General features: G+C 43.2%; 1 protein-coding gene and 1 pseudogene across 1 annotated transcript; both read right to left on the bottom strand.

Annotated features, from left to right (window-relative positions):
* Positions 1 to 11,098: 11,098 nt before the first annotated feature.
* Positions 11,099 to 11,503, bottom strand: LOC145412886 (general transcription factor II-I repeat domain-containing protein 2A-like). The gene has a single exon (XM_080282684.1). The coding sequence runs from the start codon at positions 11,501 to 11,503 to the stop codon at positions 11,099 to 11,101; it is 405 nt and encodes a 134-aa protein (XP_080138810.1).
* Positions 11,504 to 33,410: 21,907 nt separating this feature from the next.
* On the bottom strand, positions 33,411 to 33,527 carry LOC145413037 (5S ribosomal RNA; annotated as a pseudogene).
* Positions 33,528 to 72,089: the final 38,562 nt, after the last annotated feature.

Here is a 72,089-nt window from a genome sequence, read left to right on the forward strand (position 1 = left end):
GTTTTGTCTGCAGCCACCCTTTGCGGGATTAGGGCGTCGGGCTATAGATAGATAGATAGATAGATAGATAGACAGATCTCTAAATAACTGTTCACTGGTAACACTGCATGAAGGGCAACTCAGATACTGTTGGGCAAGTTTTCCTAATTCCGTGTATTTGCTGATGTTTGCTTTCCACCATTTCAATGGATCTTCATCTGCCCACAGCTCAGCCTTTTCTCCTTGTGATATGCATGAACCATATCCATTGTGTTTGTTCTCTCTTCTGTTTCTTCATCACTACTTGATGTTAAGATCATTGCCATTGCACTTTATAAAGAAGTGCCTGTGGTTTTTGAAAAGCTGGCCTTGGGTTCATCATTCCTCTTTCTCTTTTTTCTTGGTTCGTCATCCTCACCCACACTAGCACTTGCAAACTCATCGCAAAGGCGAGCTACTGTTCCATGCACCTGCTCTGCAATATGCGAAGAAAAAAAATTACCTTTATACCGAGGGTCAAGATAAGTTGCCACTCTGTAGTTGTTGTCCATTTCTAGTCCTGCAAATCTCTTATCTATTTCTGCCTTCATTGTTTCTTTCATAAAGTTAACTATTTTCACATCTTTCTGGAAAACTTCTTGACTTTCGTCATCTAAAGCTAGTGGTGCGGATTCAACAGTGATTGGCTGAAGGGCATTCTTAAGACATAGAATGAAGGGTATTACATCGGCTACAGTTGATGCAGAGTCTGTTATGCTGAGTGTTTTTAGATCAACTCCTCGTCCTAAAAACACTAGCGCCTGAGCGGGGTCCTCTTTCCGGACCGGAAGTAAAGCACCAACAAAGGAACAGGACATAAAAACTAGGCAGTACACCTTAACACATCTATTACCTTAATTCTAACACGTTACAATATTACATAGAGTGATATTCAGGATATGGGATACAGATACACAGAGTTACGTTAGGATGACACGGGATATTCAACACACACTATAATCACATATAACAATGGCTTGTGGTTCTATAAGTGAAGGTGATTGTCTTTCATCAAAGCCCAAAAGGTCTCTGTTCACAGTCACAAGAGGAATATACAAGATTAATAGCCTAGGGGAGGAGTATTACTATAAGAAAGGCAGGGGGCGGATCACGACACTCAACTTGGTCAACTAGGCGCTGCGACACTCACCCGCACATCCGGCTGCCGTTCACACTGACGGGGGGAACTCCTTTATTCTGGGATGGGGGAACAACACTAGATTTACTATCATAGAATTACTGTCTTTAAAAAGGAGCAGGTGAGTTTATGGGGATCACGAACACTTATTTGTTGACTTCCTCTAGATCGTACTATGTCACTCTGTCACTGTTCCGGTTCCACTTTCTGGGGTATATTGAGATTGAAAAGGTGTCACTGGTCTTACCCGTTTTTCTGGGGTGATATCACTCTGTCACTATAGCCGGGGGGGGGCGACCTCCGGGGACTCTACCCGTGGCGGGCGTCACACTACCCGCAGGGGGAGTCACTACCCGGGTCCGTTCCGTCGGTGCGTTGCAGGGAGGCCCTCTTGCCTGGGGCCTCGACCTGATGTAGACCCTCCTCTCAGGGTCTCGTCGTCGTGATGCAGGGAGGCCCGCCTATGTGGGGCCTCGACCTGATGTAGACCCTCCTCTCAGGGTCTCATCGTCGTGATGCAGGGAGGCCCACCTATGTGGGGCCTCGACCTGGAGTGGTGGCCCTCGGGACTGGGGTCAAACAGGTGGAGGAGGCGTGCCTGGCGTCGGAGGCTCCGTGGTGGGAGGAGGGCAGCGTTGGTAGGCTGCTGGGCTCGCCTGGGGGTCCGGGGACTGTGGAGGTCTGCCAGGGGAAGCGCCATCAGGTGTAGGCTGCGGCCTTGTCTCCTGCTGGTGCCTGGGGGAGACAAGAATTTCCCAGGAGTAGGAGGCAGGCCCCGACTGGGGCTTGGTCTGTGCTCCGGCGACACCTTCGAGGCAACTCTCCCGAGTGGTGTCCAGCTACTCCCGCAAGATATTGCTGAAGGTAGAGGACACACGGAGACCGTGTTCTCTCTCCTATACAGGGAGGGTAGCACGGAGGCAACTCTCTCTCCTGTCTCCGTCACAGCCGTGGCTCCAGGTTGTTTTACCCTGGGAACCACTTTTGGCTCTCTACAAGGGACTCCTACCCTTGGGGTGGCTGAGGGTACTGACCCCTTACAGCTCACTATCGGGCCTCCTGCCCTGTTTGTGGCAGAGGGTATTTCTCCCTCGTGGCTCACTGTAGCAGAGGGTACTAGCCCCTCGTGGCTCACCAAAGGACCTCCTGTCCGGTTTGTGGCAGAGGGTATTTCTCCCTCGTAGCTCACTGTGGCAGAGGGTACTAGCCCCTCGTGGCTCACTGTGGCAGAGGGTACTAGCCCCTCGTGGCTCACCAAAGTTGTGGCAGAGGGTGGTGTTCCCTCGTGGCTCACTGTGGCAGAGGTGGGGACACCTCGTGGCTCACCAAGGGACCTCCTGCCCTTAAGGGGTGTAACTATGGTCATCACCAAAAAGCTACCAGGGACTGATTTTGTATCAGTCCCACCCCACTGCTGTCGATGGTCAGCCCGCTGTTGAGGTTGTTGCAGATCTAGGCTCACCTGGCGTTGGGGCAGTTGTGGGGAGAAGGGGCACAGGTCAGTGGTGGTTGGATGACCCTTTTGCCCTGGGTCATTAGCCTCCCTGTTATCCCTTCCTCGGGTGGTGGGGTGGTGGTGGCCCGGTGGTGGGGTGGGGGGTGGCGGGGCGGAAGGCCTGGTGGCGGGCATTTTACCACTGTCGTTCGTGAAAAAGTCACGACCCCGTGACTGCAGGTGGTAGGTGGTGGTAGTGAATGTCTTGTTGATCGGGGTGGGGTGTTGCAGGAGGTTCATCCAGTGGTTGGTCATGGTGTTTGGTTCTTGGGCTGGGTTGAAAAAGAGGCGGATGGAGGATGGGTGGTTTGTGTGACGTAGGCGGCGAAGAAGCTGGGGCGTCTGTCGGATTCTGATGGGTGGCTGGCTGTAGGGTAGCCACTGGACTCGGGTGATCCTCATGTTGGTGGTTGGTGCTTGGTGGGACGGCAGTAGCTGAATGCTGGCGAGTGCTGGTGGGTAGGTGCTTTTATGGGGAATGGGTCTGTGGGTGGTGGATTTCACTTTGGGGAATTGGGATTTGGGGGTTTTCCATCGTGCTTGGTGGAGAGGGAGAGTGATGGGGGAGGTGTTCGGGGTTGGGGGGGTTTGTGGTGGTGGGTGGCGGGCTGGTTGGTTACCGGGGGGTGGTGTTGGGGTGTATCTGGGTGGTGGGCATGAGAGGCGACCAGACCTGGTAGTGGTGGTGGTGAGTGTGGGTGTGGGTGGTTGGGCACATGGTGGTGGTGAGGGTGTGCGGCTGTTGGGGGGGTGAGGTGGGTGGCAGTGCGGTGTGGCGGGTATAGTGAGCATGGTCGCTGAGGAGGGGGGAAGCGTTTGATGGGGTACGTATGGCCATGGTGCGGGCGCAGGTGGGTGGGGGTTGAGAAGTGCGGTTTGAGGAGGTAGTGGCTTGGGGTGGCGGTGGTGAGGCAGGTGGTGGAGGCGACGTTGTGTGGGGGGTGGTATGGGGATGGGTGGTAGAGGGTGGTGTGGGACTTGGTGAGTGGGTGATGGTGCTGGGCGGGGGTGGTGGTGAGGGCGGTGGATGAGGTGAGTCAGGATCCGGTGTGATGGGGGGTGGTGTGGTTGTAGGTGAGGTGCTGGGTGGGGGTGAGAAATAGTAGGCGTAGGAGTGTGGGGGGTAATTCTCGGAAGTGTCGGCGTGGCCAGGTGGTCGGGCAGAGGTGCAGGGCCCGCGGGTGTGGGAGTGGTTATTGTTGGGTGGGTGGAAAGGTCGCACATGACGGTTGCGATAAGTGCGTTGCTGGCCTTGCTGATTGATGATCACATGATACGGGTTGGGGACTTGGGTTATGGTGAAGGGTCCGATGAATCGGGTGAAATCTTACTTGGGGTAGGAAGTTGTGTGACGACAACGGATTGGCCAGGTTTGTAGGGGTTGGTGTGGTTGGTGTCTGGCGTAAGGTCCTGTTGTGTTCGCAGGTGGTGGAGACGGCGTTTGAGGTGGTGGAGGGGGTCTGTGGTGGAGGGCAGGGAGGGTGGCTGGAGGTGGTGGCGGAGCGGGAGGAGGAGCGGGGTTTCCCCGAATACTCGCTCGTGTGGTGTTATGCCGTCTTCTCGCGGGCATGTGTTTAGGCCCCATTGAACAATTTTGACATGAGCAGGCCAGTCTTCATTCCCTGTTTGCATGATGCGAGTGCGGACCTGATTGAGGAGGGAGCGATGACTTCCTTCACAGATGCTGTTGCCTTGGGGCCAGTAGGGGGATGAGTGGGAGATGTGGAATCCAAATATTTTAGCTAATTCTTGCCAGGCTTTTCCTGTGAATTCCGGTGCATTGTCGGAGTGTAACGCCTGGGGAATGCCAAAGTATGGGAATACGTGGCGGGTCAGAGCATCTGCGACGGATACTGCACTGTGATCTTTTGCGGGACATGCTATTATGAATTCGGAATAGACTTCAACATCTTTTCCTAGAGCACAGGCAGGGCAGGATTGTATGATGTTCTTGGCGATGGTGGTGGGGTTCGGTGTCCAATACATGTCATTGAACACTTGAGTGAGTTTCTTGGTGCCTAGGTGAATGCCGTTGTTGGCGTGAAGGTGCAGCATGGTGTTGAGGGCGGTGGTGGGGCTTAAGACGATGTGGCCGTTGGGGTCGAACAGGTGTTCACCGTGCAGGTGGAGTTTACTGAAAATGCTCGGCGGGATCCAGGTAGGGACTTGCTTATCTTGCCACATCTTGATCAGGTCTGGTTCTGCTGAGATGGCATTGATGGGTAATCTTGATAGGGCGTCGACGTTCGTGTGGAGCTTGCCTGGGGGTCCGGGGCTGTGGAGGTCTGCCAGGGGACGCGCCGTCAGGTGTAGGCTGCGGCCTTGTCTCCTGCTGGTGCCTGGGGGAGACAAGAATTTCCCAGGAGTAGGAGGCAGGCCCCGACTGGGGCTTGGTCTCTGCTCTGGCGACACCTTCGAGGCAACTCTCCCGAGTGGTGTCCAGCTACTCCCGCAAGATATTGCTGAAGGTAGAGGACACACGGAGACCGTGTTCTCTCTCCTATACAGGGAGGGTAGCACGGAGGCGACTCTCTCTCCTGTCTCCGTCACAGCCGTGGCTCCAGGTTGTTTTACCCTGGGAACCACTTTTGGCTCTCTACAAGGGACTCCTACCCTTGGGGTGGCTGAGGGTACTGGCCCCTTACAGCTCACTATCGGGCCTCCTGCCCTGTTTGTGGCAGAGGGTATTTCTCCCTCGTGGCTCACTGTGGCAGAGGGTACTAGCCCCTCGTGGCTCACCAAAGGACCTCCCGTCCGGTTTGTGGCAGAGGGTATTTCTCCCTCGTGGCTCACTGTGGCAGAGGGTACTAGCCCCTCGTGGCTCGCTGTGGCAGAGGGTACTAGCCCCTCGTGGCTCACCAAAGTTGTGGCAGAGGGTGGTGTTCCCTCGTGGCTCACTGTGGCAGAGGTGGGGACACCTCGTGGCTCACCAAGAGACCTCCTGCCCTTAAGGGGTGTAACTATGGTCGTCACCAAAAAGATACCAGGGACTGATTTTGTATCAGTCCCACCCCACTGCTGTCGATAGTCAGCCCGCCATTGAGGTTGTTGCGGATCTAGGCTCACCTGGCGTTGGGGCAGTTGCGGGGAGAAGGGGCACAAGTCAGTGGTGGTTGGATGACCCTTTTGCCCTGGGTCATTAGCCTCCCCATTATCCCTTCCTCGGGTGGTGGGGTGGTGGTGGCCCGGTGGTGGGGTGGGGGGTGGCAGGGCGGAAGGCCCGGCAGCGGGCATTTTAGAGTCACTCATTTGTTTGGTGAGTTCCTCATATGGTTCTAAAGCCTTTACGCACTGTAATAGTGTAACCCATTCAATATTGCTAAACTGTGACTTTTTTTTTTTTTTTTTTTTTTTGCCATATGCACAGTAAGAGGTTCCTTAATTTATTCCGTACTTTTTAGCATTGCTGTTCCACCGTGCTGGTGAATCATGGAGAACTTTTAGGTGGGGTAACTGTAGCCGTTCCTGAATCTTCTTCAGTTTATCCTGTGCCATCGTTGAGTGGTGAAAATGTGTGGCAAGCTTCCTACACTTTTCAATTATGTCACAAACTGCTTTCTGTGATAGAAAACCTTGCTTAACAACTAACTATATTTTATGCACAACACAGTCCAAGTTGTTTAAACCTGAGAGGAAAAGAGCTTTCTTCATGTTTGCTCCTATGCACTACACAGTGCACACTGTTCTGAGAAGTTTCCCACTTATCCAACATGTCATTAAATTTTCTGGAGGTATAGTCACCAGTGTGTCTTTCTTCTAACGGCTCTGCTCCCACAACAAATTTTACTCTCTCGAAATCACGACTGATGGCATGTGCGGTTAAACTCAAAAGTGAAACACCAGCCGAGGTGTCCGACCACACGTCTGTAGTGAATGAAATACTTTTACCCACAGTATTTGTAATATCACTATGCATCCTCTTCATTTGGCCACACACTGCATCATAAATGTCTGTGCAAATTAGTGTGGCGTAGAAGTTCCGTTGTTTCAATCTGTACTGGGGGACAGTCTTGGACATGAACCTTATAAATCCCACGTCTTCCACATGGCTGCATGAGAGATCATTTATCACTAACATTTCTGATATATATATGTCTATTTCTTTGCTCTTAGAATAAGAAGCATCCCACAATTGTACACTTGTAAGACACTAAGTCTGTCAAACTTAACTTTCTGCAAAGGAGTTTTTCCTGAGTCCTTTTTCCCTGCACTTTTCTTCTTGTAGCATCTCAGCATATTGTTCTTTGTTTAAGATTTTAAATGGTTTTTCAAATTAGTGGTTCCACGTCCTTCTTTACACAAAAGACACTGGATATTGTCACTAGATTCTTTCAAGAAAAAATTCCACACAGCGCTACTAGTATTTGAAGCCATGGTTGCTGTGACTTCACGCGTGTGACACAGACGGAGGTTGTTTATTGACTAACGTCTAACCACTCGAGAGGAAAAAGTAAAGCGAGAGAATCATGGGTGGGGGTGCCGGATATTAAATGTATGTATTTTAATCATATTATACTGAAATACTTAAAACATTTTCCGGTGTTAATCCCATGGATAATTGAGGATCTTCTGTATCACATTTGGCTATTTTGAAATTAGAATAGATTATTTAAATTCCACTGAATAAAAACAAACGCACACTTACTCACTTGGTGCTATCTAAATAGGCCCATGTTGTGGCATCACTGCCGCTGGCTGAGCGATAACAAGTACGGGAGGCGTGGTTACCAGTGTGCATCGTAGCTGCGACTCAAAGCTCCAGTTAAACAAAGAGAAAGAGAAAAAAAGAAGATAAAAGCGAAAAATAAAGAGATATAATAAAAGCAAAGAACAATGTATATCTTGTGATAAATTAATAATTAATAACTTTAAAGAAATAACAAAACGCTTGTCATACCATGAAATAATATTGACTTTAGTCCAGATGTGCCTATATAATAATATAGCACGTGAAACTATTGAGAGAGAGAGAGAGAGAGAGAGAGAGAGAGAGAGAGAGGTTGTGGATGAAAAGGAGAAAAGAATTATGACAAAAAGAGAAAGAAGAAATAGTGGATGAGTGGATATCAGTAACCTCTGTGGTTCTTTGACGCGATACGTATTATTATGCGGAGCTTTTATTATCTGAAAACGCAGTGGCGGATAATGATGTGGAGCTTTTGTTGTCTGAAGACGCGGACATTGTTTTCACTGTGGAGGCCTCGCGGAGGCGAAGGCGGATATCCGATACATCACTAACAGGCACATATTCCTACCCGTTCGAGATTTTAATTTTATACACTTAATACTAATAAATTACAGTAGGAAAAAAAATGACTTAGCAACTAGGTAACTTAATCTACATTCTGATCATGTTGACATGGAGACAGCTATACCCTGGCCACACTCTCTCGCTAAACCGAACTTTTGGTCACAGAATATACAAGATACAACTCATCATCACTTCCGGGCACTACAGCAGTTGGTCCTAACATTTAAGATGAAAATGACCAGCCTCACTCATTCCTGAGTGGCATTACGTGAGCAATAAACCCTAATCATCCGACTGGAGCGCAATTATTAGGCCTACCCACTACACTACCGGGCACCAAAATTTGGTTACATGATAGTAAATGGTTTCTTGTTGTACAGGAAACCATTTGGCTTGTCACTCAGTGTAGAGTCACCCATAAGCAGAAGGAAGAGGAAAGAATGAAGGAAAGAAAAACAAAATAGAGAGTGTAAAGTCACCCATAGACAGAAGGACGAGGAAAGACTGAAGGAAAGGCAGAAGAGGATGGAAGGAAAGAAGGATGGAGGAGAGGAAAGGGCAGACATCCGAGCGCAGCACTACATCGAGTAAGAGGATGGTGAGTGCCCCCACCTACCACAACTAATAATAATAATAATAACAATAATAATAATAATAATAACTAGAAGTGGTACCCGGCATTGCCTGCGTAAAACCCTACGATATTGCATTGCCAGGGACCCTGGATGGCCATTCCTTGTGGGAGAAGCCCCTTGTTTTTCCATTTCATCCTTGGGCCCATTTCCCCAGGGTTATATTCTTCATGGACCTATTTTCCAGCTACCCACCCACCCACCAACCCTGCCCAGCCATCCCACCAATCTGTCTACCCATCCGACCTGCTGTAGCTAATAATATGGCTACAGATATAAAAATTCAATGGTAATTGGCTACCATCTTTCCACCATGTTGACTTGAGTTTTTCTGATTAATTATAATCTTGGCCATCAGAGAAATCACTTTAGCTTATGTAATGTACACGTTTAAAACGTTTTAATTCATCGTAAGAAGTTACGCCTGTTAGAGCTGTTAAAAGTTTTATACGTACAGTATTCCCCTTGATTTCTACAGAGGACAGAGAGACAGGCAGACAATCTCTCTCTCTCTCTCTGTGCAGAGACATGAAACTCCACGGAAATGTCCTGCGGCTTTTATTGCATAATATTAGATATGAATGTATTAATTAACATTTTTGGTGACTGGAGGCCGATTCCACCCTTTCTTTTTAGGCATTCTCTAAGTTAGCGCATTTTAGGTATGTTGATTTAAGAACTTTTGCACTGTAATGCACCGTTTTGGTCTTCTTTTTTTTTTTTTTTTGAGGGTACAAACAGATAAACAGAATGGGAACTTTAGTAGTACGGGTATATAGATTACAAGCGTGCAATCGCAGCCAGTGACGCGATGTTTACTATATGTCCTGCTGAGAAATGAACGGCCCCACGACCTGGCCTAGCCCGACACAACACGGCCTGACTACGATGGTTTTCAGAAGCTAATAACTTTTCTGCCATGGGAGATAGAGGAGAGATTCCTTCAGCAGGTAGTAGAAACATTCAATAAATTTAGTTTTTAGCTATATATATATTTACTCGTGAGACCAGAGAAACCCCTTAGAACCCCAGCTTTCCAGAGGAATGTACCTATGGCTTCAATTGACATGTTCCACTATGATATTGAATGTAATAATATTTCCTTTTGTAACACTATGTTTTCCTACATGAGTTCCAACAATGGAATATTGGATATTACGATCATAATTTTACATGAACTTTTTATTCTATGTTTTGGGGGCCAAGTCAGCAAGGGAAATTCCCCATTTCTGGTTTTTATCATTCGATCAATAGCCAAGTGTTTACTGATGCAGTTCGTTGACAGGGCAAGTCGGGAGCAGAGAACTGAACATCGCGCGTGTGATAAATGCTACATTGCCTCGCCATATTCTCATCCAGAGAGAAAACATGAGAGAGAAAATGTGAGAAAGAATATATATTAACTCAATTATTCTTCTGTTATTTTTCAAGTACCTCATCAGAAATCACCAAGATGAGATCAGGATGACAGACGTATGTACAAACGCTTGCTCGCTCGACAAGCGCTCACAAAACACACTTGCCTGGTATATAAAATTATATATTAAGAAGAATGACATTTGAATTATATTTCTAAAAATATACTGAATATAATTTTTAGAAAGTTAATGCATTAGAAACAAAGGAACAGCTTTCCCAGAAACATGTATAACCGTGTTTAATAGAAATATTCAAAGTCTTTCCTAAAAATTATATTGAATATAATTTTTACAAAATTAATGCATTAGGATCAAAATAAATAACTTTCATTAAAACACTTATCATGTGTAGCAGAACTATTTACTCAAGGTACTTGCTAATTACACTGATATTTCAGTGTCGTCATACAGCTAATCTACTGTACAGGCAGTGAGAATCAGTGTGTTATTTAATGCTCTTTCTCACGTGAAAGCTTCTAACTGTTAGGCTTCAGGCTGGAGGAGGCTAGATTGTGTATTCCATTCAAACCTGAATTACTAAGTTGTGCACGCAACTTGATATTTGTGAATTTCATGTATGAAAAGAGATGGTCACATATGTAAGTATTTCCAAAGATACTTGCCATCTTTTTGGCGTGCTCTACTATGTTTGGAGAAATTGCAGCTTCTAAAACATACTTTTTGTAAAAACCCAATAATAAAACCCCTTCTGCATGGAATTTTGATTTCATTAGTTCGCTGCTTTGAAGTTCAATGAGTTCCATTCGAACCCTTTCAGTTGCTTGGTCTACCTCCACATCAAAAAGAGTAGCAAAAAGCTTGAAATCATCTTTGTGTGACTGAATGTCTGCAAAATGTGAGGAAAACTGCATTCTGCTTTCACGAATTACGGCCACATACATGGAAGTGTCACTGGGTTATTTTTTCAGCAACATTGGGAAATGAGCAAAATTTGATTTTTCAAGCTGATTCTCCAAAAGTTTAAACTTCTCAAATGCCAAAATATGTTCTTACAGTTTTTTCACTAGTTGACTGCGACCTTGTAGTTAAAATTTCAGTTCATTTCAGTAGGAAGTTAGATCCAGTAAAAAATGCAAGACCTGAAATCCACGAGGGATCACGAAGCTGTGGCATATTTACATTTTTCTATTCTAGAAAGTCTGTGATCTCTTCCAGATCATAAAACCTCTCCAACATAGCACCTTGGCTAAGCCAGCGAACGTCACAGAAGTACACAGAGTACTGAGCTTTTACATTCATTAATAGCTGTTGAAATTGTTGATCATTTAAACCTCGAGCTAATACCAAATTAACAGATTTCACCACCACTTGCATAACCTCTTGAATTCCTGAAGCCTTAGCACACAGTGCCTCCTGATGAATAATACAGTGCAGCTTGGCAGTTCTGTTCTGATATCCAGCTTCTTTCACGTACTTCTCAAGAAGTGCGACAAAATCTTTCTTTTCACCTACCATGGCTGGTGAACTATCTGTAGTTATTGCAACTAGTTCTGAGATTTCAAAATCCATGTCCTTTGAACTGATTAGCATGGCTTCGAGAATGTCTGCTTCAGCACTGGAGAGGCTGTAGCTGCACAGATTCTCAAAATTTCAAACTTTGAGTTGATACCTCGAACAAAATTTGCAAATTGTGCAGTGTCCTATGCGTCAGTGCTTTCATCAAGTGCAACTGAAAAATACTGGAATACAACACAGCAGTCACTTTATGCATGATTAAAATCAACAGACATTACTTCATCTCGTCATATTACAGTTCCCACAGACAGACTGATGTTAGATTTTTTTTTCCAGGGCAAACAATGTCTACCACGGCCATCAGACACTCCTTAACAACCTCTGCCTCAGTATTTCATATTTTTAGCTGTTGATGAATATACTGCATAACTGGCACATGTACTTCTCTCTGATTGTGCAACTTGTTTGGTAATTATTGAGGAATGTGCATCCAAATTTGCTTTCATCTTAGCAGTTTTGTCTTTTCTTATGTGTCTAGTTAACTGTGTTTCATGTGTTTTGTCTGAAAGTGGCACTTCATATTAAACTCCTTGTTGACAGCTACATATTCATGACAACCCAAACATAGTGGTTTGTGTCTACACTTGGGAAAGAAATGCTTCTCTGTCTATATTTTTTTAAACACTCGATATTCAGAATCTACCGTCCTACGTTTTGTTGCCATGTTGTTACTGAGAACATTAGCAGAAATTGGGCATGTTGTCAAAACACATATTTATGGAGTACAATGGGAAATAGTACATCATAGCAAGGAACAATGCAGCAAAGAACACACACTGAAACAACAACTTAGGACACAAAACAACAACAAAAATTGAAGCAAGTTGCTTACCCAAGCCTGCTGACGGACAAAACTCACCTATCCTCACCAGCGACTGGTAGACTGATGGGTGGGCACCAATACTGCCTTGTTTGGGGGAGGGGTCAGCATTTTTAAATGGTCGTTATCTGAGAAAAATTATCGCATCAACTTAAAGACATTTCCTTCAAATAATCATTAGTTATTAAATAATGTATATTACATGCATGTTACCATTTATCATACAAGATATATTATCGCATTGGTCAATAATTTTTACACATTTGGCAGTGCTGGATCGCTGATTGCTGAGTGCAGCCTGTCTTAGCCTCCTAATCTGAGTTCAATTCTGTTTGAATGCACAGTTTTCCTAACAAACTAACTCTGTTGTTTGCCGTTATGATTAACAGCCAGTACGACTTACTGGTTTTACAATGAGTACGTGAAAAACAAGAATATTTTTGTGAATTTGTGGAGCATACTGGCAGGCCGGTCAGTAAGTTTATCGGGGCAGGGCTGGCCAGCAGCTGTAGGTTGCTGTCCTCTGCATTATTGGACCTTTAAATCAGTTTCACTGATCTTATGCATGTCGTTTAGGTCATGACAGTCTGTAACTCCATCAAGTTTTGTGGTTCAAGCTTTAATCCTTCCTGGAAAATTAGGTGACATCTGAAATATTCCGAAGAGTCCCAGTTTTTGACCCCAGGTGATCTCAGAATAATCAGCCAATTGGAACCACACTCCTGTCTACACTGCATCCGCTAAATTCTATACTTTAATAAAATTTCAGCTTCCTAGCTAAAATGGCTCTTGAAATAGCTCTGCTGACTCACTTTTCTGTTTTCCAGATATTATCTAGAGACCCATTTGACAGATTGCCACCATAGTTGGCTAAAAGAAGCGGACAGCTGTCCAAACAAGTTGACCAAGTTGAAGACTAGGCGAAATAGCCTTTGATATATTGTAATTCTAAAATAACTGATAATAATAATAATAATAATAATAATAATTAGAACATCATAAAACTGTCCAAGGCAAATTAAAGAAAAAAAAAAAAATACAGCCATTACCTAATAGAAGTTGAGCTCTGAAGCGAACTTGAGATCATGGTCACTGATCTTGTTCATGTCACCTTAAGTCATCACAGACTGTAAGTACACCAAGCTTGGTGGTTCTGGTTTTAATCCTTCATGGAAAATCTGGAATATACAGACCACTCCCAATTATTTATCCCAATCGATCTCAGAGCATCAATAGATTGGAACCATATTCCTTTCTGCGCTCCATCCACGTTCAGGCTATATTGTAATAAAATTTCAGCTTTCAAGCTTAGACGGTTCTTGAGATAGCCTGGCTGACTCACTGTTGTGTGTTCTGGATAATATCTGGAGATCCAACTGACGGACTGCCTCCATGTTTGGTCAAAGAAGCATGCAGCTGTCCAACAGAGCTGACAAATTTTGAAGGCTCTACTCCAAATAGCCTTTGAGGTATCACAGTTTTAAAATAAGTTGGAGGAATAATAATAAAAATAATAACTAGAACACTGTAAAATTGTCCAAGGAAGATTTTGATAACGAAAAACTTCCAACAGCCATTGTCTGCTAGAAACCAAACTACAAATAGACCTCGAGGTCGTGGTCACTGATCTTGTGCATGTTGTCTTAGGTCACCAGTAAAATGCTTTTGTCAGCGAGGTACGAGCTTGGCCATTAAAATTTGAAAGCATTGAAATGTCGCCTTACACCCAAAGGATGCCTAGAGTATAATTGTGGTTATCTACCTACCAAGTTCCATGCCTTTACGACAAATTGTCTGGACTGTGGCCCTTTTTTGAAGGTTTTCGACATGTTGCACTTGGCGCATGCCACATGCACCTCCAGGGTGTGATGAAACCTGTCAAAAAGAAAGCTGAAAGAAATGGGCTGTCATATGGTGGAAACCACGCAGTGATTGCCCCTGTATTATCTGAGGTATTAACTTCACAAAAGTGTTACAGTCAGGCCAGGTCGGGACGCTCATGTGAGAAAATGCCACTACTTAATAAGTGACTTGCGAGGGCTTCGCCCTCGTTCGTAATCAGTGTCTATAAGTCCACCAGGTTTGATGGCTCCAACATTAATCCTTCAATGAAAATTGGGTGGTATGCAGATTATCCAGAAAAGTCCCCCCCCCCCTTTTTTTTTTTACCCCTGGTGAGGTCAGCATTACTGATCTTGTGCATATCACCATTAGTCATTGCAGTTTATAAGTCTACCAAGTTTGTTGGCTCTAGCTTATTTCCTTAATGAAAAATTAGTTGACATCTGGGATATCAAGAAATGCCCCAGTTTTGACTCCATGCAATGTCAAGATCGCTGATCCAGTGCATGTCTCCTTAGGTCGTCATAGTCTACAATTTCACCAAGTCTGGTGGAACTAGCTTTAACCCGCAGCGTCCTGTCGACGTGAATTAACGTCCACATGTTTTGTGACTGCCAATCCCGTTGACGTTCATAAACGCGAATCAATTGCAAGGTCCCTAATTTGCACAATTTTCAATTTTCGTGAGTGGTTTTTGGTACGTATACACGGGACACCTTCCTCTACTAGAAGCCAGGCAGGGACAATGCCTTACCCAGCATGACCTCCCCCCCCCCAGCATGCCATTGTCTCAGCAATTCACCTGTTACCAGTGAGCTGGCCAGTAAAGCCATGTCATGCCACGGTACGAAATTCAGGGCCAGAGTGATTTCCCAATCAATGACAATGTGGAGGACAAACTTTACATAGCATTAGAGGAAGAAACAGTCAGAAATGATGATCAGGTAATGTCGCCAAAAAAGGTCAGGTATGTTGATGTGTTTCATGAGTGAAACAATGCTTATATTGCCTATATTACTATGTGAACACCAATATTCTGTCGTACTACATATAAATTCGTACCAAATAAATAAATAAATACCATTTATGAGTGGTGTGGAATGGTTACACTCCCATAGAACTCGTTTTCTTTGGAGCTAGCCTGCTAGAAAACCCAGTAAGGTAAGGAGGTACTGCTACCTGTTTCGAGTATTTTAAACCTCAGGTGAGCAATTTCTCTATGATTTCTCGATGTTTCTCACCAAAAAGCGGAGGTTTGAGCCAAAAAAAAAAAAAATTCCAAAAATGGTCGGGATTAGGGGGAGTGTGGTGGAAAAGTGGTCGTGATGGGGTGGGTTAATCCTTCGTGGAAAATTCTGTGACATCTTGAATATCTGGAGCAGTCCCAATTTTTGACCCCAGGCGATCTCAGAAACTAATCAGCAGATCTTAACCATACTCCTATACACACTGCATTTGTCCTCAGGCTATATTTTAGTATAATTTCAATTTCCAAGCGAAAATGGTTCTCCTGACAGCATGGCTGAGTCACTTTTGTTTGTTCCGGATTGTGTCTGGAGATCTGGTTGACGGACTGCCACCATAATTGGCCATAGAAGTGGACAGCTGTCTCACAAATTCAACCAAGAGTGGGGGCTGTAGGCCAAATAGCCTTTGAAATATCGCAATTTTTAAATAAGTAAATAAGTAATAATAATGATAATAATAAGACGACCAACACAAAACTGTCCAAGGACAATTTTGATAAAGAAAAACTTCCCACAGGCATTGCCTGATAGATGCCAAGTTATAAAGGGACGTTGAGGTTAGAGCCACTGGTCTTATGCTTGTCACCTTAGGCCATCAAGTTTGTTGGCTCAAGCTTTAATCCTTCACGGAAAATTAGGCGACATCCAGAATATCCAGAAAAGTCCCAAATATTGACCACATGCGATCATCGCGAATAATCAACTGATTGGAGCCACATTCTTTGTTCAATATGCCAGCTTTCAAGCTTTACTGTAGTAAAAGTTCAGCTTCCTTGTATAAATGGTTTTTGAGATAATGTAGTGAACTCATCCTTCCGTGTTCTGGATAAATTCCAGAGATCTGATTGACGAGTTGCCACCATAATTGGCCAAAAGAAGCAGACAACTGTTTGACTAAGCTGACCAAGTTCGACGGTTCTAGGCCAAAAATCCTTTGAAATGTTGCAAGTTTAATATAAGTAAGAATAATAATGTTAACAAGAATAATTAAACCTCCCACAGGGATGTGGGAAGTTTTAATGATAGGCATATTCTCTGGCAGAAGAAGCAAAACACTGAACAAGAGACGTTCTTTGGGCGTGAAACCTTGAGTATGACTTTCCACCATCTTGGGGTTGGGGTAAAGTGTGTACTGAAACTGTGACTGGAGAATGCTCGTAATTTCTTTTACTTAAATTTCACGCCACCCCCCGCCCTCAAAAAAAAAAAAAGAAATCTTATCTCAGATCATGCACTGTAACGAGAGACTAGGACTAGAATGTTAGACTAGTCATGAAGAAGTGCTGTGGGAAGGATGGAGGACAGTAGAATTTTCTTTTTTCTGCTACTGAACTATGTGAAATTCAAATACTTGGGCTCTTCTTTACTCCTGTGTAGGATTGAAATGGCGTCCAATACAACAGACACCTATTATATTAATTTAAATATTCTATTTTAATTTTATGTTGTTCAAGACATGCTTTTATCATATGTAACTACCAAAACAACATATAAGACAGAGATGGGTAGGACTATACTGGACCAGTTGTGCACTGCATATGTAAACAGGAATTATAATTAAATATTTTGTTTAAAAAATTCTATGATTGACGGTATTTGAATACAGTAGTTAAATACATTTTGACTTGTGAATTTTATTATATAAATACCCATTTTCAAATACATCTTTAAATATACTTGTAAACAAAGGCGCGTGTAACACCCTCATACTAGTTGGTGAAAGTGACAGGCATTTGGTATTGCCCCATGATCCTGATCTTCGACCAACTGTTCTCCAAATCGAATTTCCTTATTTTTGCCTAACCTTAACACTTCAAAACAAGTGGTGTAAGGTGCAAAAAACCTAGCCCGACAGCAGTAATGCTATTGTTGTTAAATACTGAATCAGTACTGCCATTAAGGTCATAGTGCCAAATGAAAGCACATATGAGACTTCATATATCTTGATAGTAGTAAATATCTCTATCTTTTACCCGTTTTGAGTTATAGCCCCTTAAATATCCGTGACCTTGAGTTTGACCTTTTAAGGTCATTTAAGTTCAAAGGTCATTGTGTCAATTAACCCTCTCAGTGTCAGTCACGCGATTCGCGTTTCATGTGGATTGTTCTAAAGATGTTCAGTCACTCGAATCGCGTTCCTAAGCACAAAAAAAATCGCCAAAAACTAAGTTTCTGGCGGATTTGCGTCAAATTTTGATACATGGTAGCGAATGCAGCGCTTTCCAATGGTAAGGCATTGGCAACACTGAGTTGCCTCACAGGGCCCAGCACGTAGTGATAAACCTCAGTCTCTTCCATGCAGCCAGGCGGAGAGGTTGCGTCGAGTGTACTGTCCCTTTTAACTCCTACTAATTCTCCCCCTCCTGCCCGAGCCGAAGCCCCTATGGACTCAGTGTGATAATGCAATATTTATGAGCATATTTGTATGTGATATTGTCGATGGAACATAGATATATGTCACGAAAAGGAATTTTGTTCATTATCAATCATTAGGCTTAGAGGTGATATGTGTGTTCACTGTTGCAGGGTTTTGCCTCTCGCCCTCCCCAAGGCCCTGTGGCATGATTATAAATACGTATATAATGAAGCCAATGCCTAAACTGTATTTTGTGTGAAAGATATTGTGGCTGGCTTGGTGAAATTATGGAACCATAGTGTGGAATGGTGCAGGCATTACGTACAGTTTTTATAGTTGGGAAGGAAGAATTAGAGGTGTTTAGGGATGGAATTATTGTGATTCTGATAGTGAAAATGCGTATGGAATTGTGTGAAATATACGTCAAACATGCTGCGGGTGTTCATGAAGGAGTGTGGTGTGTGCCAATACAATAGAGTCGCAGCGAGTGTTCATAGAGAAATATTTCATGCATTGACTGACTTAGCTAAAACAAAGTGCAAGTGTCATAGACAAGAAATATGCCACAACCACATATACATAAGTATATGTAAGTATAAGTATTGTGGAGAAATCTATTGAGTGCATCGCAGGTGTTTTAGGCAAATGTATCACAAGGAGAGAAGAAAATATGCCACAGCCACAGACACACATGCACACACTCACCCACACCCACACCCACCCACACACACACACTCACCCACACATGCTCACACACTACATAACTCCTCATCTTCAAGTTACTGCCAGCATCTCAACACCTCTTGAGGAAGTTGAGTTATCCATATTTTGTTGATCTGTATATTGACCTATTTCTATAGTTCAATGTTTTTCACACAAATAAGTTATGTTTTTTCATACACACATATGAGATGGAAGAAAGTTCAGCTTCGGTATCAGAACCTAGCAAAAAGACTAGTGGTCATGTCGAGTTTCTAACAGCACTATCAAAAACCTTATGATATTTTACGTGTATACTTTGAGTAAAAAAAGAAAATAATAAAACGCAACGAGCGAAAATATGTAGCCGTGAGTGAGGCAGGGAAAAAATGTTTTTTTATCTCGCGTCCGGGTGAGGAAGAGTATTCAACGTTTGTTGTCCAATTTCTCCAAAACTATTGGACTTATCGATTTCCCATAAGAACCATGATAAAGAACAGTAAATTCTACGTATGTTCATTTGCAGAATATAAGCCTCTGGGAGCATTTTCTGTTGGAAAAGTTGGGGGAACAGACTGTTTCGGTAAAGTCGAAAGCGCTCAGAGGAGTAATCTCACTTTGTCGGCCAATTGCTCAAAAACTGTTGGATGTATCGATTTCCTATAAGAACCATGATAAAGAGCAGTAAATTCTACGTATGTACAAGACATAACAATGTAATATCTATTATAAGAATTCGTTGTTACGTAGGTGGGAGTATTGCGTATGCTGTGTGCACATCACAATAGTGACGTACAGACGTGAGTTCCCAGTCGTTGTTGGCGATTTTCTCGAGAACTGTGAAGCGTATCGAAACCAGTATTAGGTCATTAGAAAGCTGGTGAAATTCTGCATAATATTATGCAAGAAAAAACATAACGTGCCAGAAAAATCAGTTTTAGAGCTTTTTGATTTTTTTTCAAAAATGGCATTCAGTTTTTGGCTATTTTTTTGAAAACTGCAAATCATATCGACACCGGATTTGTCTCTTAAGAAAGCTGATGAAATTCTCTATCAAAACTTCTAATAACATTTTCCTGTATGATGGAAAACATACGAATGGTGATGTTGGGAATTGAACGTGATGTAGCAAAATGTTTATTCAAGGCCGCCTAATGTTGTTTTATTCGTGTTATCCTGTTTTTTTGTGGTGCTTTTCAGCTAGAACAAACATCGGCGAATAAGATGACATAGGTTGCATGGCAGTATATTGATGTTTAGGTGGCGAAAATAAGAAGAAAGTACATGTATTTCCCGAGCGCGGGCAACTGGGCCGGGCGGCTTTGCAGAAAAATCGTGTGCCGGAAAACTTACTGAAACTTTCCATGCGCAAGAGGGTTAAAAACCCAAATGGACTTCCTATATGTTGATAATGGTAAATATTTGGTTATCTTCAGTTTTGATTTATAACCCCCATAATATCAGTGACCTTGAGTTTGACCTTTCAAGGCCAGTCAAGGTCAAAGATCTTGGTGCAAAATGAAAGCCCGTATGTGAGTTCCTGTATGTTGATAACAGTACATATTTTCAACAGGTCTCAAGTTATAGCCTTCTGAAAATCCTTGACCTTGATTTTCATCTTTCAAGATCACTCAATTACCACCAAAATTTAATCACTTTCTTTTGGGACCAGTGCCCACATATCCTGAAAGTTTACTGTAATTTCATTCTGCCGTTTTTCTGTAATGTTGCAAACAAAGAAAAAAAACAAACAAAGAAACTCAACCAAAAAAATACCTCGCCGGACTCTGTCCCAGGCGGGGTAATAAGCTGGGTTCAAACAAAACATGAACACATTGAGCTGACCCCGCCCTATGGCCTCGACCTGTGACCCACTCTTTTCATAAACGAACCTCTTCATCTTTCCACCAGGTGTGGTTTAAATAAAATAAAAGATTTGTTATTGGGTCGAATATGTGACACTGATTGGTGACATGACTACTTTCAAATCTGGATTGCCCCCTCTCTCTGTATGTATATATGTTTGTGACAGTGAGTGTGTGTGTGTGTGTGTGTGTGTGTGTGTGTGTGTGTGTGTGTTCTTACCTAATTGTTCTTACCTTATTGTATCTTTACAGGAATGAGTCAAGCTCGTACTGTCCTGTGTCTTAAACCATATTTATCGTACATATCCTTAAATTTGTGAATTGTTTTGGCACACGCTATTTCATTCGGTAGTGCATTCCATTGATCAATTGCTCTGTTTGGGAAACTGAATTTCCTTACGTCTTTATCACCTCTCTTCTTATGCAGTTTTTTGCAGTGTCCTCTTGCTGATGCTTCCCCATATGTTAAGTAATCATTTATGTCTATTTTCTCCTTCCCTGATATGCATTTATATAGCATTATCATGTCACCTCTTTTCCTTCTCTCCTGTAGTGTTGGTAGATTCAGTTTATTTAGTCTTTCTTCATAGCTTAGGTCCCTTAAGCATGGTATCCATCTTGTAGCGGCCCTTTGAACTTTTTCAATCTTGTCTATGTGCTTTTTGAGATGAGGACTCCAGACTACTGATGCATATTCCAGGGTTGGTCTAATGAATGATGTTATTATCCTTCTTAGCATGTCTTCATTTATGTATGTGAATGCTATTCTCATATTGGCAAGCAGTGTATACATGTTCCGTACCTTCTCGCTGATGTGGTCAGCCGGAGATAGTCTGTTATTGATAATCACACCTAGGTCTTTCTCTCTTTCTGATGTGTATAGGGTTATATTTCCTAACTTATAATCCCAATCAGGTCTTTTTCCACTTTTACCAAACTTCATTACATGACACTTGTCCACATTGAATTTCATTTGCCATGTAGTACTCCATTCATGAAGTTTATTTAATTCTTCTTGCAGCTCTTTACAAGAGTCTGTGTTAGTAATTCTCCTTTGTATTTTTGCATCATCTGCAAACATATTCAGATAGCTCTCATTTCCAGTGTTACTGTTTATATCATTTATATACACTAAAAATATGATTGGTGCCAGCACTGAACCCTGTGGTACTCCACTAGTCACTTCTTTCCATGATGAGTAGTTTCCTCTTAGTACTGTCCTCATTTATCTTTTTATGAGAAAGTCTTGCATCCAACAAAACAGTTTGCCTCGAATTCCTCCTTGATGGTACAGTTTCCATAAAAGTCTTTGGTGTGGTATTGTGTCAAAAGCTTTCTTGAAATCTAAATAGGTACTGTCCACCCATCCTTCCCTTTCCTGTATTGTGTTTGTTACTCTGTCATAGTAGCTCAACAGATTAGTAACACATGATTTTCCTTTTCTGAAATCAAACTGTCTTTCTGTTATCATACTGTGTTCTTCTAGATGATTTACCCAAGCTTTTCTTATAAGTTTTTCTAATCCCTTGCTTACAACACTGGTCAGTGATACTGGCCGGTAGTTGAGTGGATTTTGTCTATTTCCTTTCTTGAATAAGGGGACAATATTTGCTTTTTTTCCAAATATCAGGTAGTTTATCTTGAATCAAGGATTTCTTGAAAATTAAAAATAATGGTTTACTTAACTCCTTTGCACATTCTCGTAATACCCAACATGAAATTTCATCAGGACCACTTGCTTCCTCTGTCTAATCTACTTAACTCCTCCTGTATTACTTTTTCTGCTATTTGTGTATCTGGTAGTATGTGTGGACATGCGTGTTCCACATAGTCCCTCTCAAAATTTTTTTCTTCTGTAAAAACTAATTGGAAATTCTTATTTAGTGCTTCACAAATATCTTTCTCTTGTGTATAAGTGATTCCCTCGTCCGTAATGGATTGTATTATATCTTTTACTTTAGTTTTGCTTCTGATATAGCTGTAAAACAGCTTTGGTTGATCACTACTTTTATTTATTATATCCTCCTCAAACTGTTTTTGGGCTTCCCTCCTTATTCTTGTATAGTCGTTTCTTGCCTGTTTGTAATTATTATACGCCCTTTCACTATTGTGTCTTCTGTATCTATTCCACAACAAATCTCTTCTTTCTTTTGATTTTTTACATTCTGTATTGAACTATTTCTGTATTTTCTTATCTGCTTCTTTGTGCTGTGGGATGTACTTCTGGACTCCTATTTCATAAAACTCACAAAATTTTTATATACATCATTTAAATCTTGTCCTCTAAGCTCATTTTCCCAATCAACTTCTAAGAAATACTTCTTTAGGTCTTGATAATTTCCCATTTTATAGTTTAGGCTCTTTTTGTAACTATCATTGCTGTTTACTATGTCATATGCTATCCTGAAGTTATAATTTAGTACTGCATGATCCCTTTTGCCGAGTGGAGGGTGATATATTAAACTGTCAATATCATTTTCTTGCCTTGTAAATATTAGATCTAGCACTGAAGGTACATCAAGTCCTCTTTTTCTGGTGGTTTCCCTCACATGTTGCGTTAAGAAAAACTCTTGTACGAGATCCAGGAGCTTTTGGTTCCCAACAGCTTTCTTGGCTATTTATATCTAGAGTATTCCAATTTATATTTGTATTGAAGTCCCCAGTTAGTATAATTCTTTCCGATTTCTCTTCCATTTTATGTAGCAATGATCTTACACTCTGAATTGTACTCTCTGCCAGGTCCTCATATTCGTCTCTTTCCCATGTGTTTGATCTGGGTGGCATGTACAAATTGGCTACAATTACTTTACCTTCAGATGTGTCGATCTCTACTGCAATCAGTTCTACTTGTGATGGTATATCTAGTTTTATTTCCTTGACTTTTAGATTTTCTTAATTAATATTATAATTCCTCCTCCTTTTTTTAAATATCTGTCTCTTCTCCATATATTGTATTCCTCTAAGTTTAGTATGTCATTTGATATCCTTGGTATTAATTTTGTTTCAGTTAGGCATATTATTTGTGGTTCATTTTCTCTGACATAATCATTCATCTCTAGTAATTTAGATACCATTCCATCCACATTTGAGTACATCAACTTTATCATCTTGTTTATATACTTGTCATGACATGGTTCTACTACCTTCCTCCTTTTTCTTCCATCCTGTTTGTGTACCACTTTCGTACCTGCAATCCTATTACTTTGTAAAAAAATTTCTTTTTCTCCTCTTCTGATCTTCCCTCATTTTTTGTTTTTGCTTCCTCCCTTTTCTCTTTCAGTAATTCCAGTTCCTCTTGTGTTAGGCATCTTTTTATCCATACATTTTTGAACTCCTCTTTTTCCTTAAGATTCTTTGCATTTTTTAGTATCTCTTTACACTCTGGAAAGTCACCTTTAGAGGTCTTGTCTTGTTTTTCTCGTATTTCCCTAACCTTTTTTGTTCCTCTATGTCTTTACTACAGATTTCCTCCGATATTTCTTTCAGTAAGCTCATTACATTTGCCATCTCCTTTTTGTCTCTTGTGATCTTATTTTTAACTTCTTCCTTTTCTATACTAGTGATTACTATTGATTTGTTTATCTCTACTGAATCTCTGAATAACTTTGGATTGTTTTGGATTATTCTTTTCACCTCCTTTTTAATGCTTTTTTCCTCCACCCTTGTTTCTAAGTCTTTCTTTACTTTCACTATTTCAGCATACGTGGTTTCTACATCATTTTTGTAGCTTTGCACAGCTTCATTCACTTGTGTTATCTTCTCCTCAATATCACTGCTCTGGTCGATAAGACTGCTAACTTGCCTAATTGTCTCTGTCATTTTTGAACTCTTCCATAACACTCTCGTGATTGACTACTGTACTTGCCATTTCACTCATTTTCTTCCTAAGTGCACTCAATTCCACTGTTAGTTCACTGATAGTTGTGTCTTTCTTATTGGCCTCCCTAGTTTTTCCATTTCTTCCTTTTGCAAGTGCATCTGCTTCTTTATTTCATCAATTTCATTTTTGAAAGCCATTTCTAGTTTGTTTACACGTTCAACCAGTCTATTGTGGGTCTCTGCTTCAACCAGTTCTTGGTAGAAATCATCATTTTGCTTTTTATCTTTATCCCTTTTCTTTTCCAAATTTGTTTTACTGAAGTATTTATCCATTTTGCAATACTTAAAGTGCAAAGCATGTACTTACAAACTCCGTGTTGTTGTTGTCTAAACAAACCTCAGAGATGACTCAGCGTATTCTTTCGTCTTGGTTCTATTTCCTGTTTGTACAAGTCTTGTTTAAACTTATTATTTTTTTCCTTTTTATAATGAACAATCATTTAGTATAACCTGGTACTGAGCTTGACTCATACAAAGATACTATTTAGGTAATGCCCCTGGCGGTGATGATTTGGTACGGAGCGCCGGTGTCACACGTCCGCCTAGATTGAATCCCTCTGCGTGTGTGTGTGTGTGTGTGTGTGTGTGTGTGAACTTGCTGAGTCATCATGCTACTGCTGAGACAGACCACAGTTAGTGAGTGAGTAAATATGGGTTTGATGAATTTCTGGGTGGATGGATACGGGATTATGCAAGTAGGTCCATTGGGAAATATGCCCTTGGATAAATAGGGACATGGTTGAAATAGGTTTCTATGAAAAAAAAAAAAAATGCCACTGGAGGAATAAGTTTATAGGGAAATGGACCCAAATGGAAACATATTATTCTCAGTGGGTATAAACAGGTCCATGGAGGGAATAAAGCCATAGAAAAAATGTTTATGTGGGTATTTGATTTCCCTATGTGAGAAAGTAGGCATATAAGGGAATGTTGGTTCACAGGAAATATAGATCCAAGAGGGAAAATAGTTCCAGGGACAGAAAATAGGCCATTGGCAGAAAACATGAATAATAGGTTTACTGGGAATATAGGTCAATGGGGAAAATAGGAACATGATGAAAATAGATCTATGGGGAAAATAATAGCATGGTAAAATAATAAGTCCACATGGATAAAATGACCATAAGGAAAAATAGCCACATGATGCAAAATAGTTCCATGGGAAAAATAGTCCCTTTGAGAGAAGTGGTCATTGTGGGAACGTTTTTCTTTGGGAAAACAGGTGCGTGAAGAGCTGACTCCAAGGGGGGTAGAGCCGGAGACGGGCTTATGTGACAGTTATTCTAATAATCGAATCCCTTAGTCTTGGCCTTGCCTACAGCCATTCCATGATGTCTGGCCAAAATCTGATACAGCTGTTTACACTGACCTATTGTACTAGCAATGCGTTTTCCTTTGGAGTGGCCCCCCAACTTTTCACCAATTTATAATCAAAACAAAGATTTGCTTATGCTGTTCACACACACACACACACACACACACACACACACACACACACACACACACACACACACACACACACACACAATGCTTCCAGCATACTTGGGTATAAAAATGTTTTTGCAATGCTTCAGTAAAAAAAAAAAAAAAAAAAATTGTTCAGTAAGCTATGGGATGCTGTAGATGCTCACTGTGTGAAACTGTGTGCACCACAACAACATATACACATTCAGTTCCTAAGTGCCTTGAAATTTTCCCTGGTAATGGTGCAGTAACAATCTATTAATTGATACTGCTTCTGATTTACAGAAGAGTGCAAGAGTGTGTGAGGTGGTAGAGTCCGTCTTCATTTCTTATCTGTGATGGTTAAACTGTGAAATTGAGCTGCTTGAAAATAACGGCAAATACATTTGCTTGGTGGAAACTTCTTCAGAATAACAAGTCCTAAATAAAGAAGAAAAATATATGTGCAGGCCATGCCTGAACAGCAAAAGTCTCCCGACGCCAATCTCTGCAGTAGCCATCCTATTCTTACATTTGAAGGTATGTATACTATACCAGTTTATACTAGTAACACTTTTTTTTTTCTCTGCTAATAAATGAGTAGTTATCATGTTTGGAATAACAGAGATCTATTACTGGTACAGTACATGTAATGCTGCATTCACATTATCTTATATTATATACAGGAAAACCCATTAGCCACAGTTGTTTGATCTTCAAATGTGCATGTGCCAAATATCCTAGCAGAAATTTTTAGGTTTAAGATCAATATTCACCATCCATTACCAAATATGCACACTGTGAGGTGTCATGTCGTAAAGTTGCAGCTAAAATTGTCATGAAATTAGCTCGGCTAACTTCATTTGATCGCACCCCGTTGTGTGCATAAATGATAATGGGTGGCCCAAAATGAATGCTACCCATAAAAGTGTGTGATTTGTACAACGGATAAGATATTTGCTTTATTTTTGCATTCATGTTAAGCTGAGTCTATAACAAAACAGTCCTGAAAGTTTGGGTTCTGGAGTTCAAATGGTCTGTTTTTATAATCTTTCCAAAATGTGTTTCAAATGACCACCTAGGCATTGCAGGTACTCTTGAATGTGAAAGTGTCAATTAAGTGGACACATTCCTCTCTTGGGATAGCTCTGCTGTTTGCTTTGATTTCTGTTTTCAGGTCTCTGATTATCTGGGGGTGTTTTCATAAACGTGAACTTTTAAATAACCACACATACAGAAATCTGGGGGATTCAGGTTGGGTGATCCAAGGGTCACACCTACTGATCAGTTGATCCCCGAATCATTTATTTATTATTATTTTATTTTTTATGTGACCGACTCTGGGCATAGGCTTCACAGCCTGCTTTCAGGGCCCAGTAGTCCTCCTATGTACTGCAAACCTCTACATGTCACCAGTTCGGCGCTAACACCCACCATCCATACTGAATACATGCTAGGCCTTCTCGTACAGGACTGGTGTATTGGTATTAGCAGGGGTATTTTTACATGTCAACGGGACTTCTGGTAGATCAGTAAAGTCTGATATTTATGAAATCAAATCCTTAAACTGTTCCCTGCCCCAACAGGATTTGAACCCGGGTCCGTTAGGACCGCAGACCAACTCTCTACCGATTGAGCCACCACCTCCCCTTGCCGCAGCCACTTCAATGTTTGGTTTGAAGTGTGTGGGGTGGTCCCATCCTGCTGGAACCATTGTTCCCCACAAGTGATGCTCCTACACCTTCTTAGCGTTATGGGAGTTGCATTCATTTTGGGTCACCCTGTATAAAGTGAAGCCTGAATATGCCTGGAGGCTTATGTTCACGATGGACGGACTTTTTTTTTTTTTCACTTAGGTGTTTTTAGAATTGGTTTTGTGCAAACTGTATTTTATAAAGCAAGTCTAAAAAGATGAAGATAATATATTTATGAGAAGATGGACAAGTAAATTGAAGAAACATCATATTCTATTCCTTTACATCCCTTAACCCATCGTGTCCGACATATATTCCCACCAACCCTTTTCCCAGCCGGTCATTTATGAGAAAATCGTCTATTTTTAAACATTCATATCTCAGCTAATAACTAACCCAAGATAAGAAACTGTCATAATATTCACACACACACACTCAGGGATTCAATCTAGGCGGACGTGTGACACCAGCGCTCGGTACCAAATCATCACGGCCAGTGGCATTACCTAAATAGTATCTTTGTATCAGTCAAGCTCAGTACCAGGTTAGACTAAATGATTGTTCATTATTAAAAGGAAAAAAATAAAAAGTTTAAACAAGACTTGTACAAACAGGAAATAGAACCAAGACGAAAGAATACTCTGAGTCATCTCTGAGGTTTGTTTAGACTACAACAACACGGAGTTTGTAAGTACATGCTTTGCACTTTAAGTATTGCAAAATGGATACATACTTCAGTAAAACAAATTTGGAAAAGAAAAGGGATAAAGGTAAAAAGCAAAATGATGATTTCTACCAAGAACTGGTTGAAGCAGAGACCCACAATAAACTGGTTGAACGTGTAAACAAACTAGAAATGGCTTTCAAAAATGAAATTGATGAAATAAAGAAGCAGATGCACTTGCAAAAGGAAGAAATAGAAAAACTAGGAAGGGAGGCCAATAAGAAAGACACAACCATCAGTGAACTAACAGTGGAATTGAATACACTTAGGAAGAAAATGAGTGAAATGGCAAGTCAGTCAATCACGAGAGTGTTATGGAAGAGTTCAAAAATGACACAGAGACAATTAGGCAAGTTAGCAGTATTATTGACCAGAGCAGTGATATTGAGGAGAAGATAACACAAGTGAATGAAGCTGTGCAAAGCTACAAAAATGATGTAGAAACCATGTATGCTGAAATGGTGAAAGTAAAGAAAGACTTAGAAACAAGGGTGGAGGAAAAAAGCATTAAAAAGGAGGTGAAAAGAATAATCCAAAACAATCCAAAGTTAGTCAGAGATTCAGTAGAGATAAACAAATCAATAGTAATCACTGGTATAGAAGAGGAAGAAGTTAAAAACAAGATCACAAGAGACAAAAAGGAGATGGCAAATGTAATGAGCTTACTGAAAGAAGTATCAGAGGAAATCTGTAGTAAAGACATAGAGGAACACAAAAGGTTAGGGGAATACGAGAAAAGCAAGACAAGACCTCTAAAGTTGACTTTCCAGAGTGTAAACACTGTGGAAGAGTTACTAAAAAATGCAAAGAATCTTAAGGAAAAAGAGGAGTTCAAAAATGTATGGATAAAAAGATGCCTAACACAAGAGGAACTGGAATTACTGAAAGAGAAAAGGGAGGAAGCAAAAACAAAGAATGAGGGAAGATCAGAAGAGGAGAAGAAGAATTTTTTTTACAAAGTAATAGGATTGCAGGTACGAAAGTGGTACACAAACAGGATGGAAGAAAAAGGAGGAAGGTAGTAGAACCATGTCATGACAAGTATATAAACAAGATGATAAAGTTGATGTACTCAAATGTGGATGGAATGGTATCTAAATTACTAGAGATGAATGATTATGTCAGAGAAAATGAACCACAAATAATATGCCTAACTGAAACAAAATTAATACCTTGGATATCATATGACATACTAAACTTAGAGGAATACAATATATGGAGAAGAGACAGATATTTACAAAAAGGAGGAGGAATTATAATATTAACTAAGAAAAATCTAAAAGTCAAGGAAATAAAACTATATATACCATCACAAGTAGAACTGATTGCAGTAGAGATCGACACATCTGAAGGTAAAGTAATTGTAGCCAATTTGTACATGCCACCCAGATCAAACACATGGGAAAGAGACGAATATGAGGACCTGGCAGAGAGTACAGTTCAGAGTGTAAGATCATTGCTACATAAAATGGAAGAGAAATCGGAAAGAATTATACTAATTGGGGACTTCAGTACAAATATAAATTGGAATACTCTAGATATAAATAGCCAAGAAAGCTGTTGGGACCAAAAGCTCTTGGATCTCGTACAAGAGTTTTTCTTAACGCAACATGTGAGGGAAACCACCAGAAAAAGAGGACTTGATGTACCTTCAGTGCTAGATCTAATATTTACAAGGCAAGAAAATGATATTGACAGTTTAATATATCACCCTCCACTCGGCAAAAGGGATCATGCAGTACTAAATTATAACTTCAGGATAGCATATGACATAGTAAACAGCAATGATAGTTACAAAAAGAGCCTAAACTATAAAATGGGAAATTATCAAGACCTAAAGAAGTAGTTCTTAGAAGTTGATTGGGAAAATGAACTTAGAGGACAAGATTTAAATGCTGTATATAAAAATTTTTGTGAATTTTATGAAATAGGAGTCCAGAAGTACATCCCACAGCACAAAGAAGCAGATAAGAAAATACAGAAATGGTTCAATACAGAATGTAAAAAATCAAAAGAAAGAAGAGATTTGTTGTGGAATAGATACAGAAGACACAATAGTGAAAGAGCGTATAATAATTACAAACAGGCAAGAAACGACTATACAAGAATAAGGAGGGAAGCCCAAAAACAGTTTGAGGAGGATATAATAAATAAAAGTAGTGATCAACCAAAGCTGTTTTACAGCTATATCAGAAGCAAAACTAAAGTAAAAGATATAATACAATCCATTACGGACGAGGGAATCACTTTGACACAAGAGAAAGATATTTGTGAAGCACTAAATAAGAATTTCCAATTAGTTTTTATAGAAGAAAAAAATTTTGAGAGGGACTATGTGGAACACGAATGTCCACACATTCTACCAGATATACAAATAGCAGAAAAAGTAATACAGGAGGAGTTAAGTAGATTAGACAGAGGAAAAGCAAGTGGTCCTGATGAAATTTCATGTTGGGTATTACGAGAATGTGCAAAGAAGTTAAGTAAACCATTATTTTTAATTTTCAAGAAATCCTTGATTCAAGATAAACTACCTGATATTTGGAAAAAAGCAAATATTGTCCCCTTATTCAAGAAAGGAAATAGACAAAATCCACTCAACTACCGACCAGTATCAATGACCAGTGTTGTAAGCAAGGTATCAGAAAAACTTATAAGAAAAGCTTGGGTAAATCATCTAGAAGAACACAGTATGATAACAGAAAGACAGTTTGGTTTCAGAAAAGGAAAATCATGTGTTACTAATCTGTTGAGCTACTATGACAGAGTAACAAACACAATACAGGAAAGGGAAGGATGGGTGGACAGTATCTATTTAGATTTCAAGAAAGCTTTTGACACAGTACCACACCAAAGACTCTAATGGAAACTGTACCATCAAGGAGGAATTCGTGGCAAGACATAAGGAAATTCAGTTTCCAAAACAGAGCAATTGATCAATGGAATGCACTACCGAATGAAATAGTGTGTGCCAAAACAATTCACAAATTTAAGGATATGTACGATAATTATGGTTTAAGACACGGGACAGTACGAGCATGACTCATTCCTGTAAAGATACAATTAGGTAAGAACAATTAGGTAAGGTAAGAACACACACACACACACACACACACACACACACACACACACACACACACACACATGGAAACTGTACCATCAAGGAGGAATTCGAGGCAAACTGTTTTGTTGGATGCAAGATTTTCTCATAAAAAGAGAAATGAGAACAGTACTAAGGGGAAACTACTCATCATAGAAAGAAGTGACTAGTGGAGTACCACAGGGTTCAGTGCTGGCACCAAACATGTTTTTTGTGGATATAAATGATATAAATAGTAACACTGGAAGTGAAAGCTATCTAAATATGTTTGCAGATGATGCAAAAATACAAAGGAGAATTACTAACACAGACTCTTGTAAGGAGCTACAAGAAGAATTAAATAAACTTCATGAATGGAGCAATACATGGCAAATGGAATTCAATGTGGACAAGTGTCATGTAATCAAGTTTGATAAAAGTGGAAAAAGACCTGATTGGGATTATACATTAGGAAATAAAACCCTACACACATCAGAAAGAGAGAAGGACCTAGGTGTGATTATCAATAACAGACTATCTCCGGCTGACCACCTCAGCGAGAAGGTACGGAACATGTATACACTGCTTGCCAATATGAGAATAGCATTCACATACATATATGAAGACATGATAAGAAGGATAATAACATCATTCATCAGACCAACCCTGGAGTATGCATCAGTAGTCTGGAGTCCTCATCTCAAAAAACACATAGACAAGATTGAAAAAGTTCAAAGGGCCGCTACAAGATGGATACCAAGCTTAAGGGATCTAAGCTATGAAGAAAGACTAAATAAACTGAATCTACCAACACCACAGGAGAGAAGGAAAAGAGGTGACATGATAATGCTATGTAAATGCATATCAGGGAAGGAGAAAATAGACATAAATGATTACTTAACATATGGGGAAGCATCAGCAAGAGGACACTGCAAAAAACTGCATAAGAAGAGAGGTGATAAAGACGTAAGGAAATTCAGTTTCCCAAACAGAGCAATTGATCAATGGAATGCACTACCGAATGAAATAGTGTGTGCCAAAACAATTCACAAATTTAAGGATATGTACGATAAATATGGTTTAAGACACGGGACAGTACGAGCTTGACTCCTTCCTGTAAAGATACAATTAGGTAAGAACAATTAGGTAAGAACACACACACACACACACACACACACACACACACACACACACACACACACACACACACAGATGTATTTTTGGCTTACACTGTCGCTCGGTTCTAGCTTCGCAGTGCCACTAGAAGTCTGGGTATTACAACAACTACTACAAACACTACTACTACTACTACTACTACTACTACTGCTACTATTGCTACTGCTACTACTACAACTACCACTACAACAACTACTATTAATACTACAATTACCACTAATACAACAACAACTACTACTACAACTACTACTACTACTACCAGTACTACTACAACCACTATTACTACTATTACTACTACTACTACTACTACTACATGAAACTTAAAAAAAATATTGTGAAGTAACTAGTTATTCACGTACTGTCCATAATCGAATTTTTTTTCTCTCTAACAGAATTTTTTTCATGTGGTTTGTACTTTTTCATCATAATAGATATACACACACGAAATTTTTCAGTAAAAGATACGGCAGTGATTTCATCATGAAACAAACTATCGTCTTCCATTATTGTCATTAATAGACACAGCGATGGTGCAAGGCTTGCCTCACCTTTCCTCCTCCATCCCTCCTCCCTTTCTCCACTCCACCATATTTTCCACTATAACAGAATTTCTTCCTGTGATTTGTACTTTTTCATCATAACAAACAAACACACAGGAAAACTTTCAATAAAAAATAAGGCACTGATTTTATCGTGAAACAAACTCTCTGCTTCCACTATTCATGTAAATACAGTAGACACAACGGTGGTGTGAGATGCCGCACCGCACTTCCTCCTCCCTCCCTTCTCCTCCTCCTCCTCCCATTTTCCACTCCTTACCTCATCTTCCATCTCATCCGTGCCAATATCCCCCTCTCCAGGATCATGAATACCCTCTGAATCATTCCCATGATCAGGAATAGCAGATGAACGTACAGGGGGAAACAGTGGGCGCACAGTGGAGGACTCACTTGATCCATCCTCCTCATTCATTCATTTTCATTCATTGCCAGACCCCATGTATCCCAAACGGGGTGACCAAGGGCTTAGAGTTAATTGTTTTACAGGGAAGGTCACTAATCCTCCACCAACCCCACTTGACACGTAGGGAGAACGTTATGCCAACAGCATCTGGTGTTCCCAGGCGGTCACCCATCCAAGTACTAACCAGACCCAACGTTGCTTACCTTCGCTGATCGGACGGGAAGCGGTGTACTCACTTGATAAGCTGATGTACTCATCCTCCTCATGCGATTCATCAATATTGACACTCAACATGGCGGTCGCTTTCCTCAGAGGAAGAGTCACTTTCTCTACTCACAATTGGCGATAATGTCACCTCGAGTCCCCTTCCTATTGCACAATCACCAAGGCCTTTTCTTTTCTGGCCTTTGGAATTCAGTGGCGTTGAAATCATTGATTGCGGGTCACTCAGCCAAGGATCCGGACACAGGGAAAACTTTTTGCGTAGGTCTATCCAGTACTGAGGTATGCAGGTAACTTGGATGCATGCAGGAGAGTTGCCAGTGGCTACGTGAGGTGAAAATAACCTGCGGAATATTCTAACTATGCTGCAAAACACAAGATCATGTATGCATGTTGCCCAGATGTCCCTGGGTCATTATGTATGCATATCACCCGGACATGATAGGTTAAGTAATGTTTATAATTTAATCAAATTTAAATGGTCAGTACCTTAGTTAATATTTATGTACTTAGAGGAAAGACTTTCGTACTTAGTATTTAATTATGATCTGACAAAGGGATTGTCATCCAATGAGGACAAACACAGGGACGATATGGCCAAAGCAGCCTTTTATATTTATATGTTATAAATTCAAACTTTTTAAAATGGTTCTTTTTTCACTCGTTTATGCTTTCCGAGAGTAAGGCCAGAATTTTAGTCCTCAGCTAATTATCATACTGCATAACAGTACATCCATCTATCCATCCATCATCCTATCCTATGTTGTCCCATAAGGAACGTAGGAGATAATAGTACAGGATCTGAAAATAATTCTCAAAGCTTTCTAAAAATCTCCATAATATGGCGAGATCCCCTGCTATTCCCCATTAACACTAAGTGGAGTAAATACCTCTAGAACCGGGGTGGGGACCTTTTCTCATATTAATCCGCCGTGCCCCGGCAGATTTTCCACCACTGACCCCCCCCCAATCCCGGCAGATTTTTTTTTTTTTTTTTTTTTTGGCTCAAACCTCTGTTTTTGGTGAGAAACAATGGAAAATCACCAAGAAAGTGGTCACCGGGATCTATAAGTGGCCTACACAGGTATACCTTACATACACCTGGTCCTGTGTTCTATGGAGGTGCTCTGCAGCTGTCATGTTTTCTATGGTAGGGTTTAGTATGGGAAACCATTCACAATATGTAGATATTTATTTATTACAAACAAAAAACATGTAGTACAAGAGTATATTGGCTTTATACAAAAATACAGGTGAAATAAGGATTGTTCCATTGAGCGAACCTAGCGATATCGTCCCAATTAGTCAGTGATGATTCGCAAACTTTGTTGTTTCAGCATACATTTCATTTTTTTAACTTGCATAATACTTTTCCAATAACATTATACCAGTTTCCACTTTACACAATTGTTATCACATATTTACAGCCCTTACGATTGTATTTAGCGTAATGTTAGTGTATACACAATGAACGCACTCACTATGTTGTGTCAACATACATTTCATTTTTTCAACTAACATAATACTTTTCCACTAACATTATACCCGTTTCCACACTATATAGTTGTTATCACATATTTACAGGGCTTAACAATTATATTTAGCTTAATGTTAGTGCATATTTACATAGTGAGTGCACTAGCTATGCCTGTTGTTTCAACTTACATTCTGTTTTTCCACTTACATTGTACATTTTCACTAACATTACACCCGTTTCCATTTTATAAAACTGTTATCACATATTTAAAGGCCTTACTATTATAGTGAGCATCAGATTATTGCATATTTCCATAGTCAGCGAACTCACTATGACTACTGTTTCAATTTACATTTTATTTTTCCACTTATATTATACTTTTCCACTTACACTAAACCGGTTTTCACCTACTATTACTGTTATCACTTACATACCTTACTATTATAGTGAGCGTCAGATTATTGCATATTTACAGCACTTAAAGCGTCATATCGCAAGCACACACAGTATTAGTAATGCACTAACTTGTGGTATACTTTGAAGCAAGGCTCAAAGTACAAGCCAATGTTGCAGTCCACACACTCGTACCTCGTGTCTTTTCTTTGAGTGGTTTCTCTCACTCGGAAACTACTACAGATGCAACACCACCGCTGGGGTCTAGGGCGGTTCGGTTCAGGAGGTATGGTGCTGGGGAAGTGGAATGCGGTGAAGCGTAGGGGAGTCTGTGTGACAGTGGCGGGGCAGTGGAGATGGTGTGGCCTGTCCTCTCCATATTTCGCGATGATCTCGCGGGACAGCTCCCTCACAAACCACTCGAAGGTCTCTGAGGTTCCCGTTGTCATGGCGAGGCGGTAGTGGCAGTTCTGGACCGTGATATCAAGCAAGTGGAAGAAGAGCTTTTTGTACCACTTCATCGTGGTCGTGGCACACTCCACACTGGAAATCATGGAGTCAGACTGATCCAATTGCCTCATATTGGTATTGTAGTCCAGTACTGACTCAGGATTCCAGATGTGGTGCCTCCTCTCACAGGGGTAATCAACCGAGTCTGTGCGGTGCATGAGGGGGTGGTGTACCATCGATAGGAGGGAAACTTCCCTGTTGTGGTTCCACAGGGTGGCGAGGATGTTATATGCCTTGAAGAAAACCACCTCATTCTTGTTAAGTTTCCTCCCAACCTTGACCATATGCTAAAGGTTTCTCTTTATTGTACCACAGACACTGGTGGCATGCAGGTGTAGGTACCATGCAAGAAGGGGGGCACGTGATCACGATGAAGGTACTCCTCTATCATTGTCTTTACCACGGCCCCTGAGAGTTCAATTCTTCGATCATCTATTATGTCTGTCTGTGCACTGGTGTACAAGACTAAGTTTGCACATAACCAGTCTTACAGTCACACATAACAAAGATCTTGAACCCAAAATGGTGTCTCTTGTGGGTATGTATTGGCGAAAAGAAATATCGCCTCTCCACAATACGAGACTCTCATCTACAACAAGGTTTCGATAAGGATACAAGGATGAGCAGAACTTTTCCCACAAGTGATCAAATACCAGCCTTATTCTCCTCATTCTATCAGTGTTATTAGCATTAGCATGATGGTCTGCATAATGAATGTGGAGGCTGCTCAGAATTTACTGAAATCGATTCCGGCCCATTAGTTTCCCAAAGAAAGGTGTGCTGGTTATAGGGTCCGCAGACCAGTATGCTGGAATTTGTCTTTTCCGTACAATACCCATGAAAAGAACCAGGGCTAGAAAGATAAATATCTCACTTATGGTAACTGGGTAATGACACTGAAGGGAGTGCCTTCTTCTCCTACCTTCACGTTCGCTTTCACAGGGCTGGCTGCTTGCAAAGGTGTTAGTCTGTTCCACAATCCACTCCACAAACTCCTCCCCAAAGAACAGGTGGAAGAAATCCACCCTGGTGGAGCCAGCATGGATTCCTGGAGCCGTGCAGCCAGACCGCCACTCCTCAGTGAAAGGGTAAATGATGGGAGTGAAATTACTTCCATCTTCCCAGTGCCATGAAACACTACCATCTCCAGCCTCGTCCCCATCGTCGCCTTCATCGGGGTGGGGAGGAAAGGGTGGTGGGGGAGGTTGGGGAGGTGGAGAGTGACGTCCTTCCCTACTCACTCTCTCCTTCCCTCTCCCTTTTCCTTTCCACTTTCCCTTCCCTTTCCTTCCTTTCCCCACATCATGGGGCTGTGGGAAGGAAGTGCGGGAATATTGGGGGGCAAAAGACATGCTAGGAAGTGGCTCCTCCTCACCTCCCCACTGCCTCACACCAAGTGCTCGCGCTGCCTCCCTCACACCACGACTTTCACTTTCACCGCTCACTCCTGCCACACCAATTTCACATTCACCACTTACTACTGCCACACCACTCCTGCCTTCCCCATACAAAGCACTTGGCCCATACCTGGTTCTCCTCCTTGTCACCCCTTCAGCTCCCCACGGCGAAATTCTTTCTCTCCCAAGCCATGAGTAAGCACCACGTCCCATGGCTCAGTCCTCATCCTCATCCTTGTCCTCGTCCTCCCTTTCGTCTCGGTGCTGGAGAGAGGTGTGTGCACATGGTTGGGGTGCAGGCTGGCCTTCTCTAGCCTCACGATACGTCACGTATCGCCACTTCCTTGGAGATGATTCTTCCTAATCACTGCTGCTTGTTTCGTCCTCAGGAAGCATGTAATCCTTGTCCACCACATCGTCATTAAGTGGGAAATCGCTTTCGCCTGTGAAGGTGTCCAGGGTGGCTTGAATTTCAGTGTCAGAAAGACCTTGGCACACCATGTCTGTTCAGGGTCACTGCTAACAGGTGAGTGACCAAGACAAGAGAGCACGCGAGTCACACAGGGTCAGGGAGTGTCCCTGCCTGGTGGTGGGTTGTGGAAGGTGTCCCATGCCTATGTACCAAAAATAACGTGTGAGACTTGAAAAATGTGCAAATGACGGACCTTGCAATTGCAAAACATATGGGTACGTCGTCGGGTGTCAGTATGACAAAACGTGGTGACGTATCCATAAACCTTGGGTTAAGGGCCATTAGGATATTTTTAACATCATTCGCGGGCCATACAAAATTATCAACTTAAAATCAACTGTAGCCAAGTACATTTTATATATATATATATATATATATATATATATATATATATATACACACAGTAATCCCTCTAATATTCGAACGCCCAATATCCGAACATCCCCACTAACAGGACATAATCGTCCCGGGATCCAACATTTCCAAAATGGTCCGAGAACCGCAAAAATTTTGAAAAAAAAAAAAAAATCCCGTCTGTAATTTGAACTTGCCGCTTTGTTGTGGCGCATCATTCCTCCGACGTCCGATAGAGCACTGCTGCATCCTCCCCACTTTCTGCCTGTCTCTCGCCGCAAGTACACGCTCGTCGTCATGGCTGCCCATGTGCTCGCTTTTGTGGTGGTGCCTTACCTGCTGCAGGCACACCTGCTGCTCTTGGGCCTCCTATTAGTGTGTGTGATGATGGCCCCGCCGCCTGAGAAGAGGAAGAGAGTGGTGTTGACTCTGGAGAAGAAACGGGAGATATTGGAGAAAGTAGATGCGGGGTGGTCTTCTTCCCGCATCCTCCGCGAGTTCAACCTAGCCTGATCTACTTTGTTCAATATCAAGAGATCCCAAGACAAACTCATGCAGTACACGGCTGACTTCTCGTCGAGAAGCAAACGCAGCATGGAGAGGAAGGTGATGCTTACTCCCAAGTTTGCTGAAATCGACCACTCCACGTTGATTTGGTATCGACAGCAACGTGCTGCTGATGTGATGGTATGTGGAACAGAGCTGAAGGCTGCTGCTGAGAAGTTCGCCAGGCTTCACGACGCCCTAGACTTCAAGGCATCCAAGGGTCGGCTCTTCGCGTCCAAGTTACGGCATGGCCTTACCAACCGTAAAGCTCATGGCGAAGCTTTGGACGTTAACGAGGATGGAGTTGACGAGTTTCGGCACAAGGTGAAGGGCTTGATCGACAGGGAGGGCCTCACTCTCGGTCAAGGGTACAATGCTGATGAAACTGATTTATTCTATCGCTCTTTGCCAACAAACACTCTAGCCGAGGAGATGGAGAAGTGTGTACCTGGCCGCAAGCTCTTTGAGTAGAGTACCTATATACCGGGAAAGTAGCGACATAGGGGGTACCGGACGCTCAGCTGATGGCCGCCATTTTCCTGCCAAATTCGCGCGCCGCCTGACTGAGAGTCACGTGCAGGCATTCCGTTTTTTTGTTGCTGAGAGTGGGCGTGATGCCGGGCTGTTCTGCCAATGGGTGTGCCAATCGACCGGAGAAAGGCTTTAAAGTGTTCACATTTCCATCTGATCCAGAAATAAGGAAATTATGGAGGAATAAAGTCAATCGTCTGGGGTGGGAACCAACTTCTAAATCAGTCTCATGTGAGGTGTGGTATGCTTAATGAATGTTATGTACTTTGCTGGGAGTTTGTTCCTCTCTGCTGTAGAAATAAATGAATTGTCGGTGTAAGAGGGAACCACTAAAGTAGATAAGAGTATCAGGACGGGTTAATAATTGAGAATGAATTTGCGTAAGAAGTGATGATTCACAAATTCACGGTTTTTACATACTATGTTGATATTAGTTGTTTATGGTTATTTATGCATATCTTGCATATGTTTATTATACTTCCTTCATATGAGTGCATTGTGGTACTTGTGTATTATGCCTACATGGAAAAAAAGTATTACTCACCAAATATTAGTGCCCTCTTCATACCAAGGTAGCCTACCTTTGTACTATCCTACTTTTATGCTATCGTAGGCTACTGCTCATATGTGTATGACTTTTACCTTTCGTGTGTTTATTATCACACGTCTTGTGTTTTTACGCATATTCTTACGTGCATTATCCGTACAGAATCATTTGATGTGTATTCTAATTGTACTCTTATTACTTCGTGTGTTGTGACAATACGTGGAACGTGCATCGTGTTTTTTTTTTTTTTCGTGTGCTAATGTATACGTGTACTACGTGCATTTTATGTATATTATGTTGACGTGTAACTACGTGATTCTTCAGTCAACCGTCTATGAATGTTACAAGTTTCTAAAGGGGTCCAGTATAACATACAGTATACCAAAGAGTACCTATATAGGTAATCTAGTTTACCTCTAATGTTACCATTGGTTACTTAGAAGCTGTAACACTTAACAGTTCACGTGAGTCTGAAGTCAGCATAATAAGCTTCACAGATAAAGGTCAGCAGGACTTGTCAGTGACAGAGAGTGATTTTATGTACAACTTTATAGGCTACTGTGTTCACACTGTAAAAAACACGGAGACCACCTGTGACGAGTGCCTGGGAGATGTAATGTCATCACCCCATCAGACAGCTCATAAAGCAACAGACCTCACTTTACTCAAGGAATACAAAAAAGGAGGTCTTATTGCTGCCAGATAAAGTATATGAGATGCTGCATAAAGTAGAGCTGATGTTCAGGAAAGGTCAGTGTGATTTGACAGGAAAGGATAACATTAAGAAAACCCCGATGAATGAAGTCAGAATGAAGTCATACCTTCCGTTGTTAGAATTTATCCCAAGGGATTGTGGCAGAAAGGTCGAAAAAAAGAAGAAAATGTATGATGACTTTAAACTGTAGGAAGATGTTCCCAAGCCAGTGCAACTAAAAGAAGTTAGGCTGAAGTTACATTTTCTGTAATAAAGTACACTTTGGAAAATGTGGCTTTTTGGTCCTGTCTGTCACGGATGGCTTCTAGGTTCGCTGCAGGCTAAATAATTTCTGAGATAACCCATTTCTAGTGTTTAATTTGGTGCTCTTGAACAGTATTCAACAATCTGGTTCGAGATAAGCTGCTTAAAAATTTTCCAAAAACTTTCCAACAACCTGTGTAAGTAGTTGGCCTTTCACAACACTCCCAGGTGGAAAACTGTAAAGTAGTCAAGGTCCAGGCTGAGACTACTGCACTGCTTGTTATGCTAGGTGTTTAAGGGGCGGCATCCCATCCCTAGAACGCCTAGAGTGCCGCTGGGTTCTCTTTCCAGACCGGAGCTTAGACAAGCAAGAGAGGGCCAGGGCATAAAAACACAGGGCAACAACATTACACGTATATTAACAAATTCAACTGATGTGGAACAGGTAGACAATCTTACACAATTTCATAGACAAAAATCAATACGTAGGCTGGCAGTAATGGGTCTAGTATTGTGCAGGATACTGTATGCACAGGTGTCTAAGTCTGGTTCAGGAGGGCAAAGGCACTATAACACTGTTCATGGTGGTGAGGCACTGTCGTAAGGTGATCACTGCTCTGACACTGTGTTTATTGGCTGAATATTGGAGAGGGTGTTACTGACTTGCACAAAGAAGGGGAATAGTTACAGGTGTTGTTACGATGGGACAAGGATAATATCGCTGTTAGTAATATTCATTGCCTACACTTCTGTATTCTAGGGTCTTACTCGGCCCCACTGTACACTGGAATTCACTAGGGTGCCTGTTCTTCTTTATTCCCTTGTCTCGGTCTTTTCTGGCCCCACTGTATTCACTGTAAACTCACTTTTGTACTCTGAGTGCCAATGTCACTGTTCACTATAAATTCAGTCATTTCATGCACACTTAGTTTCACTGGGGGAAGGGAAGGTCCAGGGCTCACAACTCTCAGTCCAGGGTGGGCAGAGGCCCTGTAGGAGTCTCCTCGTCCTGCAGCAGCGGGAACACTCTCAGGGGCATCATCTCTCTGCTGGGGCCCGTGCTGTGTTGGCAAAAGGCCTCCTGCTGTCGGGGCGGGGGACTGGGGTCTGCCCCTTTGGACTGGGGCCGAACAGGTGTTGGAGGTGCTCACTCAAGCACCTGGTGAAGGATGTGCATCGCCTTCATTGGGATGAGGAGTGGGCCCACCTGGGGGTCTGGGGGACATCCTCGGAGGGGCGCCAGCTGTGGTCTTCTGCTGGGGGTGCTGCCGTCAGGGCTGAACTGCGGTGTCGCTCTCGGCCGGAGTCCATCAGGTAGGCGTCCTCTTCCTCCGAATGGAGGGAGAACAATCCCAGGGACAGTACAGGGCCGCTCCAATATCCTCCAAGAAGTGGTCCTCCTCCTGGAGATTGCCTTGGTCTGGGTGGACAGGCAGGTAACCTAAGCTCCTGCCAGAGGGCAGGACTGAGCACAGCTCAGCATTTCATTGCGAAGTCACAGGGGGTGAGAGACTTTGGCAACTCTCCCTCGTGTGGCCACAGGCTGTCGCTAGGTTCCCTAGGGCAACAGACGGAGGGCGGCTACAGGCTGTCGCTAGGTTCCCTTGGGCAACAGACGGAGGGCGGCTACAGGCTGTCGCTAGGTTTCCTTGGGCAACAGACGGAGGGCGGCTACAGGCTGTCCCTTCACTGTCGGCGCAAATACAGGCCATCGCTGGGGCCCGACTCCCTAATGGGCACTCAGGTGAAGTGTGGCTATTGGCCTTTGCCTGCCTGCCAGTGCAGCTACTGACCGTCACCGACGTCCTGCAAGGAGGGCGCAGTGCAGGAGAGGAGTGGCTACAGGCTGTCTCCTCCCTACGGGCATGGCTACTGGCCGTTGCCGGTGGCATACCCTTCGAGGGAACTAAAGAAGGAGAGGGGATGTACCGGTCTCTCCCCAGCGCGGCTACAGGCCATTTCTGGTTTCTGTAGGGGGTGTGAGCAGCACTAGGCAGAGCAACTATAGGCCGTCTCCTAATTAGTGGTACGGCTACAGGCCATTACCTTTTTTGAGAGTGGCTACAGGTTGTATCTGGTTCCCGGCTACAGGCTGTGGCCCTTTCTTTTTGTGAGTGGCTACAGGCCATCTCTGGTGCCCGGCTACAGGCTGTGGCCCTTTCTTTTTGTGAACAGCTACAGGCCATCTCTTTCATAACTGAGCGGCTACAGGCCATCTCAGGTGCCTGGGTACAGGGCGTGGCTGGGGTGCTGCCCTGAACTGTTAGGCCAGTTCCACCCTGATCCTGTCGGTGATCAGCTCGCCCAGAAGGTAGTGCAGTTTAACTGAGGTGGTGGTGGTGGGCAAGTTCTGGGTAATAGAGGCACGCAACATGAGTGATCTTATGGCCTTTTTTCCCCTGGCACAATCCACGCACCGTCCAGCCCTCCGTGTCCTCCTCCTGGGGGTGTGGTGGCATCTTGTGTTGTCACCGCCAGCATTTTACCACCGTCGTCAGGGAAACAGGCACAACCCCGTGACTGCAGGTGGTAGGTCCTGGTGGTGCTGGTAGTGAGGGCCGGTGTTAGATGCTGCAGGAGGGTAGTCCAGTTGGAGGTGGTTTGATTTTCATTGAGTTGTGGATCGAATGTCAGGAAAAGTGTTGAGAGCTCATGGGCTGTGAGGAGGAGTTGTAGGAAATGGTGAGGGCCTCAGACATGGTGCTTCCTGCCGAGGGTGGGTGCCCAGGTGGCGCAGCGTATTCTCATGTTGGGAGGTGTTGAGTTGTGCAGAGGATCGAGCTGAATGCTGGACACCGAGGCTATGGTGGTGGTTTTATGCCAGGGTAATGCGCCGTCAGCTTCCCTCGGGGTCAGGGATGAGGCGATTTGGGTTTGAGGTAGCATGAGTGTGATAGTGGTCACGTTGGGGGTGTGAAGGGAGGGGGTGGGTGGTGGCTGGATGTAGAGGTGAGGCTGGGGGTGTGAGAGTGGTAGTGTATCTTGCGGGAGGGTGTGAGAGGCGGCCGAAGCGGTTGATGGTGGGTTTGAGGGTGCGGTGTTTGGGTGCACTGGGGCAGGTGCTGTGGTGTGGGAGGGAGTGGGTAAAGGTGAAGGTGTCCAAGGGGGTGTCTTGTGGGTGGAGTGGGATGTGGAAAGGGAGGTGGCACTGGTGGTGGAGGGGGCTGGTTTATGGGCGTGAGTGGGCATCGGGTTTCTGGGTAGTGGCTGGGCGGCAGGTAAGGAGACTCTGGGTGTGGGCGGGGCGGGTAGTGGTGGTGGTGGTGGGGTGGAGGATGGGCCGGGAATTTGTGGCGCAGGTGAGTCTAGCTGTGACATGTGAGGTTGCATGAAAGATGGCGGGGTTGGTGCAGGTGAGTCTAGCTGTGAGGTGCTATGCGGCGTGTTGGACAGCGTGGTCGGGGGAGAGGGGGTGGGGGAGGTGGGGAGAGAGAGTGAGGGTGAGATGTAGCAGTTGTAGGAGTCAGAGGGGGGAGCAGGACAGGGGGCAGGAGGTGGGGGAGGGCGGGGGAGTTGTGGGACAGAGGCTGGGGCAGTAGTGGGGTGGAAGGGGTTCACATGGCAGTTTCTCAGAGTGCGGGGTGTGTTGTTGTAGTCTATCATGACGTGATATGGGTTAGGGACGTGGGTGATGGTGTATGGGCCCATGAAACAGGGAGACAGTTTATGTGGTACTGGGAGCTCGGCTATCATCACGGTATTGCCTGGTTTGTTGGGGCTGGGGGCGGCATCTTGCCAGAGGTCCAGGCCATTTTGTAGGTGGTGGAATCACCTCTTGAGGTGGTGGAGAGGATCAGATGTGGGTGGTGTGGCGGGCAGCTGTAGATGTTGTCGTAGGGGTTGGAGAAGAGGTGCTTCCCTGAATACCCACTCGTGGAGTGAGATACCATCCTCCCGTGGTCAGTTTATTTCCCACTGCACAATTTTTACATGGGCTGGCCAGTCCTCGTTTTTAGTTTCCTCGATCCGTGTGCAGATTTGGTTCATGACGGATCAGTGGCTGCATTCACAAATGGCGTTTCCCTGAGGCCAGTAAGGGGAGGAATGGGAAATGCAATATCCAAATAAATATGAGAGTTCCTGCCAGTTGTTACTGGTGAATTCCAGGGTGTTGTCAGAATGCAGGGCTTGGAGAATCCCAAAAAAGGGGAAGATGTGTTGAACCAGGACTTCGGCTACAGCCACGGCAAGATGTTCCTTGGCGGGACAGGCAATGATGAATTTTGAATATGCATCTATGAAGGTGATGATGTAGCGGTACCTGGACCTGGGTGGCAAGGGTCTTATGACATCCACCGAGAGGAGTTGCCAGGGTTTATGGGCGGTGAGTTGTCCTGTTGGGCCGGCCGTGCGGGTGGTATCTTTGCCTAGTGCACAAGCTCGGCAAGATTGGATGATTTTCTTGGCCAGGTTGGAGGGGTTCGGGGTCCAATATGTGTCGTTAAATATTTGGAGTTGCTTCTTTGTGCCCAGGTAAATGCCATTGTTAGAGTGGAGGTGTTTCATGGCATCGAAGGCATTGTCGGGATCGAGGATGATGTGCCCCGATGGGGTGAAGAGGTGATCGCCCTGGCGGTAGAGTTTGCTGAATAGGTGGGAGGGGATCCAAGAGGGCCTGTAATTGTCCTGCCACTGCTGTAGGAGCTCCGTGCTGTGTTGAATGGCGTGGATGGGGAGCCAGGATAGGGCATCAGCGTTGGTGTGGGGTTTGCTGGGGCAGTAGGATATTTCAAAGTTGAATTCTTCTAGAATCTCTCGCCACCGGATGAGCTGTGCATTGTGAGTGTCTGACTGCTGGGATCATTTGAGTGATTGTTGGTCCATGATGTTCGTTACGTTTGTCCCCGAAAGATAGGCCCAGAACTGTTCTAGGGCTCAGATAATAGTGATTGTTGGTCCATGATGTTCGTTACGTTTGTCCCCGAAAGATAGGCCCAGAACTGTTCTAGGGCTTAGATAATAACCAAGAACTCCCTCTTCGTTGCAGTGTAATTTCGTTCGGCCTGGTTCAGAGTGCAGCTGGCACAGGCGATGATATGTTCTCGTCCCTCCTGGACTTGGGCGAGGACAGCACCAATCGCTACTAGGGAAACATCGGTATACAATCAGAAGGGCAGGGAGTAGTCCAGACAGGCAACAATGGGCGCTGTTAGGAGTTTGGTCTTCCGTTCTTGGAAGGCAGCTCGTCATTCCTACATCCAGGTAAAAGGTTCTTCCTTCTGGGTCAGGTCGTGGAGGGGCTGGGCGATGTTGGCAAACCCTTTGACTAAGTGTCAGTAGTAGGAGGAGAGGCCCAGGAAGGCTCGGACCTTGTGGATGTCTCATGGTAGGGGAATACTCGCAATGGGATGGAGTTTGTCTGGGTTGGGAGATATTCCATCTTAGGAGATTTCGTGCCCCAGGATGCAGTTTTAGCGGCCAGGACGCACTTAGAGGGCCAGAGCTTGAGGCCGGCCTGGCAGATTCAGTGGAATACTTTCCTGAGGCACTGGAGGTGGTCGGCCCAAGCCTTACTAAAAACAATCACGTTGTCCAGGTATGCCAGACAGATTTCCAAGGTGAGGCCGCTAAGAACAGGCTCCATTAGTCGAGAGAAAGTGGCGGAGGTGTTGCAAAGCCCGAAGGGCAGGACGTTAAATTTGTAATGCTTCCCATTGCTGGTGGAGAAGGCGGTTTTTCCTCTGTCCTCTGGATGTATGGGGACATGCCAATACCCCAACTGAAGATCGAGGGTGGAGAACCAAGAGGCATCGTATAGGGAGTTGAGGGAGTCGTCGATCCTGGGGAGGGGAGTGGCATCCTTGATAGTTACGTCGCTGAGGCGGCGGTAGTCCACGCAGAAATGCATGGTGCCATCTTTCTTCTTCACGAAGATGATAGGGGAGGACCAGGGGCTGGTGAAGGGGGACACAACACCGGCATTCAGGATGTCCTGGACTTGCCGGTCTTCTGGAGCTCGTTGTTTCGGGTTCTTCCGCCAGAAGGGCTGGAAGATTGGTGGTCCTGTGGTGTGTATTTCATGCATCAGGTAGGTGGTTTGGGCCGATATCAGAGGGGCCTGACACGAAGAGGTCCTGAAAGTTCAGGAGGAGATGGCATAGTGTGTCCAATTGGTGAGGGGAATGGTGGTCAGGGGTGGGGGGTAGGGGGGCAGGGCAAGAAAGGGGTGGTGGTGCATGACTCAACTTCTTCCATTTCTCCCACTATGAGCCCCTTAAGTTGTGTGAGTGGGGTCATGGTGATGTTTGTGATCTGAACTGCTGTGATGTGTGGGGGGAGGAGGGTGGGGGGCAGGAGGCAGGCCAAAAGTGGTCCAGGCGGCAGGTCAGGGGGGAATAGGATGGATATTCTGGTTGCCCCGTTTAGGGGGAGCCATGTTTCATGATGAGGGGGAATCATTACAGTGGTGGTGGTGGTGGCGGGGAGGGATGGGTGGAGGGTTAGTGAGGGGGAGGGTCGGTGGGGGGGAGAATGGTGAAGGGGGAGGGGGGAACAGGGTTGGGGGAGGGGTGTGCAAGTGCACACCGCCCTGGGGGGATCGGGGAGGGGGAGTTGAGGGTTTCCGGAACTGGAGCTGCCGCTTGTGCCAAGTGATGGTGGCTTGTAATTTTTGCAGCAGGTCCAGTCCCAGGTATCCATCATAGTTACGACAGGAGGAGTTGAAAACTATGAACTTGTGTTGCATTGATGCTTGCTGGTGGGTGTCAGTCCATAGGGCCTGGGTTTCCCCACGGATGGGTAGGGGGCCATCCCCCGTGTCTATGAGATGGGTTAACTTGGGGAAAAGCAGGCCAAAAGCCGACTTATGATGGGAGTAGTAATGACTCTACAGGCATGAACTGGCTGCTCCTGTGTCGACCAGAAGCCTCACCTTTACCCCGTTCAGCTTCATCTTGTCATAGAATAGGGGGCGGTATCTGAAAGGGGTGGCTCCCACCGCTGTGGGGAGGTGCGGGGGCAGTCCTAAAAATCCAGCTGCTGTTGGGGCTCCTCTTCCTCTGGCTCCATCTCTCCAGGATCGGTCTCTCCCATGGGTGTGGGTTCGTCCTCAGGGCCCTCGTTTTCTAAAGAGAAGACCTTGTGTCACCCAGGGGTGGGGAGTTTGCACCTGGTGGCTTTTAATTGTTCATGGATGTCGTGCAGGGGACATCGGTGACTGCATGCAGAGAACTCCCAGGGGTTGATTGAGATAAGGTTCTGGTTCTCCTTGTGGCTGGGGCACTTGCTTGTGGGGTGGGCCCTGGGTAAACTTCGTGCAGGTGTCGTGTTGGTCTGGGGTAGCGGTGGTTGAGGTTTGTGTAATGTGGGTTTGTTCGTGGGGAATTTACTGACCACGTTAGTTTGTTGAAGGGCAGAGCGGGAGGTTAGGAGTCATCAAATCAGTTGGATGTCTTGGTCGAGGTCTCCCATTGGGTCGTGAATTGTAAAATGTTCTTTGACCATGCTGTGGAGGACTCTGAGGAGAGTGTTGAAGGTATGTTGTTCCTGGGTTTCATCGTCTGCTTCTGGGTAAGCGGTGGTGACGAGTTGCCTGGCCTGGATCAAAGTGTCGTCCAGGTTGCCGTCATACGCTAGACTATCCAATTGGGACAGTGCTACTACCTTTCCCAATGAGGGTGTGATAGCTTGGATTAATACTTTTGTAAAGTATGCCCATGTGAGTTCAGGGACGACTTTTGGTGCAATATTGGCCGTGGCTTTTCCCAGTAGCCTAGTGGCAATGTGACAGAAATTTTCTGCCTGTCATCTTCGATCCCAATGTCCAGCAATGGCTTGATTATTGCTAGATATGTGTGAATGTCGTACTGCTCAGGGTCGAACTTGGGCAACTGTATGTGAGGTTTTGTTGCCATTTTGAATGATTCCCCCGTTGGTCCTCTCCATATATGCCCGGGTCAGGAATCAGCACTGTCCACCAGAGTTATGCTAGGTGTTTAAGGGGTGGCTTCCCATTCCTAGAACACCTAGAGTGCAGCTGGGTTCTCTTTCTGGACTGGAGCTTAGACAAACAAAATAGGGCCAGGGCAAAAAGACACAGGGCAACAACCTAACACGTATATTGACAAATTAAACTGATGTGGAATAAATAGGCAATCTTTCACAATTTCATACAAAAAATTAATAGGTAGGCTGGCATTAATGGGTCTAGTATCGTGCAGGATACTGTATGCACAGGAGTCAGTCTGGTTCAGGAGGGCAAAGGCACTATTACACTGTTCGTGGTGGTGAGGCACTGTCGTGAGGCGTTCACTGCTCTGACACTGAGTTTATTGGCTGAATACAGGAGAGGGTGTTACTGACTTGCACAAGGGAGGGGAATAGTTACAGGTGTCGTTATAAGGGGGCAAGGGTAATATCACTGCTTGTAATACTCACTGTCTATGCTTCTGTATTCTAGAGTCTTACTCGGCCCCACTGTACACTGGAATTCACTACGGTGCCTGTTTTCTTTACTCACTTGTCTCAGTCTTTTCTGGTCTCACTGTGTTCACTGTAAACTCACTTTTGTACTCTTAGTGCCGATATCACTGTTCACTATAAATTCACTGTCTTTTCATACACATTTGTTTTCACTGGGGGAAGGGAAGGTCCAGGGTTCACAACTCTCGGCCCGGGGTGGGCAGAGGCACTGTGGAAGTCCCTTCGTCCCACGGCCACAGGACCACTCTCAGGGGCGTCATCTCTCTGCTGGGGCTTGGGCTGTGTGTGGCGAAAGGCCCCTCACTGTCGGGGCTGAGGACTGGGGTCTGGCCCTTTGGACTGGGGCCGAACAGGTGTTGGAGGCGCTCACTCAATCACCTGGTGGAGGAGGGGAGTCGCGTTCATCGGGGTGCGGAGTGGGCCCACCTGGAGGTCCGGGGGATGTCCTCAGAGGGGTGCCAGCTTTGGTCTTCTGCTGGGGGCACCGCTGTCAGAGCTTGGCTGCATTATCGCTCTTGGCTGAAGTCCATCAGGTAGGCGTCTTCTTCCTCCGGATGGAGGGAGAACAACCCCGGGGACGTACAAGGCTGCTCCACCAATCCACCTAACAGTGGTCCTCCTCCTGGAGGTTGCCTTGGTCTGGGTGGACAGGTGGGTAAACTTTGCTCTGCTGGAGGGCAGGACTGAGCACAGTTCACTGTTCTGTTGCAGAGTCACAGAGGGCGAGAGACTTTGGCGACTCTCCCCGGCGTGGCTACAGGCCATCGCTAGGATCCCTTGGGCAACAGATGGAGGGCGGCTACAGGCCATCCCATTGGTGTCGGTGCGGCTACAGGGAGTCGTCGGGGCCCAACTCCCTAATGGGCACTCAGGCGAGGTGTGGCTATAGGCCTTTGCCTGCCTGCCGGTGCAGCTACCGGCCGTCACCGAGGTCCTGCGTGGATAGTGCCATGCAGGAGAGAAGCAGCTATAGGCCGTCTCTTCCCTACAGGCTTGGTTACAGGCCATAGCCAGTGGCGTGCCCTCTGAGGCAACTACAGAAGGAGAGGGGACGTACCGGTCTCTCCCCAGCGTGGCTAAAGGCCATCGCCGGTAGCATGCTCTCCGAGGCAACTACATAAGGAGAGGGAACGTACTGGTCTCTCCCTAGTGCGGTTACAGGCCATCGCTGGTTTCTGTAGGGGGTGTGAGCAGCACTAGGCGGAGCATCTACAGGCCGTCTCCTAATTAGTGGTCCGGCTACAGGCCGTGACCTTTTTTGTGAGTGGCTACAGGTCGTCTCTGGTGCCTGGCTACAGGCCGTGGCCCTTTCTTTTTGTAAGCAGCTACAGGCCGTCTCTTGTGCCCGGCTACAGGCTGTGGCTGGGGAGCTGCTCTGAACTGTTAGACCAGTTCCACCCCAATCCTGTTGGTGGTCAGCTCGGCTGGAAGGTACTGCACTTTGACTAAGGTGCTGGTGGTGGGCAAGTTCTTGCGAATAGGGGCACACTGCACGGATGGTCTTATGGTCCTGTTGCCCGGGCATAATCCGTGTGCTGTCCAACCCTCAGTGTCCTCATCCTGGGGGTGTGGTGGTGGCTTGTGTTGTCACCACCAGCATTTTACTACTCATACGTATATCTTACATAGAGTTCATCCTCTTGGGGCTATGTCTTCTCCCTTTTCTCAGCCCTTCACCATGTGGAAGGACCCTGTTCTGACCCTGGCAAGGTGCTGTCAGCCAAGGGAGGACGGCTTCTTCCATGTGGTCTATGGATCTGCGTGGCCAGACATGTCGGGTTACAGCAACAACAAAAATAGTCAAGCAGTTCGAAATTTGACCTCACCCTGTAACCCTTTACTTTTGACTGGATGATCTCAAAATCGAATTCCTTTTTCTTGCCTTACCCTGAAACATTCCACCAAGTTTGATGTGGCCTAACTGAATCAAAGCTGTTAGTTGATTTTGCCGTGTGCCTTTGAGATTCGACCTTTCTCGGTGACTTTGACTTTTGACTGGCTGTTCTCAAAACTAAATCCCCTATCCATGCTTTACCTGGAACCATATCATTAAGATTAGACTAAATTAACGTTGCACTTGGGCGTAAACATAAATGAAGGGCTTTGGCTGAAATGTCTGTCTATCTATCTATTGCCATACGCCCTAATCCCGTAGGGAGTGGCCAGAAACAAATCGACTCCACGTCACACAGTCCCCAGCCATTTCACTGCCCTGCTCCCAACTCACACACCCCTCTCTCATATACCTCTCCACTCCATCCCTCCATCTCATCCTCGGCCTCCCTCTCCCTCTCCCCCCCTCCACCTCACTCACATACACTCTCCTCGTCAGACTCTCACCCTCCATCCTCACCACATGGCCAAACCACCCCGGGGTGTTCCTCCTATCACTTCCTATCACATCCACATCCACACCACGATGCTTCTTTTTATCCTCAGTTGTCAGCCTGTCTCTCCATGAGACTCCACAGGCTCCTCTTAAATAGGTCATTCCCACTGCTCTCACTCTTGACTTGTGTCCTTCCAACATCATCGAAGTTTCACTTCCGTACGTTAGAGTTGGTATCACAATACTGTCATCGAGTAACTTGTTCACTTCCATGCTCACTTCCCTGTTTCTTATCACTGTTTTTAAGGGACCAGCAACCTTTCTTTTTGTTGTACCCATTCAAGCACTTCACCCTCCAAACTTCCATCCTTACTCATCACACTACCCAAGTACTTAAACGTACTCACAATTTCCATCTCCTTATCATCCAACCTCACTGTACATTCACTGGCTTCACCTCTCTCAAAGACCATCACTTTACTCCTCCTTATATTCACCTTTAGAGCCCGTTTCTTACACACTCTTCCAATCTCATTCACCAATCCTTGCAGCTCCCCTTCGTCTTCACTTAACAACACAGTATAATCTGCAAACAACAGTACAGGGAGTTTCCAAACACTACCCACTCTCACTAGGGCCACTCCAATATCCATTGCCCTACTTGTATCTTTTTTATTACCCTATCCATGAACAGATTGAACAACCATGGAGACATGAAACACCCCTGATTTAATTCAACCTTCAAAGAGAAAAGTTCACTCAGTTCACCATCCACACGCACTGCAGCCTTAGCACTATCATACATACTCTACACAGCATTCAACAACTTCCCATCTACTCCATATATTTTTAATACTTTGCACAATCCTTGTCTATCCACCCTGTCATATGCTTTTTCCAAATCCATGAGGGCAGCCTACAACTTCTTTCTCTTCTCTAGAAACTTTTCCACTAAAGATCTAAGAATGAATATCTGATCTATACAACCTCTTCCCTTCCTGAAGCCTCCCTGTTCTTCTCCAACTAATTCCTCTGTTATTTCCCTAACTCTGTCAATAAGTATCCTACCATACACTACTCCTTTTACACTAAGAAGACAAATGCCCCTATGCTTACCACACACTTCTTTTTCCCCTTTTCTTTTGTACAAGGGATTAATTATACCTGACTTCCAATTTTCCAGGAAACTACCTTCCTCCCAGGCCAATCTGCACATCTCCCAAATCCATTCTACTACCATCTCTTCCCCATGCTTCAGCATTTCACGACACACTCCATCAATTCCTGGGGCTTTCCCCAATTTGACTTTCTTCATTGCTCCCACAACTTCTATCCTACTGAATTCTTCCTGTCTTCTCACCTCCCTCTTTCTCCCAGCCATTCCCCAACCACTTATACTCGCATTATTTCCATTCTCTGTGTTCAACAGTTCCTTAAAGTGTTCTCTCCATCTGCTCACTTTTTTCCCCCTTCTCCACTAGTAATTTACCATTTTTATCTTTCACTCCCCTACTAACTTCACTGCCATCCTGTCTTACTCTCTTCACCTCTTTCCGAACATTTTATTACAGTCCCTCCACTTTACACTCAAATTCCTTCCAAATTCCTCATCCACTCTCTTCCTACTCTCTCTTACTAATCTTTTCACCTCTCTCTTCCTTTCTAAATATAACTCTATCTTCCACCTTCCAACTTCTTCCACGTCCCTATTTCTCATCTATTCATTGTATGCTTTCTGTTTTTTGTGCCACAGTCTGTCTCAACTCTTCATTCCACCATGCTGTTCCTTGCACCCCCTTCCGTTTTCTCTTCACCCCACACACCACATCACATGCTGCACATATTTCTTCTGTGAAAATCTTGCACACACCTTCCACGTCCCCCATCTGTTTCAATTCATATTTACCCAATCATTCCTCCGTTTCTCTCTTTTATTCTGTCTTTTTCTCATGCTCTTGTAGCCTTTTCCACTCTCCTTGCAACTACTCCTTCCTCCCGTCCTTCCTTTCTTCTATTTCTCCATCTTGGATCTTAATTCTGGCCAACACCAAGCAGTGGTCAGAAAGTCCACTCCCCCATCCTCTATAAGCTCTTGCATCCATTACTCATCTTCGCATCCTTTCATCCACACGCACCTAATCAGTCATATCCTTCCTTTCATTCAGTTCACCACCCACCCTTCTTATCACTCGCCATGTATACCTGTGGATCATTCTGTGCCTTAAGAGGGTATTGGCTATCACTAACCCCCTCCCGGCACAAATGTCCGCTAACGCAATGGCTGAAATGGCTAACTCAAAAAGGCGTTTTATTTCCATCTGTACCAGCGGACGATACTATTAATCTCGAGAGTGACGCCCTCATACTGAATGAGCTAGGAATGTTTCTAAAGCTGAGTATTAGCCTCTGCAAGAATTAAATGCCAAATGTGGTACATGCATAAAGTAGAAGTGGTTAAAACCCTCCTCTGCAATGTCATTTTCATTGTAATTACATTGTAACCAAATTATTTGCGCAAACTTTTGCACTAAGAGATAAGTACTGCTGTATCCAATGCATCAAGTCTGAATAGTCTTGTTAAGTCTGAATACAATCATCTGGATGTAACAAGAACATCATAAAATAGACAACGTAGTGAAGAGGTTCAAGATTACCTATAATCATGAGTTGCCTCTTCTCGGCTAAAACGTTAATCATGATGCAGCTTAACAAATTTTGTGTACCGTAGTTACGGTACATGCGTGAGAAGTTAACAGGAATAATAAACAAGAGAGGTAATTAGTAGCAAAAATATGTCGTGTCCAATACTCCCTTAGTAATTAGTTACATGTTTCGCACTCATTTTTAATAAGCACGATATCTGCCTGCCATTAATAATAATGGGCACCGTGAGAACAATAACAGTAGTGAGTGGGGAGACCAGTCCAGAGAAAATCTGTAACAATAAAGTTAGGACATTTTGACACAGTATACCTCTTTCTGTTCCAACTGCCTCCCAGACTACATGGAAAAACTGTTCCACACATTGAGGTTCCAAAACGCAGTTAAGTTTTTTGCTTTGCTATTACTAACTTTGTATAAGACAGTTACAACACCAATGGAAACAAGTCAATACATGGACCATTAACTCAATTACATATAATTAAAAATATTAAGCATTACATAGTGACTCACTTTTTAGTAGTGTCTGTTTACTTGAATTCTTTCTTACTACATGAATAACCGCTATAATGATCCCAACGACCAGGGACTAGCATTAATTATTGCTGGATGCTGAAAAAAAAAAAATGCTGGCATTTTAACTGATGCTTAGGGCATGTGACATTCCCTTGTCTCATACACTCGCAACCTCACCAAATTCCTTTTGCCCTCCATGGTTGTGTGGCTGTCTCAAGTCCCTTCATATGTTTTACTGGCGTCTCATATTTTCACTTCTTATTCCCTCCCTCTTCTGTGAGATCTCGTCTCTCGTCGTCTCTAGGTCTTCTCTGCAGCTTTTCATGCTTCCTGTGTTTTTGCTCTAATCTCCTCCTGATGTCCACTTTTAATAGTTTTATATGCCATTTTCAGTAACTTGTGACACTCTCTGTGTACAGCAGATTTTCCTCATTTCCATTTTCTTTTCTTCATTTCTCTCTTCTCCTTCATCTTCGTCGTCTTGTTCTTGCTTATGTACTATGCCAAGTTTAATGGGTGTGTCAGGTAGGCTTGGAGCACAAGAAACGTGGCCCATTTACTTAGTGGTTTTGTAAACTTTTGCCTTACACGTGTTGGCTCCAGCATGGTCGGAATCAGCAATATTATCCAGTGTTTGGCTGTACCGACAAACAGATTAAACTCTTCACTCAGATAACATAAAAAAAAATAATAATAATAATTTGGTTTTACGCCAGGTATTCCCGAAGGGCTAAGGCGTTGCCCCTGGGTAAAGGACTTTTGGACTGGAGCGTGTAGCATTTTATGACCGGATGCCCTTCCTGATGTCTACCAATGACCCTTGGATGGATTCGATCCTCCGACCCTTCGGTCAGAGCGGAGCACTCTAACCCACTGAGCCATGGCTGCTACTGTTCACTTTTTACTGCTACCCAAAGACAAATCATTCAGAGGAGGAGAGACTGTTGGAGTAGGAGGGAATAGATATAACATTCATCTGTTCCTTCACCATCTAGTTGTCCTCATGAGCTGAATGAAATGTCTGATAACAGCAGAATAAATAAAAAATGCCGTCTCTAGACTGAAGGGTTACCAGAAGGTGGGCTTACCGTCCATCTAGCGATATATCATTTAACCCCTAAGCCATGGGAGGTATTTCAAAAGTTGCAAAAACTTCCTAGCAGCAGCAAAAATAATAAAGAATGACACCACCCAGTTAAAGTCACTTCCAAAACTCTTCATTACAGGCCCAGTAACTTTTTCTTTCTACTATTTGTCATCTTTTCATTCCATTCCCGCTACCACCGGACGATTGTATTCACCTTAAGATAAATTCCGAAGTGAAGGGGTGAGTATTCATTAATTTTTCTGTGAAGGCTCCTGTAAACTATATAAACTGGCCTGGTAATGAAAAACAATGTACATGACGTCGCTATAGATTAAAAGGGAAAAAATCACCCTGCAACAGAATAAAGGAAGAAAGTGTCATAATGATGAAAAAGGTATGCATTTGCTGTTTTTCAGTTAATCTTGAACACAGAATGCTTAAAACCAATAGTCATTGCTCTTTCACATGCCTAAACACACTGCATTCCGTGATCTGCGGCAAGGGGTCGTGCAGACATCCCTCGTGATGCGGCAAAATGGTTCATACAGATTTCCGTGAAATGTATGTCAGTGGCTAGGAAATTTCATCGTGCAGCTTCCCACAGATTGTTTTTTTTTTTTTTGCAGCTTAGTTTTGGAGAAATAACAGTCAGAAATTGCATTCCTGGCAAGAACATGAAAACTATGCTTAAAGAGAGAGAGAGAGAGAATTTCATCTTTGCAACACACAAACGTTGCGGCCTTGGCACATGATGCGGCCACATCCACACTGTTTGAGTGTAACACGCAACTGGTAGGTTTTCCTCGAGATGGATCATGAAGGAGGAGCTGTGAATAAGGCCAAGTGCCCTCAGTGACTGGCTCCTGGCTCACCAGCAATAAAATCTTCCTCACCGCCAGTGCGACAGCAAGTCTACGAACCAACTCTGTTTTAACTACTACCGTCTCCTACCAGCAGTGAGAAAGCAGTCAGCATGACTCCATTAGAATGGCAAGCCGCTCATTGGAACAGTACTTTGAATCGGCTGCGTGCAGGCAGATTGTGGTCACCAGCATATGTGCAGTGCAAAAATTGGACAACGACCTCCAGATGAAGTTGAGTGAGTCAAGGGTTGACAGGGAGATCTAGTGCTGGTAAAAGAAAGGCAGATGGAAAGCGCCAGAAGGCCATCCCTTCCCTGTTCAAAATGAATAGTACAAAAGCCACCAGCAACAAAATGAAGACTGTCTTGCCAGTTGATCTGTTCTCCACAAAAATGGCTGTTGGCAATCCAGGAACCTTCCACCACAGCTGGAGCAAGAATATAACAAGGCTGTGACCATGGAGGCAGAGATGCTGAAGAAGGTTGAGCGCCTGCTGAGAGGCACACACATCAGAAAGACTACCGGTCCTGATTACATCAGCTTGCTGCCTCTTTGCCACTGTGGCATCGAGTTTAACAGTCTGTTTTTGTTTTTGTTTTTTGTTTTTTCATGTACGGTAGAAAGAACCAAGGGCTGGAAGCCTGCAAGATTGTTCCCTGTTCATTTCAAGATGACTGGAAACATTGTGTTTAATAGACCGAATGGGAAAATACTTCACCCTTGTTTGGTAAGGAAACTCGAACGGTTGCCATTCACAAGAAGGACCCCAGGTCAGACTCCAAGAATTAAAGGCCCATTTCCTTGTCCTCTCTTCTGGCCAATGTCAGTGAGACAATAATGACAGAAGTTGCCTGTGATCACCTGGATGACAACTAATTCCTCTCAACTAATAATTTGGATGCAGGTCCATATGATCTACCTCAGATATCCTATTACTTCACTCCAAGGAGTTATAGGACAATTGAGAGCATACTGCTGTTGTTGTCCTGGATAAGAACACCTGTATTCAGTCTGATGTGGCAAACTGGTTTACTGAAAGACCACTCGCCAGGGGCATTTAGAAAGGCTTACTGCTGCTGCTGCTAAGAAAATGCAGATGGTTGACAACAAGTACACCCTCCAGTGCTCTCCCTATCGAGGTCTAAGGTCCACGGGGATGTGTGCTGGACCCAGTCTCGTGGATATTCTGCATGAACGACTTCCTCCTGTATCTGCCATAAGTCTCTGCCTTTGGTGATGACTGCACACCAACCTCTCCTACTGCCTTCAAAACATCCAACATGTTCTTGTCGAAAACAACGAGCAATTATAACTGAACGAGAAGATAGGGGCATGGTGGCAGGCGAATTTTCCGCGGGAGAAGCCTCAGATAACGGTAATCTCTCAGTTCCCTTACGTGCCTTACGTGCATTTGAGGGAAGGTTGCATTTTCAAGGCAGCATCCTACCTCAGTAGGGCAATACTATAATTCATGGATTGAAAGTGAACCAACAGTCAGTTGGCAATCAAGGCCTCCAGGACGTCACTCGTCAAGCCTCCCTATGTGTTTTCGCACTGTACTGGTAACACGTTTCCCCAGCAAACAAAGGTATTTGGCTTCTCTTTGGCCCAGACAAAACCTTAGAGCATTCGCTGAATGAATTGCCATCACAGTCACACATCTGCAGACATTAGACAGTGTTGAAGAACGAGTCCTGTGAGTGGTTGAAAGCAACGACCTGCCACTGTCCTCTAAGTACATGATATCTCTGGACCTTTTGGGAGATCTCTGAGACATTCCACAAATATCGGTGTTCTGGAAGTCTCAAGCCCAAGAAATTCCACATCTGGCTAGGCTTAAGCTTCCTCCCAAACAATAAAGAGGAAGAAAAAAAAAAAGGTATTCTCCAGTCACGTGTTTGTGGAGGTGCCAAGTTCTCACTTTAGTTACCACCAGAAAATGTACATACATGACCAGGGTCTCCTGTTGATGGAACCACTTCACCGTCGCTACACTTGTGTGGGAGCTGTCCACAAAGCTGATCAAAACTGGAAGTTCACAAGTGGTACGGGACCCTTACCACTCAGTAGCTGCTGCTCACAGTGTAGTCGTTCTGCATTTATTGATATTTTATATGTATCTGCTATTACATACAGCATAAAGCAAGAGGAAATGTGGATGCTTAAACGTTTGCGCTGTATTACCCTATGTATTATGATGGTGTGTGTGTGTGTGTGTGTGTGTGTGTGTGTGTGTGTGTGTGTGTGTGTGTGTGTTCTTACCTAATTGATCTTACCTAATTGTATCTTTACAGGAATGAGTCAAGCTCGTAGTGTCCCGTGTCTTAAACCATTTTCATCATACATCTCCTTAAATTTACGAATTGTTTTGGCATACACAATTTTATTCTGTAGTGCATTCCATTGATCAATTGCCCTATTTGGGAAACTAAATTTCCTTACGTCTTTATCGCCTCTCTTTTTATGCAGTTTTTTGCAGTGTCCTCTTGCTGATGCTTCCCAATAGGTTATATATTCATTTACGTCTATTTTCTTCTTCTCTGATATGCATTTATATAGCATAATCATGTCTCTTCTTTTCTCTCTCTCTCCTGTAGTGTTGACAGATTCAGTTTTTCTAGTCTCTCTTCGTAACTTAGATCCCTTAAGCTTGGTACCCATCTTGTAGCGGCCCTTTGAACTTTTTCAATCTAATCTGTGTTTCTTGAGATGAGGATTCCAAACTACTGATGCATACTCCAGGGTTGGTCTGATGAAAGATATTATTATCTTCCTCAGTATGTCTTCATTTATGTATGTGAATGCTATTCTCATATTTGGGAGCAGCGTGTACATATTCCGTACCTCCTCACTTATGTGGTCAGCCGGAGATAGTCTGTTATTGATAATCACACCTAAGTCCTTCTCTCTTTCTGATACTGTATGTGTAGGGTTTTACTTCCTAACTTATAATCCCAATCTGGTCATTTCCCACTTTTACCAAACTTGATTACATGACACTTTGTCCACATTGAAGTCCATTTGCCATGTATTACTCTATTCATGAAGTTTATTTAATTCTTCCTGTAGCTCATTACAAGAGTCTGTCTTAGTAATTTTCCTTTGTATTTTTGCATCATGAGCAAACATATTTAAATAGCTTTCATTTCCAATATTACTATTTATGTCATTTATATACACTAAAAACATAATTGGTGCCAGCACTGAGCCCAGTGGAACTCCGCTGGTCATTTACCTCCATGATGAGTAATTTCCCCTTAGTACTGTTCTCATTTCCTTTTTTCTGAGAAAATCTTGCATCCAACAGTATAGTTTGCCTTGGATTCCTCCTTTATGGTACAGTTTCCATAAAAGTCTTTGGTGCGGTACTCTGTCAAATGCTTTCTTGAAATCTAGGTACATACTGTCCACCCATCCTTCTCTTTTCTGTAATGTTTCTGCAACTCTGTCATAGTAGCTTAATAGATTAGTAATACATGATTTGCCCCCTCTGAAACCAAATTGCCTTTCTGTTATCATACAGTGTTCTAGATGGTTTACCCAAACTTTTCTTATCAGCTATTTCAGTATCTTACTTGCAACACTGGTTAGTGGAACTGGTCGGTAGTTTAGTGGATTTTGTCTATTCCCTTTCTTGAATAAGGGAACAATGTTTGCTTTCTTCCAAATATCATGAAGTTTACCTTGATCCAAGGATTCCTTGAATATTAAAGATAATGGTCTACCTAACTACTTTGCACATTCATGAAGCACCCAGCATGAATATCGTCAGGACCATTTGCTTTTCCTTTGTCTAATTTACTTAACTCCTCCTGTATTTCTTTTTCTGATATTTGTATATCTGGTAATTATTTTGGGCATGCATGTTCCATATCGTCCCTCTCAAAATTATTTTCTTCTGTAAAAACTGATTGGAAATTCTTATTTAGTGCTTCACAAATATATTTCTCTTGTGTTTAGAGGATCCCTTCATTCGTAATGGATTGTATTTTATCTTTTACTTTGGTTTTGCTTCGAATGTAGCTGTAAAATAGCTTCGGTTGGTCACTACTTTTGTTTATGATGTTCTCCTCAAACTATTTTTGGGCTTCTCTCCTTATTCTTGTATAATCGTTTCTTGCCTGTTTATAGTTGTTATATGCCCTCTCACTATTGTGTCTTCTGCATCTATTCTACAACAAGTCTCTTTTTCTTTTGATTTTTTACATTCTTTATTAAACCATTTCTCAGTATATAGGTACTCTACTCCTGAGTTTGCATCTTGTTAAGAAGTCGCGGCATCACAAACTAAATTCCAAATTCTTTAGCTATGAGACCATAAGCTATGGCAACACAGACTTTACTGACGCCAAGGACGAGTTGTTTCTATGGATTATGTGAATGATGTCAAAGGAACAGATAATCTCAAGTTTATTTATGTGTCAAATTCATACAACAATGATGTAATAAATCCAAAAGGCTTTCTAATTTTCCATTAACGGAACCTGATACCAAGGAGATGCAAGAACAAAAACTTGTGAAGAGTTAGAAACATGTGAGGCCTCAAACAATGACTCCTGGTTAGTGCTAAATAGTCCGAGTTCATGCTTGTTGTCACCTTCGCTTTGCTGCTGGCAATGATATTCAAATACATTTGACCCTGATTACACTTCACATATTTTTTTGTGCTGCATATAGAACTGATTTTCCTGCATCCCACCTCGACGAATTGTTTGAAAAATACTGTGACATTTTGACGCACATCCCATAGTCGTAACGAGAACTGCCTGTATTATCGGCAAAAAATCCAGTCGCTTCTCCCGTTCCCCTCATTCCATGAATTTTGGAATCAGTCTCGTAAATCTGAGACAATCGAAACAAATGAACACAGACCTGTGGCCATAAAAAGTTATCAGTATTAGTTTCTAAGGAACATTTTTCCAGTCCTTGAAGTGAGATGCGGCGACTGGATTTTTGTTTTTGACAGTATACAGTGAGCTGTTTTAAGCGATGTTTGGAAGAAGGGAGAACCCTAGAAATTCTTATTCCCAGGTAAGGAGCAAACGGGTACATGACAGAGACAAAAATTCTTGTGAAGACTCCAAGAGACTAGGATTTATTAATCTCAGGTATGTGGATGACAGTTGAGGATTTGGACAAAATTCTCAAAACAGTTCTCCACAAATATGCAGCTGATAGGTGAGGATCAAGGAAAAAATAATCTAAGGAATCCATTTTCGCCAGGGATGGGGAAGACGGATGAAGATGTGGGTGGAGCTCCTGGCTGGTGGGTCAGGGTGAAAGAAGAACTTACCCCCAAGAAGGAACTTCTGCTGCTTAAAATAGTCATCTTCCTCCATGCAATGGGTAAGACTTCTCTCTCTCTCTCTCTCTCTCTCTCTCTCTCTCTCTCTCTCTCTCTCTCGAATGAACGAACGAACGAACGAACACACACACACACACACACACACACACACACACACACACACACACACACAAAGAAGCAGAAATGAAAATAAAGAAATGATTTAATAAAGAATGTAAAAAATCAAAAGAAAAAGAGACTTGTTGTAGAATAGATGCAGAAGACACAATAGTGAGAGGGCATATAACAACTATAAACAGGCAAGAAACGATTATACAAGAATAAGGAGAGAAGCCCAAAAATAGTTTGAGGAGAACATCATAAACAAAAGTAGTGACCAACCGAAGCTATTTTACAGCTACATTCGAAGCAAAACCAAAGTAAAAGATAAAATACAATCCATTACGAATGAAGGGATCCTCTAAACACAAGAGAAATATATTTGTGAAGCACTAAATAAGAATTTCCAATCAGTTTTTACAGAAGAAAATAATTTTGAGAGGGACGATATGGAACATGCATGCCCAAACATATTACCAGATATGCAAATATCAGAAAAAGAAATATAGGAGTTAAGTAAATTAGACAAAGGAAAAGCAAATGGTCCTGACGAAATTTCATGTTGGGTGCTTCATGAATGTGCAAAGTAGTTTGGTAGACCATTATCTTTAATATTCAAGGAATCCTTGGATCAAGGTAAACTTCATGATATTTGGGTAAACCATCTAGAAGAACACTGTATGATAACAGAAAGGCAATTTGGTTTCAGAGGGGGCAAATCATGTATTGCTAATCTATTAAGCTACTATGACAGAGTTGCAGAAACATTACAGAAAAGAGAAGGATGGGTGGACAGTATGTACCTAGATTTCAAGAAAGCATTTGACAGAGTACCGCACCAAAGACTTTTATGGAAACTGTACCATAAAGGAGGAATCCAAGGCAAACTATACTGTTGGATGCAAGATTTTCTCAGAAAAAAAGGAAATGAGAAAAGTATAAGGGGAAATTACTCATCATGGAGGTATATGACCAGCAGAGTTCCACTGGGCTCAGTGCTGGCACCAATTATGTTTTTAGTGTATATAAATGACATAAATAGTAATATTGGAAATGAAAGCTATTTAAATATGTTTATTCATGATGCAAAAAATACAAAGGAAAATTACTAAGACAGACTCTTGTAATGAGCTACAGGAAGAATTAAATAAACTTCATGAATAGAGTAATACATGGCAAATGGACTTCAATGTGGACAAAGTGTCATGTAATCAAGTTTGGTAAAAGTGGGAAATGACCAGATTGGGATTATAAGTTAGGAAGTAAAACCCTACACATACAGTATCAGAAAGAGAGAAGGACTTAGGTGTAATTATCAATAACAGACTATCTCCGGCTGACCACATAAGTGAGGAGGTACGGAATATGTACACGCTGCTTCCAAATATGAGAATAGCATTCACATACATAAATGAAGACATACTGAGGAAGATAATAATATCTTTCATCAGACCAACCCTGGAGTATGCATCAGTAGTTTGGAATCCTCATCTCAAGAAACACAGATTAGATTGAAAAAGTTCAAAGGGCCGCTACAAGATGGGTACCAAGCTTAAGGGATCTAAGTTACGAAGAGAGACTAGAAAAACTGAATCTGTCAACACTACAGGAGAGAGAGAGAAAAGAAGAGACATGATTATGCTATATAAATGCATATCAGAGAAAAAGAAAATAGACGTAAATGAATATATAACCTATTGGGAAGCATCAGCAAGAGGACACTGCAAAAAACTACATAAAAAGAGAGGCGATAAAGACGTAAGGAAATTTAGTTTCCCAAATAGGGCAATTGATCAATGGAATGCACTACAGAATAAAATTGTGTATGCCAAAACAATTCGTAAATTTAAGGAGATGTATGATGAAAATGGTTTAAGACACGGGACACCACGAGCTTGACTCATTCCTGTAAAGATACAATTAGGTAAGATCAATTAGGTAAGAACACACACACACACACACACACACACACACACACACACACACACACACACACACACACACACACACCATCATAATACATAGGGTAATACAGCGCAAACGTTTAAGCATCCACATTTCCTCTTGCTTTATGCTGTATGTAAAAGCAGATACATATAAAATATCAATAAATGCAGAACGACTACACTGTGAGCAGCAGCTACTGAGTGGTAAGGGTCCCATACCACTTGTGAACTTCCAGTTTTGATCAGCTTTGTGGACAGCTCCCACACAAGTGTAGCGACGGTGAAGTGGTTCCATCAACAGGAGACCCTGGTCACGTATGTACATTTTCTGGTGGTAACTGAAGTGAGAACTTGGCACCTCCACAAACACGTGACTGGAGAAAACCTTCTTTTTTTCTTCCTCTTTATGGTTTGGGAGGAAGCTTAAGCCTAGCCAGATGTGGAAATTCTTGGGCCTTAGACTTCCAGAACACCGATATTTGAGGAATGTCTCAGAGATCTCCCAAAAGGTCCAGAGATATCATGTACTTAGAGGACAGTGGCAGGTCGTTGCTTTCAACCACTCACAGGACTCGTTGTTCAACACTGTCTAATGTCTGTAGATGTGTGACTGTGATGGCATTTCATTCAGCGAATACTCTAAGGTTTTGTCTGGGCCAAAGAGAAGCCAAATACCTTTGTTTGCTGGGGAAACGTGTTACCATGTACAGTGCGAAAACACGTAGGGATGCTTGACGAGTGACGTCCTGGAGGCCTTGATTGCCAAGAGACTGTTGGTTCACTTTCAATCCATGAATTATAGTATTGCCCTACTGAGGTAGGATGCTGCCTTGAAAATGCAACCTTCCCTCAAATGCACGTAAGGCACGTAAGGGAACTGAGAGATTACCGTTATCTGAGGCTTCTCCCGCGGAAAATTCGCCTGCCACCATGCCCCTATCTTCTCGTTCAGTTATAATTGCTCGTTGTTTTCGACAAGAACATGTTGGATGTTTTGAAGGCAGTAGGAGAGGTTGGTGTGCAGTCATCACCAAAGGCAGAGACTTATGGCAGATACAGGAGGAAGTCGTTCATGCAGAATATCCACGAGACTGGGTCCAGCACACATCCCCGTGGACCTTAGACCTCGATAGGGAGAGCACTGGAGGGTGTACTTGCTGTCAACCATCTGCATTTTCTTAGCAGCAGCAGCAGTAAGCCTTTCTAAATGCCCCTGGCGAGTGGTCTTTCAGTAAACCAGTTTGCCACATCAGACTGAATACAGGTGTTCTTATCCAGGACAACAACAGCAGTATGCTCTCAATTGTCCTATAACTCCTTGGAGTGAAGTAATAGGATATCTGAGGTAGATCATATGGACCTGCATCCAAATTATTAGTTGAGAGGAATTAGTTGTCATCCAGGTGATCACAGGCAACTTCTGTCATTATTGTCTCACTGACATTGGCCAGAAGAGAGGACAAGGAAATGGGCCTTTAATTCTTGGAGTCTGACCTGGGGTCCTTCTTGTGAATGGCAACCGTTCGAGTTTCCTTACCAAACAAGGGTGAAGTATTTTCCCATTCGGTCTATTAAACACAATGTTTCCAGTCATCTCGAAATGAACAGGGAACAATCTTGCAGGCTTCCAGCCCTTGGTTCCTTCTACCGTACATGAAAAAACAAAAAACAAAAACAAAAACAGACTGTTAAACTCGATGCCACAGTGGCAAAGAGGCAGCAAGCTGATGTAATCAGGACCGGTAGTCTTTCTGATGTGTGTGCCTCTCAGCAGGCGCTCAACCTTCTTCAGCATCTCTGCCTCCATGGTCACAGCCTTGTTATATTCTTGCTCCAGCTGTGGTGGAAGGTTCCTGGATTGCCAACAGCCATTTTTGTGGAGAACAGATCAACTGGCAAGACAGTCTTCATTTTGTTGCTGGTGGCTTTTGTACTATTCATTTTGAATAGGGAAGGGATGGCCTTCTGGTGCTTTCCATCTGCCTTTCTTTTACCAGTACTAGATCTCCCTGTCAACCCTTGACTCACTCAACTTCATCTGGAGGTCGTTGTCCAATTTTTGCACTGCATATATTACTGGTGACCACAATCTGCCTGCACGCAGCAGATTCAAAGTACTGTTCCAATGAGCTGGCTTGCCATTCTAATGGAGTCATGCTGACTGCTTTCTCACTGCTGGTAGGAGACGGTAGTAGTTAAAACGAAGTTGGTTCGTAGACTTGCTGTCGCACTGGCGGTGAGGAAGATTTTATTGCTGGTGAGCCAGGAGCCAATCACTGAGGGCACGTGGCCTTATTCATAGCTCCTCCTTCATGATCCATCTCGAGGAAAACCTACCAGTTCCGTGTTACACTCAAACAGTGTGGATGTGGCCGCATCATGTGCCAAGGCCGCAACGTTTGTGTTGCAAAGATGAAATTCTCTCTCTCTCTCTCTCTCTCTCTCTCTCTCTCTCTCTTTAAGCATAGTTTTCATGTTCTTGCCAGGAATACAATTTCTGACAGTTATTTCTCCAAAACTACGCCGCTTTCAATTTAAAAAAAAAAAAAAACAATCTGTGGGAAGCTGCATGATGAAATTTCCTAGCCACTGATATACATTTCACGGAAATCTGTGTGAGCCATTTTGCCGCATCACGGGGGATGTCTGCACGACCCCTTGCCGCAGATCACGGAATGCAGTGTTTTTAGGCATGTGAAAGAGTAATGACTATTGGTTTTAAGCATTCTGTGTTCAAGATTAACTGAAAAACAGCAAATGCATACCTTTTTCATCATTATGACACTTTCTTCCTTTATTCTGTTGCAGGGTGATTTTTTCCCTTTTAATCTATAGCGACGTCATGTACATTGTTTTTCATTACCAGGCCAGTTTATATAGTTTACAGGAGCCTTCACAGAAAAATTAATGAATACTCACCCCTTCACTTCAGAATTTATCTTAAGGTGAATACAATCGTCCGGTGTAGCGGGAATGGAATGAAAAGATGACAAATAGTAGAAAGAAAAAGTTACTGGGCCTGTAATGAAGAGTTTTGGAAGTGACTTTAACTGGGTGGTGTCATTCTTTATTATTTTTGCTGCTGCTAGGAAGTTTTTGCAACTTTTGAAATACCTCCCATGGCTTAGGGGTTAAATGATATATCGCTAGATGGACGGTAAGCCCACCTTCTGGTAACCCTTCAGTCTAGAGATAGCATTTTTTATTTATTCTGCTGTTATCAGACATTTCATTCAGCTCATGAGGACAACTAGATGGTGAAGGAGCAGATGAATGTTATATCTATTCCCTCCTACTCCAACAGTCTCTCCTCCTCTGAATGATTTGTCTTTGGGTAGTGTTACATAGCCTATGATTTCATCATCCTTTGTGTAATTCTAACGAACAGTATGCTGCATGTTTGATCACGAGCGTGTTGTACCTCAGTCCCCCCTTCTACCGTTACAGTAGAGTAAGTCGTTCTTTCTGTTGTTCAGAGCAGGATTGTCAACTCTTTGTCCCCATGGCTTCATTTGCGCATCCTTCTTACAAGTTGTATCAAGCTCTGCCGGCCCCTATATAATGAGCTCAGTCTCTGCATTATTGCCACTTAGATCTACTCCTCATTTGGCTCACATCTCTGTCCTCCCCTGTACAGTTATTATTATTGTGAGTGCTCAGGAAGTCTCCAACCATCCAGCAACTGTGTAATTTGAGTATAAGTGTTATTACATTTTGTTCTTGTACTGTATAGCATAAGGTGTTGATTTGTAGGCCTAGTAAAGTGTTTGTAATTCATGTTGTCAGCCAGTGGTAATAATATTTTGTATCTGTAATAATATATCTTGCATTCAGTGAGTATTATCTAGTATTTTCATTTTATCAGGGCTGACTTAGATAAATTTACTCATGCTAATTTCGTGTTAATAGAGGCTATTGCAGTTAACCATATATTTAACCTGTTTTTTGCCATTACATTATCCTTATGAGTCCTGAATTGTTTGTTGTTAGTTTGAGCATTAAACTTTAACTTGTAATTTTACCTAACTCTTTTGTTTTGAACCTGGAACTTTACAGGACAGTTGTGATTTTTAGTATTCTCACTTAAAGTGTACATTATCTTTCTCTGTTCCGTAACATAAATTTGGCGACCTTGCCAGGATATTCAGGATATTATCATAAGGATATTGCTTGATATTTTGTGACTGTGATTTATTCATGATGTCTACTATTACTACGCTTTATGAAGCCAAAGATTTTTTGTCAAATGTGCAAACAGTGTGTGATGTAGAAAACAGAACAAAGAATGAACTTAAGCTTGTTGCTCAACAATTGGGAATTGTTGTTCGCTCTCATCATTCTAAAGATCAAATTGTCGACATGATTAATTAAGGAGAAGGGAGGTTAAGAGACTGGTGAAGGAGAGTAAGAAGAAAGTGGATGAAGAGTTTGGGAGGAATCTGAGTGTGAAATGGAGGGAGAGTAAGAAATTGTTTTCGAAGGAGGTAAAGAAAGTAAGGCAGTGTGAAAGGGGAGATAGTAGGGGAGTGAAAGATAGGAATAATAGATTGTTGGTGGAGAAGAGAGAGAAAGTGAGGAGATGGAAGGAGCACTTTGAGGATTTGTTGAATGTAGAGAGTGAGAGCAGTGTGAGTATAAGTGGTTGGGGAATGGCTGGGAGAAGAAGAGATGAGAGGAGGGAGGAAGAGATCAGTAGGTCGGAAGTAGTGGAAGCGATGAAGAAGATTAAGCTGGGAAAGGCCCCAGGAATTGATGGAGTGTGTGGTGAAATGCTTAGGTATGGGGGTGAGATTGTTGTGGAGTGGATATGGAAGTTGTGTAGATTGGCTTGGGAAGAGGGAAGGGTTCCAGAGGACTGGAAATCAGGTATGATTGTTCCTCTGTACAAAGGAAAAGGGGAGAGGGAAGTATGTGGTAACCATAGGGGTATTTGCCTTCTTAGTGTGACTGGTAAAATATATGGTAGAATACTCACTGATAGGGTTAGGCATATGACAGAGGAGCTAGTTGGAGAAGAACAAGGGGGATTTAGGAAGGGAAAAGGGTGTGTAGACCAGATATTTGTTCTAAGATGTTTAGTGGAGAAGTATCTAGAGAAGGGAAGGAAAGTGTAAGCTGCCTTCATGGACTTGGAGAAAGCTTATGACAGAATAGATAGGCAAGGTATGTGGAAGGTATTAAGAATAAATGGAGTTGAGGGGAAATTGTTGAGTGCTGTGAAGAGTACGTATGAGGGAGCTAGGGCTACGGTGCGAGTGGATGGTGAGCTGAGTGAGTTCTTTGATCTCAATGTGGGACTGAAACAGGGGTGTGTAATGTCTCCATGGCTGTTTATTATATATATGGATGGGGTTGTAAAGGAGGTTCAAGGTAGGGCAGTGGATGTGGGGGTGGCCCTAATGAATGAGGGTGAGATTTGGAAGCTTCCGGTGTTGCTGTTTGCTGATGATACAGTATTGTTGAGTGAAGATGAATGGGAGTTGCAAGGTTTGGTGAATGAATTTGGGACAGTGTGTAGGAGGAGGAAGCTGAAAGTTAATGTAAACAAAAGTAAAGTTATGGTGTTTGAGAGGAATGAAGTCACAGAGTGTGCAGTGAGGTTGGATGATGAGGATATGGAGAATGTGAGTGCATTCAAGTACTTGGGTAGTGTGATGAGTAAGGATGGAACTTTGGGGGATGAAGTAAATGAAAGAGTACAGCAGGGAAGGAAGGTTGTTGGTACACTGAAAGCAGTGATGAGAAATAGGGAGGTGAGTATGGAAGTTAAGAAGTCACTGCATGATGGTATTGTGATCCCTACCCTGACGTATGGAAGCGAGGCGTGGACCTTGCAAGAAGGGAACAAGTCAAGAGTGAGAGCAGTGGAAATGAGTTACTTGAGAGGAGCATGTGGAGTGACGTGGAGGGACAGGTTGACGAATGAAGAAGTGAAGGAACGTTGTGGGATAGATGTGGATGTGGTTCAAAAGATTAGGAGAAATAAACTGAGGTGGTTTGGACATGTGGAGAGGATGGAGAATGAAAGACTGACTAAGAGGGTGTATGTAGGTGAGGTGGAGGGAGGGAGAGGGAGGGGTAGACCGAGGATGAGGTGGAGGGATGGAGTTGAGAGGTATATGAGGGAGGGGGGGGTGAGTTGGGGGAAGGGGAGTTAAATGGTGGGTGACAGAGTGACTTGGAGGCGTTTTGTCTGCAGCCACCCTTTGCGGGATTAGGGCGTCGGGCTATAGATAGATAGATAGATAGATTAATGAAAGCTTGTTTAGTGTAACTCCTCCAAATGAGCAAACGCAGATTGAATTAGCTAAGTTACAGCTAGCCCTGCAGGAGGCTCGTGCTAAGGAAGCTGAGGCACAAGTTGACATTGCTAGGATTCAGGCAGACCATGAGTTTCGTATGAAACAATGTGGATCATCTAGCTCTGATGATTTTGATGTGGCTAAAAATGTTAAACTTGTCCCTCCTTTTAATGAATCTGATTTAACAAAGTATTTTCAGTTGTTTGAGAGGGTAGCTACAGGCTTTAATTGGCCCAATAAGTATTGGCCAGTACTCCTTCAAACTGTTCTCACCGGTAAAGCTCAAGTAACTTATGCATCTTTGCCTCAGGATCAAACTGATAATTATGATGTAGTTAAGAGCTTGATTCTTAAGGCCTATGAGCTTGTTCCTGAAGCCTATAGAGTAAAGTTTAGGACAACTTATAAGCAAGATAAGCAATCCCATGTTGAGTATGCAAAAATCAAAGAAGATCTGTTAGAGCAGTGGTTAAATTCTAAGAATGTGGATTCTGATTTTGGTAAATTTAAGCAGATGGTTTTGCTGGAGGACTTCAAAAGGTGTATTTATAAAGATGTAAGCCTATATCTTGATGAGAGAAGAATAGATAATTTGTCTGATGCTGCAGTTTTAGCTGATGAATATGTTCTCACTCACAAGAGATATTCTAAAGAAAAAAGGAAAGTTGAGAGTAAGTACGTTGCCTCTACTCAGAGTACAGGTAACAGGAAAGAGAATAAAGATGATGTTTCTCAGGAAGTAAATACCAGCTTCACCTCTAGATTTCAGAAAAGTAAATGTACTTATTGTACTAAGCTTGGTCATACTACGGAGAAATGTTTCAGGAGACAGCGTGATGTGAACAAAAAGGAGTCTTTAAATATTCAGTCAATTGGTCTAGTGTCCACCCTTGAGAGTTCCCAGAATTCTTTAACTGAGTTAACTGAACCTGCTTTGAGGGGTAAATTAAATTCTCATGATGGAGCTCCTCTTTTGAGCAGTAACGTGGGTGACACTCTCAAGAGTTCATGTGCTAATTTCCTGTCTGAAGGTTTTGTCAGTCCTCTGGACAGTAATGACAGGAAATCAGTTAAAATATATCGTGATACAGGTGCTTGCCAATCCCTTATGCTGACCAGCGTTCTAGGCTCTAATGTTAATTCCTCTGATGAAACTGTAATCTTACAAGGTGTAGGAAATAATTACTTCTCTGTCCCTCTGTGCAGAGTGAATTTAAAGTCTGGTTTTGTTAATGGTTCCGTTATGATTGGGTTGGTTGAGACACTCCCAATGTCAGGTGTAACTTTCTTACTTGGAAATGATATTGGTGGAAGTCAAGTGTGTCCAGCTCCTCAGTTGTCTAGTGAGCCAGTGGCTGCGGCCCAGGATTGTGATGTCCCTGATGTGTTCCCTGCATGTGCTGTCACTAGGGCTAAGTCTAAAGTTACTGGTGACTTAGAGGATAATGATGATGATGATGTTATCCTAGCTGACACTTTTCTTGCTAATTTGGACCACTCACCAGATGAGGCAGTACCCCGTAGTGTTGATAATTTGTCTCGTCAAGAGTTGGTTGAGTTGCAGGTTGCTGACCCTGAGTTGAAAGGTCTAGCTAACTCTGCTTGCAGTGAGGAAGAGTCAGCCGGTGCTTCTACTTCTTATTATATAAAGTCAGGAGTACTTATGAGGAAGTGGAGACCCCCAACAGTATCAGCCGACTGTGAATGGGAGGTTGTACATCAAGTTGTCATCCCTCGTGTTTGTAGGCAGGATATCATTAGAGTGGCTCATGATTCCAGTTTGGCAGGACACCTTGGTGTGAGGAAGACTGTGGCACGCATTTTGAAACACTTCTACTGGCCAGGTATCTTCAGGGATGTTTCCTGGTATTGTAAGTA

Source organism: Coenobita brevimanus, chromosome 94 (assembly GCF_032717465.1).
Source record: "Coenobita brevimanus isolate Jiangsu-jjx chromosome 94, ASM3271746v2, whole genome shotgun sequence".
In the NCBI taxonomy this organism is placed as follows: domain Eukaryota; kingdom Metazoa; phylum Arthropoda; class Malacostraca; order Decapoda; family Coenobitidae; genus Coenobita; species Coenobita brevimanus.

What these genes read in the sequence shown, in the direction of transcription:
- LOC145412886 (XM_080282684.1), bottom strand. Translation starts at nt 11,503, where the DNA reads ATGCTAATCAGTTCAAAGGACATGGATTTTGAAATCTCAGAACTAGTT.